At 42.9% G+C, this 71,390-nt stretch overlaps 2 protein-coding genes and 1 long non-coding RNA gene across 7 annotated transcripts; 1 reads left to right on the top strand and 2 right to left on the bottom strand.

Annotated features, from left to right (window-relative positions):
- Positions 1-4,503: 4,503 nt before the first annotated feature.
- LOC113952828 lies at positions 4,504-8,749 on the top strand. The gene is made up of 3 exons (XR_003529666.1): positions 4,504-4,708; positions 4,824-5,186; positions 8,400-8,749. It is a non-coding gene; the product is annotated as an uncharacterized LOC113952828 (long non-coding RNA).
- A 1,940-nt stretch (positions 8,750-10,689) lies between these two features.
- Positions 10,690-30,497, bottom strand: RGS10 (regulator of G protein signaling 10). 2 transcript variants are annotated; one of them, XM_027655126.1, is made up of 5 exons: positions 30,407-30,497; positions 24,802-24,920; positions 23,310-23,396; positions 17,631-17,774; positions 10,690-14,064 (listed from the first exon to the last, which is right to left on the bottom strand). In XM_027655126.1, the coding sequence occupies exons 1-5, from the start codon at positions 30,453-30,455 to the stop codon at positions 13,918-13,920; spliced, it is 546 nt and encodes a 181-aa protein (XP_027510927.1). In that variant the 5' UTR covers positions 30,456-30,497; the 3' UTR covers positions 10,690-13,917. The 2 variants fall into 2 exon arrangements, with proteins under 2 accessions (XP_027510927.1, XP_027510928.1); XM_027655127.1 differs by lacking the exon at positions 30,407-30,497 and adding an exon at positions 29,429-29,947.
- A 9,856-nt stretch (positions 30,498-40,353) lies between these two features.
- On the bottom strand, positions 40,354-59,504 carry TIAL1 (TIA1 cytotoxic granule associated RNA binding protein like 1). Of its 4 annotated transcripts, none has more exons than XM_027655123.1 (12): positions 59,282-59,504; positions 52,755-52,851; positions 49,435-49,533; positions 49,083-49,137; positions 48,685-48,772; positions 46,705-46,780; positions 44,290-44,398; positions 43,909-44,004; positions 43,739-43,823; positions 43,324-43,447; positions 42,720-42,859; positions 40,354-41,968 (listed from the first exon to the last, which is right to left on the bottom strand). In XM_027655123.1, exons 1-12 carry the CDS (start codon positions 59,308-59,310, stop codon positions 41,851-41,853), a joined length of 1,116 nt encoding a protein of 371 aa, XP_027510924.1. In that variant the 5' UTR covers positions 59,311-59,504; the 3' UTR covers positions 40,354-41,850. The 4 variants fall into 4 exon arrangements, with proteins under 4 accessions (XP_027510924.1, XP_027510923.1, XP_027510925.1 ...); XM_027655122.1 differs by having other exon boundaries at positions 49,435-49,584; positions 59,282-59,497; XM_027655124.1 differs by lacking the exon at positions 59,282-59,504 and adding an exon at positions 47,248-47,620 and having other exon boundaries at positions 52,755-52,822.
- Positions 59,505-71,390: the final 11,886 nt, after the last annotated feature.

Below are 71,390 nucleotides of genomic sequence, written 5' to 3'. Positions count from 1 at the left end.
CCGAACTGCCTTGCTGTGTGTGGAGCTGTGTCGGGAGAGGGATGTGCTACCTTCAAACAGCCCGGCACCAGTGCAGATTTGGCAAGAGACCGTGGGGACAGCAAGACTCCTTTCAGCCAAAGCTGTGAGAATGTTCACAGCAAGAAGCAGTAGCTGCCCTGAACAGCTCACACCCGACACATCACAGATGAGGGGCAGGCAGGGAAGCAGCTCCACTGTTTTGATTTGGAGATGCAGTGGTGGTATCATGTGCTAGAAACAGAGGAATGTATGTAATTGCAACCGGTGAACTTCGGCAGCACAGGGCTCTTTGTTGTCCCCAGTGACTGGGGACATGTCCTGCCTTTTACAGGGCAGCACCTCCATTCAGTGCCCCACTGTGGCCAGTTTGCATGCAGAGCTTTGGCCCTGAGTGATGAGCTGCTTCTTCTCCATCTTATGCTGTGAAGTAATTACTGTTCTCACTGATGCCTGTGGAAAGAATACAGAGAGGATTTGCAATCCTCTCAACCTCCAGGGCTTCTACTTATTCAAGGTATTCATAAACGTTTGCCCACTCTGAATACATGCAAATATTTGTGGATGTCCTGGATGAGCTAGAGATCCTTATGGATCCAGGGTATCCAGAAACACTTGCATGGACATATTCAGAGCACTGACTGTGAGCCGAAGAGCTTTGGATCTTATCCACGAGACCATCAGCTGGATTCAGGTTAGTGCTTTAGACTCTGGCAGATGGCAGCTTGGCAGGCTCAGGGCAGAGGTCACAAGAGCAACACCCACCCAGCTGCTGGACCACAGCAGGTCAGGCACGAGCAAAGAGCCCACGTAAACACTTGCACCCAGGTCAGGTGTGAGCAAAGAGCCCACGTAAACACTTACACCCAGCCCTTCACTATCCACGTGCAAAGGTGCAACAGCCCTTTTTACCAGCTCTGGCTCTGGCTTTTTTTTTAATTTGAGGGTAAAACAATTCTCAGGCAGAGAGCAAAACACATTGAGAGTTGCCATTTCAGATACACCCCAGCAATGTCTCACAGATCAGGGTCTGTGTCCACAGCTCTGTATGAGCCACACACAGATTCAAATATGAGGCTGATGGCAACAATTTGCATGGAGAGATGTCACGACGCTTACAAAGTAATAGAGCTATGAGTCATCCCTGATGCAGCCCTGATTATTTGCATTGCTGGTATATACATAATGGTACCTTCATACAGAAATACAATGTGGCCTTGCTAGAGGTACCTAAGAAAAATCTAAAAAGCATTAAAAAGATTTCTTGGCACCAAATTTTCCACTAAAGCACTTTCCTCATCCTATTTGGCAGGGAAAAAAAAAAAGTCTTTATTTTTTTAGCTATTCCTCTTCAAAAATCTTTCAGATACTCTCTGAGCCACAGTTGTTCTGGGGATATGTTCCAGGCAAACCTGGACCAGAAAGTCTCTGTGGACAAGCAGGAGGTGGGTCTTGTCTGTGAGCCTTCAGGCCAAGTCACAACCTCCAGGTCTAAATGGTTCAGGTACACAGAGACAGGTAATGTGCACTCTGAGAGGTGGCAGAACGTGCCTTACCCTGCAGCAGCAGGGGTCAAACTGATTTCACTGGCGACAGAGAGCTTTATTGTTTCACAGATCAGGGCATTCACGGTGCTGCCCACAGCTGGGATCTGACTCAGGGAAATAAGAGCAGTGTGAAATCCCTGCCACTGGCACAGCTGCTTTTGGGGATGTGAGTTATTGTAAGGGCAGAGGCTTCGCGGGGGACCTGCAGATGTTCTGTTATCGGCCACTCTAAAGAGTTCCCTCTTTCCATCGAAATTTGCAGCCTGAAAAACCTCTCACTACCAGAAATCATCCCCCCTTCTCCCTCGAAAGCATTTGCCTGGTGGAAGTGAGACACCAGCAGTTTTTACACTGTAACTGCTCATTGTGCCTCATGAATATGTGAGTGCTGCACACAATGTGTGACTTCCACGGAGCTGTAAAAAAAAGCCCCATGTTCCTGTTTTAATGGGAGGTTCTGATTCTACTCCCACGGTCTGAAAACGGGGTTCATGGAGTTTGTCTTTCTCTAATCCCGTGTTCCTTCTTGCACCAAATGTTTACTGCACACAGTGGGGCCAAGGCAACTCTCTTCAGCAAAGCTCTCCTGTTTAATATGAAAATTTATATTATCCTTTCAACCTCTAGTGAAAAGAAACATGACTTTTAGCAGTGGGTAGGCTTCTCTAGTTACCCACCTTACATACCTTTCAATTCTTTTAAAAATAACTTCATTTTTTTTAATGGAGAGTCACATTATTGTACCACTCCTCGTGTCAGATAAGGCACTGGGGATGTGCACAATCTGCATCAAAATGCAGAAAGATGCTCTCATGTAAGACTGGGAGCATAAGCAAACGAGAGCAAACATTCACAACAAGAGCAAAATTAATTGCACAGCAAATCTCTTCTTACGTGCTGTTAAAGGGATGACATTGCTCCAGTGCACTGCCCTGTACTATAAACATTCCAGAGCCTGCCAGGGGACCAGCAACAGTCCTGCTGCCACTGCCCAGAGCTCAGCAGAACCTCTCTGAGCTGCCACATTGGTGCCTCCAAATGCTTGCCTTGAGCCATCAATCCTGGACCAAGAACACTCCAGTGTTACATGACATAGAGCTTTTAAATTATAAGGAATTTTTGTTAAACTGTGAAAACTACTGGTTTATAACACTTAAAAACAGAGACAGAGAAGTCAGTCCCAAATCCCTGGCAGGCCAGAGCCGGTGGGATTGCAGAGTAGCCAAGCAGTGCTGAAGCTCCTGGGGTTTGAAGCAGTACCAGGAGGTGGGAGGGGTGAGAGGTGAACACACACCAGCTCCATCACTACTGACCACGGGGGCAAAGTGTGCCAGGAAAAGGGAAGGCATGAGCTGTTCCTGGCCCAGACATGAGTGCCTAAGGGTGGGAGCAGAAGTAGAACTGCAAAATGCTGAGTCAAAATTTTGCCTTCTGAAGTTACTCACTTCCTCATTTAGAAAAAAGGCCTTGTTCTGGCCCTAAAAAGAAGCCTGGGCTGTATCACTACCTCTGCACGCTGACTTCCCCCAAATCTGGAGGTATGTACTGTGTGTCTACTGCAATTATCTCTTTTCCACTTGCAAAAAAAGAGCAGTGTGGGGGGGAGGTGAGTGTGAATCTATACCCTATTTTACTTTGCAGCCAAAACCCTGATCTCACTCACACTCTTTTGACCTCAGACCAAGTTTCATGCATCTCTTTTCCTTTCTTAGATGGTTAATACTCTTAAAAGAAGAAACAGATGGCACCCATTTGCAGATGTCAGATGCTTGCCTCACATGGCATCTTTACTATTGGATTTCCACCAGAGGCTCATGGCCCAGATAGTTAGATTTCAATCATAATCACCAGCTTTAAACCTCAAGCAAACATTCACTGACTAGGTCGAGCCACAATTACACTCACATCTCTCTTAGTGCTTCTGATTCTTTTTTAAATTGATTACAGGTTGGAGCACAGGAAAGGGATTAGAGATGCTTAGAGATCAGGAAGAAGAATATTAGAAGTGGATGTTAAACAAGAGATGGAAAAACAATAAAAAATGCAACTCCTGCACTCCTGGGAGGGGAAGGGTGACCTAAGAGCAGAACTAAAAGAGGAGAAGACCCACATGCCTCTGTACATGTGAAGCTAATTTGGGAGCGATGCTGTGTGTGTTTGTGAGGAATACTCTGATTTATACTCCCCTATCCTTCTGCACAAACTTTCCCACGTGAGCATCCCGAGTGGAGCAGACAGACGTGACCCTTTGTGTCAAAGAATGAAGCAGCTGTGAAGCTGTGAGGTTTGCCACTGCTCTCCCCAGAGCAAGGCTCTCGGGGCTTTTCTTTCTTTGTTTCTTTTCCTGTTTTTGAACACAGGTTTCTGAGCTTCCTGGCTGAGCAACTGAGAGCACACAGAACGTGCTGTTCCCTCTGGGAGAGCGGTGTTCAGCATGGGATGTCCTTGTCTCTGCTTGCAGCTGCTCTGTGCTAAGAACGAAGACACCTGGACCTGTTGACCCCCGTGGCAGTTTTGTAGCACATTTACAACATGGTACATCTCCAAGAAAAGTGCTCTGTAAGGTGTGAAAGCAGCCTCCTCCCTCTATGAGGGATTAATTCTGGAAACTAAAGAGGGACACTTAATGACAGCGCTGACACTGCCAGGTGTTTCAGACACATTCAGCCAAAGTGCTTATTCCACAGGCCCAAAGTGCCTCATCTACCCACCTTCATCCCACAGCAGCTTCTAAAGCACAGAAGGCATTAGCAAATCCCCAGCTGAGTAAAGTCCAGGGTACAGGGAAAACACGGCAAAAATCAAGTTAAACATCATACCTGAGCTGACTGCTTGTCACAGGCACAGATCTGGTCCCATTTGCTCCACCAGATACACTCATTTTGTCTGTGTTCAGTGCCTGAGCTGAGCTGCAAGCTGTGCAGACGAACCACACTGAAGCACAGTGTCAGCAAGGGGCCTTCCCAGGCTCATTCAGTTCCTCCACAGGCTCAGGAGCACCACTTTTCTGTCCCTCTGCCCGCATCAGGTGGTGCTTGTTGGGGACAAACTGAGCTGCAAAAGCACAAGAGCAATGAAGAGTCCACAGGTTCATCAGCTGCCACCAACTGCTGTCAGCAACACAGAGCCAAAGGAGTGGGAAGGTACAGAACCCCTCCCGGGATCCCTGCATCTTCAGCTGGGGTAACTTCTCCTCATTTTGGGACATTCGTAATAACCCCCCAAACACAGGTGATTCCATGTCTCACCTGTTTGCAGGTGTTCTGATTCTCTATCTGCTTTTTCTCTTGGTGGGATTTACTTGGTTTCCCTGTCACTTGCACACTGTGCTTGGTATCGAGTCTGGATACAAACACATCAGCTCGGTCTCCATCGCCTTCTCCATCTTCCCTCCAGACTCTGCTTCTTGTTTCCTCTCTTCTTGCACAAGCTGCCTCCCCACCCTGGTTTCTGCTGCTCTCACAAACCCTCTGTCTAGCACACCTTAGCCACAGCTGACCAATTTCTGCACCTGTGGAAATGATGGCAAAGAAGTTGACAGCACATGAGGTCAGCTTTAACTCTCCACCTTGGTGTGGAGGTACCTGCAGAAGTTGCATGTGTGAAGAGGAGAGCAGAGAGGTGAGTATTGACCCATGAGTCACACCACAACAGGTCAATATTCTGCCCTTGCCCCCATGCAGTGAGTGCTGGGTGTTCTCATCATCTGATCATCTCTGCCAGGGCCTCCCCACCCTCACAGGAAAGAAGTTCTGCCAAATATTCAACCTAACCCTGCCCTCTCTCTGAAGCTATTGCCCCTTACCCTGTCACTACCTGCACTGTCCAAAGTCCCTCTCCAGCTCTCTTGGAGCCCCTTTAGGTGCTGGAAGGGGCTCTAAGGTCTCCCCAGATGTTTCTGTTCTCGACTAATAACCCCAGTTCTCTCAGCCTTTCCTCACAGCAGAGGTGCCCCAGCCCTCTGAGCATCTTTGTAGCCTCCTCTGGACTCACTCCAACAGGTCCATGTCCATCCCATGCTGAGGACACCAGAGCTCCATCCTGCAGCAGGGCGAGGAGAGCATTTAGAAAAATGTTACCTCTGGCCCCAGCTGAAGTTTTAGGTGCTGTTTAAGCCTCTGAAATTCCCAGCATTAATTTCATGGTGGAGATTGTATCTCTGGCTTCTGTCAATTCAAACAGGCATCTAAGACAGGTCCCCAAAAAGCAAATCTATTAGTGGTGTTAATTTAATGAACCTGTAGCAGATGCAAAAGCTGTGACCTGACTAAATCACTTTTAAATTAGTGCTGTTATCTGTAGAAATAAATGGGGTTGGAACCTTGGTGAAACATGTGTTTGCAAAGCACCCCTAGATGAGCCATAGCTCCCTCTATACCAGGAGTAAGCTGAAACCTTGGTTTCCAGTCTCACTGGCAAAAACTAAAATCAAAAAATGGTTTTGTTTTTAAAGTAGCTCTCTTCTCAAGGCAACTGTGTCGTTACCAGCCCCAAGGGTCTGACCCATCCACCCACCAACTTTCTCCTACGTGCCCCTGTTAGTGCTCCACGTGTCCCTGTGCCTGTTTTGCAAGCCTGAGGATGGCTACCAAAATCCACACTGCTGGTTACTGCAGAGGTGCACCAGAACTGCGTAATACATCCAAGTGCTAGGGGGAAAAAAAAAATCATGGAATGCTTTATGGAACAACATACATGTTGTAATAAGTTAATATGCTTTTCAAAGGAAAACAGTGGTGCTCACCATACTGTGAGCTGTGATTTTGCCTTTTTTGAGCCCAGTAACAATTACTTTTCTTTCCCATCACTGTCTTTTTTCTTGTGTTGAAAATTGGTGATTTTATAAGGTGTTTAGGGGGGCTTGTGATCCATCAGCCCTCCCTTTAAAGCTTATAAGTACAACCACCCCTGCCCACTGTACTTATAAGCTTTAAAGGAGAATATGAAGGGGGGAGAAAAAGGAATAATCCTGGTGTGGGTTATACCTGCACAAAATAGAAGGCTGCAGGAGCAGCGTGAAGACCACAAAGAGCAAAGAAAGGGTGGGTCTGCACATCCTCTGGGAAGCAGGTGCTTCATTCTGCTGTAGTCCAGATGCCAGTAAATCTCCCAACCTGATGATGCAAGATGTGCCTTAAAGTAAAATGCTGTTTAATATGAGATTGCTGCCACACCAGTAAAATTAAAATTGTCAGGACATACACATCTCATGATTTTGGAGACCTTAGTTCCCAGCTGAACCCACCCACAGGCAAATTAAGAAACAACAGTGAGGTGAATAATGGTTTTCAAGCTGTAGCTATAACTGCCCTCCCCTCCCACAGTCATTTCACACGGGACGAAACTGGAATTACCCTGAATGCAGACTAATGCTCTTCTTCATCTGTGTCACTTTGGTCACTGCCATGGCTATCTCAATTTTTATTTAGCACACCAAAATATACTATTTTTGTATATAGACTGATTTTCCTCCCTCTCTTCCTACCCAGTTTGAGAGCTCAGCTGGGATTTCAGTTATGCACACAAGGACAGCTGACCCTTAGCACCATTACCTTGAACAGGGGCTACTCTTGGTAGCACTCAGCTGTGCAGCTTTCCCTTTCCACCCACACCCAGTGGGGGTCAGTGGTGTCCTTGGGCATCCCTCTTTGAAAGTGCTGAGCCCTGGAAAGCCTCAGCACTTCCTAATTCTCTTTTTTTTCTAACTTGAAGCCTCTCTTCTGAAGTGGGGGCAAAAATGAAAGAAGAAGAAATAAAAAAAAGGACTGATTCAGGTTTTGGCAGCTCTCCTGTCACAGAAGAACATTCCACACTTGCACATGAAAGGGAATTTTTAGCAAACCAGAGCAAAGAGTCAAAATAACAGACACAAACACTTACCAAAAGAATTGCCACACTCAGTGGTTTTTCTGACTGCTGCTACTGGCTCAGTGAGAGGCTGGGCCATTGCCTAATCTTGAGCTCAGAAAAAGACAGTCCATCTTTAAGTTTACAGTGTTATTGGCCCAACTACAGAGGATGGGATTTCCCTTAAGCCTTTGCCCGAGGCCTAATGGCGACTCCAAAAATAACAAGCAACCTTGAGGTTGGAAATTTTGGTTCAGGGAGAGATTTCGTTCCTGTTCTGTAAATGACACACAAATATTCATCTGAGTGGATGGAAAATGCTTAAAAAGCTACATAATGCAGCGAACAGGACCAATCCTGAAATGGGAATAATTGACTTAATTCCTTGCAGCTCTGCTGTCTCTCCCAGCCATCTGTTAGCTGGGATGCCAGGGATATTCTGCAGAGCAGCTTGGGTGAGGGAACCTTCGGAAAGCAGAGATCACAAAGAGTTCACTCATTTCTCTACAGTAGGAAAGGAAGTGGGTGGGGAAAAGGGATGAAAGGATAAAACACCCAGCTCGAAGTCTGCTGGCTTCAGGATAAAAGCTTTGCTCTAAAAAAGCCCTGGTAATTCCATACTTCCTCAAGGAGAGGTGGTGTCTAAGATGTGGAGTGAGCAGCAGTCGGAGATGTTCTGTGAGCCCAATTATCTTCATTATGTGGTAGATGGTAATTTTAGTGTCCGAGAGGTCTCCTCTAGGCCTGGGGATTTTCCAAGAAGCCTGGTCACGATGTTAAGAACAGTTTTTAACAGTGGCTGACTGAACACTGCAAGAAAAGCACCAGAGGTGGATTTCCCATTCATTCAGGAAGTGATTTGCACCAAAACTCTGCCCCTGGGATTTCACCATGGACTGAGCTTCTCAGTCTCAGTGATAGCTGTGGCAGTGTTACTTTTTGTCCTTCAGTTTTTGGGGTCTCATATCATTTGGTATCTCTTTGCAGACTAAGGGGCATCAAGCTTGTCCTCTACACTCTTCACTGTCAGATCCATCTCTGTGGCACTTCAGGTATGCAAAAAGGACATGTTTATGTCGTGTGTACTGTGGATGTGAAAGAATGTCTAAACCCAGCGTTCAAACAGTGGAAAAACTGCGAAATCAGTAAATACAGAACGGGAACTGAGAAAAATTTATGTTCAGCTGTTTCCCTACTGTAGCTTGGAAAAAGAACCCGAGTGGTTTTAACTTGCCTCTGAGTTAGTGTGCTTTTTGTAATTCTGGGAGAGGTTTGCTGCTGGGATTGTTAGCATAACTTGTTCAAATATTCCGAGTTCCCACCTCCTCTTACTCATGACATGGAAAAACACTTGAAATCTATCTAATCAAATGCTCACAAGCAGCCATACCCCACGGGCAGCTCAGACAGGCCTGATGGAAACCACATTTGCCAACAGCTTTAGCTCAGCTCCTGCCAGCTGAACTGCAGCCTGGCACATCATCCTGTTGAAGCCTCGCTGACCACCACGATGTCTCCCGGGATGAGGGGTCTGGCCAGACAGCACAGCTCACAGACAATCCTGAGATTCTTTTGGGAAAACATGGACCGAGAGGCTGCTGCAGCCGTGCTCTGGTGCGGAAACAAACTGCCAGATTCTACTTGAAATTTAGATGGCAAAGCAAACAAAGAGCAGGGGGTAATGATCCCCCTGCCCTGCACTGCTTTTCTCAGCCAACATTCCTTGCTGGTTTGGAGATTTTTCTGTAAAGTGAAACAGGATTTACAGAGCCCAAGAGCAACAGGGGGATGCAGGCAGGTAATGGTTTGGATTTTTAGGTTCGTCACCTCCGGCAAAGCCGAGGCAAGAGGTCAGTGTGGCAGAAAGGAGCGTGTGAGAGCCGCGGCACTCAGCATGCCGGTCACTGCTCCCCTCGCACAGCGTCTGCCTTGGGTGATTCAATGAGCGCAGCCCGGGGCCGTGGGGGAAGGGACAATCTCTGGCCCCTCTCTGCAGTTTTGTAGCTCGGGAGCCTTGTGTGCCCCGCAGTGCCAGCTTTCAAAGCCATTCTGATCGGTTTTCTTCCGCAGGGTGATGCCCTCAAGTTTCGACGGGAGCAACGCCAGCTGCCTTTAGTGGCACACAGAGCCACCCTGGCATTTCGGCAGAGTGCTTCGGCTTAGCGGCACTTATTGCTGGCAGGAGGGTCGCCAAGTCCCTCGCCTTTGAGGAACAAGCAGGAGTCCTCCTCCAAGCCCAGAAACCACGTTATTCTGCCAAGAGCCGGGAGAGGGTGCTGTTAAATTCGGCGATGGTTCCATTCCTCTCCATGTGCTGCCTTTCCCCGTTTGTTCCCCCACCCTCCCCAGCCCCTTCGAACCGGGCGCTTTTTAACTCCTGGCTGCAGCGGATTTGCGCTTTGATCAGCCAAGATATAACAGCCCTGATGAAAAGCATCTTTCACTTCGTTATAGTCAAACTCCTAAACTGGAGGGATCGGAATTGGGGCTGCAGCTGCTGAGCACTTGTGTGGCAGCACAGTAAAGTCCCACAGATCCTTGGGGTAAAGGATGCCCCAGAGCTCGCTTTGAGCTGGGGCTCTGCCAAAAGGGCCCTTAAAGCCCTCGGCCATGAGCTGTGTGGGATGTAAAACAAGAGGAACTGCCTCTGGGACAGGGAAATTATCACTGTCACGTAAACAACCCTTTTGTTTTGTCAGGGGCAGACATTTGTTACAACTGGGTGACTTCGTGAGACTTTCTGCCCTGTTTTAGGATGAAAATAGTTATAAACAGTTTATAAATTTGTATTGCTTTTCAGCTTTGAATCAGCCATAAAACCATAGGACCTCTCTGCATCATAGACCTAGTTAGTTTTTAACCCAGATGCAAATGCAGTAAAATACAAGCACCTTCCAAACTGTTATCCAAACGTGAACATTCAAGTATTTTTCTCTCCCTCCCTCACTCTGATTTTTCAACCCCTCCTTCTCCACATCAATGGGTTGGCAAGTGCCATGGAAGAAACGCAGCAGGAACAAAGAAATGGGAGATGCAGAAGGTACAGGAAGCATCTTTCACTGCTCAAGGGACTTTCTGCAGCTTGTTCAGGGAAGGGTTGGCTCAGACGTGAGCCCCACTGTGTCATCCCATCCTCCAGGAGAAAAACACACCAGGACAGGCTGTGAACAACTGTGCTAACAGGGGCTGAGAGCAGAAAATGGAATAACTATGGGATATGAAGTGATCTTGGCCCAAACTATGTTCAAAACACAAACCAGCTGTCAGCACACGGATATGGCGTATTTGTAGAGTATTTTAATTTTTTTAGCTGAGAAACACAAAACAAGGTAGAGTTCAAGGCATGCAATCAGGCACTAAACTTCTCCAGCTTGTTTTTTTTTTGTGCTCATACCTTCAGTGTAAGTTCTATGAAGAGCAGCAGATCCTATCTTTAATCTCTACACAAAGCAACTGAGCACCCACTTACAGCCTGAGGTTTTATGCAATGCTTACAGTTGTTCCTGGAAAGCAGGATTTACTTGTAGGGAAGCAGTTCTTTTTCTGTTTTGTTCTATGCCACATGGAGTAAATGTCATCTATTTCCCAAAGTAAGTTTGGCCAGTGACAAGATCAACAGAAGTAAAATAACTTTCTCCACATAGATACATGTTGCAATTACAGATATCTGCTTGCTAGGTTTTAATTTGATTACTCTTTTACTGAAAAATACAGATAATCTAATGAATGGGAAAAGGTCTTTGATTTCTGTACCTTGCAAGTCTACTTCTTGGTGTTCTAAAAAAAAAATAAAACAAAACCAGATATCATAAACAAGCCAGGCAATGGGGCAATCCACTTTTTACCTCTGAGGTAAAAGAGCAATTCAAAGATGAAGAATTTTGTGGATTTAGGCATATTAGAATCATAACAGGTGTTGAAATAAACATCACAGGTATTGAGAGGCTGCTAAAAAATACATTTCCATTTGAGTAACTTTAGTCTGGCAATAGTGTAAAGCACCTTGATGTCTACTCATATGGGGTACTCACTTTTAACAAGCAAAGACAGTACCTGGTAGGCAGCACAGTGCCAAGGAAAATGTTGTTTATAAGCAGCTACAAACAAATATTTTCTCTCTTTGATGCCCTACCTTTGTTCATACAGCTTCTGGTTTTATTCTTCATATTTATTTTAAGACATGATCGTCAAAAGACTCTTCCCCCTTGCTCATGCATTTTTTAAATCAATATGATTAAAAATGAATCTGCTGTGCATCCATGTGATGAATGTGGTAAGAGCTCATTCTGCATTTTTCCCATGAAGATCCCCATCCTGAAGTTCTCAATATCACTAAAACTTCTGCAGCAAATACTGGGGAGAGACAAAGCCCAGCTCCTAAACTGGTTAAGCTGCTCACTCCCAAGGAATTCAATGCTATCAGAAGTTCCATCCTGTGCTGTGGCAGGCATTAAGAGATCGTTATTACAGTGGATTTTCAGGAGAGGTAATCCTGAGATTACAACGAGTTGGCAAGTCCAGAACTGGATGGTCCCATTTCCTAGGACCCCTCAGAAAAAAAAATAAAAAAATAGCTTCATGCACATGTTTAATTCATCCCTATTTGATAAAATGTTGAAATACAGCTTAAACATGAGGTCAAACACCACAGAAACTGCCTGAAGAAATATGACTTCACCATTAAATCTTTTGAGAGCATAAAAGGAAAAATAACTCAGTGCATAAGAATTACACCTTACAACAAGCATATGGAGGCACTGACCTCTCCTTTGATTTCCTAAAAATGAGCAGGGCATGTAGCTCTGGGGGAAGAATCAGAACTTCCATTCCCACTTTTACATCTAACTAGGGAAAAGCCCATGGAAACAACTTTCTTTGCACATCACCTGAAAGAGTGGCTCAGAGTTAAAGAGAAATAATCAAGTCTAGAAAGTGAGTTTGCATTCTCAATAATGGCAGCCTAGATTTAGCTTAGAACACTGATGGTGACAGTAACATGTAAAACATATCTGGCCTTTCTGACAAAAAAAAAGAAGTATAAAATGTTCAAAAGCTGACTGTGCATTGAGATTAGCCAGCACATAAACAAAAGTTCAAGACAAGCAGGGCAAAAAATGAAAAAGTAAATAGTGAGAGAATGTGGAACAGCTAAACTACAAACTGAGAGGTTTGTAAATAGAGTGAGTAGTTAATACACTTCCTCAACTTAAGCTGCAATTCAGTAACACTGAAAATGAAATAATTAAAAAAAAAATATTTGAACACCTGAAAAACTGTGCCCCAAGATGTGCTTTGCAGCTCTGACACATTCCCAGGACAACATGGGAGCTCATGGGGAGTGTCTTCCTTTACCCTCCCTGACATTTCACCTTTCCTGGCACTGGGTAGAAATAAATTCCCCTTCCTCTCAAGCTTGGTGTGAGACTGGCTGAACCCCAATGCCAACCCCCTGTTCCACTGCAGCTCTCCAAAAAGTCACAATAAGGGGGGAAAAAAATCCCTGAAATACTTTTCTGGAGCAAACAAAACAAGGCAGGGTGACTTTAGTGGAGAGATTTTAGTAAAACAAAACCAGATTTGGTTTGTTGGTCCTTTGCCAAAGTGCTCTTGCTGCAAAGAGCAGGATTGTCCTGGAGACCTGGGAGAGACCAGATGCTTCCCAACACCAGCACCTGACACTGATGTTCCACTGACATGCAGGACATGCCCCAGGTAAGGTTTGCTGGAATCAGTGTGCCCTAGTGGGATATTTACTGTCACGTTTCCTAATGGCACTCAGAAGTTCTGCAGAGACACTGTCTATTTTAGGGCTTCTGTTCCCAAGGGAATAAAGATTATTCCACCTTCTGAAGAAAGTGATTGTCTGCTGCCAAAAAAAAAAAATAAAAAAGAAAAAAAAAGAGGGAAATTTAGGAAATACAGAAATTAAAATCACAACTAGAGAAGTATTTTGATTGAACAATGAAGGCAAAGCTAAACAGGTATCACCGTGAAAGAAAGTTATATAGGAAGGGATTGGGTTCTACTGAGCTTAAACCTGAAAGATGCTGTCCCTTGGTGATTAGATTTGCTATGAATGACTCATCCACAAAGTAATGTGAAATGTGCTCCTCAATAGCTTCTCCCAGCAGTTCAGGGTGTAAAAGCTAGTCAGAAATAAAAATTGCAAGGCAAAAATAAAACAACAACCACCCTGTCTCCCATTTCTGATCATCATTGGTGACAGAAGAAAACAGAAGAATTGAAAGCATTTTAACCTGTGAAATATGGATGGCAAGTCATGCTCTGGAGGAACATCTCAGCCTTTTATCCAGGAAACAGTCTTTCCATGGGTGCTTGGTTAATAGCTATCATGCAAAAACAATTAGTCATTCAAGCAATTAAGAAGGTAATCTCCTAAAAAGGTTTGGAGCTTTCCAAGCCCTAAATGCAACTGCTCTAACCCTAGACTGTTCCTGAGTGTAATTTCATTACTGTGTTGCCTCTCCTGTAGAGACCCGTTGTATCATGTGTTGTAAATTCTTGATGCTCTTTTGGCTGCAGTCTGAGCCTCTGGTGAATTCTCCTCTTGCTCCTCACACTTCTGATGGTTTAGGAATATGTCTGACTTCAGGAAGCGGCTGTAGCTGTCGTATTTCATGAGGTTGAATATCTGGTAAGAGAGGGGGAAAAGAACACAGAACCAATGACCTAAGGAAAAGGAGATTTTTAAATGAGAAGGACAGCATCAATTCTAGGGTACTTTTGTTCTGCCAGTGCTAAAGCACCACTAAAAAAAGCAAGACACTGAAAATACACACGTCCAATATTGTAGGTTCCACAGTCACTGTTTGGCAATAACACCCATATTTGTTTAAGAAACAGATTATGTTTTTCACAGTAGCCAACTTTGCAAACCTAATGCCGAAGGTGGGAGGTCCCATGCCATGGTCACTCTGTAGGATGGTCAGAAGCACAGGTGAGAACAAGCAGGACAGTGCCTGGTGCCCTCCCAAGGCAGCTTTAGCCCTGCAGAGCTCCCAGGAGTGAAACCCAGCAAGGGTGTCCTCCTGGGAGGGGGTCTGGAAGATACTCAGAGGGACAAAGCAGAGCTGAAGAAAGAGAGGGGCCTTTTGTGCACCTTTTTGGCTGCAATTCCTCTTGAACATTACAGAGCTACTCATGCAGAGCACTGGATAATTGAGAAAAGCCTCTAAATAATTTACACAAATACTGAAACTTCAAACTGAAACAACTAGACTGAAACAACTGGTTTGACTGAGGTTTCTTAAACTTACGCCAGTATTCCCATCCTTTTTAGACTGTTACATCAAGATTGGTCTCAGGCCAGCTCAGAAATGTTGAAGGTACCTTCCACAAAGAGCTGATCTGGTGCAGATGTAGTTTCCCAGATAAAACATGGTTTTAAATTGGTGATGGATTAAAGTAGTGCCTTTATGCTTTACACTAGGCCAAGAGCTGCCCCTCTTCTCATGGTCAGCATGGAAGCATGAAGTCAGCACCAAGTACAGCTTTTCTCTCCCAGGGCTTGAGTTCAGGCTCGTCCCTCAACGTCACTTCTGCTCCTCTATTTGTATCCACCACAGACAAAAAAAGCTACAGCTCTTTTGGAGTTTTCTGAAAACAGAAAGGCTTGGGAGAAGAGTCTGGAAACTGTTCAGGTGTCAAGGTCAGGACTATATATTTAAGCTGGTCTTGCAACAGAGTGGAAGAAAAAAAAGTTAACCTCAGGACTGTAACTGAGGCCAAACCAAAGCCAACATCACCCTCAGCCTATTATTTCACTGGAGCCTCTCTGAGTCATGTTTCAGGACTGATTACATTTTATGGTACTCAGAGTAACTCAATTTCCAAGACAAATTTCTGGATTCTGACCTGCATGTGTGGCTAATCCATGTCTGGATAACTTCAGCTTTACCTTTACAGTCTCCCTTCTAATTGAGAGTACAACCAGGTAACACAACTGCTTGCTAGGAGGAAGAAAACAGCCTTAAACTGCTTTTTTGTTCCACATCCTCGAGGAACCTGGACAGATAAAGGCAAACACCCAAAACTTGACTGTTCTTGTCTGTGTGTTTGCTGAAATAGCTCCCTTACAAGTAAATTACATGGTGGATTTTACCAACCACTGTTCATTTGCATATTTAAATATTTAAGTTCGTGTTTAGAGCTGTGGAAATACTGTTACATAAGCTACATATTGGAATATGGACAATCCCAAAGCACCCACTCCATGCAGACCCTAATCAATGCAGACCCTAATCAATGCAGACCCTAATCAATGCAGTTAAACAAAGCCAAGCCAAATTACACCTCCAGGCATTGGCCAAATACAATGTAATTAAATTTATCTAAGTAGCTCGAGGGAAAAAATAGTAAGGAAGACCTTGCCTGTTAAAACATCGTGTCAGTGTTAAGAACTTAGACTTCTCTTGTTCCTGGTATCACTTAAAGCATCTGCCAGAGAGACAGAGCACTGTAAGATCAATATCTTCTGCAGCCTGGTCAGCCAAGTGTACAGAACAGGCAGATTTTATGATCATGTGCAAAAGCAGAGCCCTCTTTTGCCCCTCCCCTCCTCCCATTGCCTTTGTGGAGCAGCAACATTCACCCTTCAAGTATTTTTAAACACACAGATTTCTATGAACCCTCTGTCACCACTTCAGTCAGCACCAACAACTGCCCCCAAGCCATTTAAGGCCACCCCGTGAGCACAAACCCACAGCCCACCAGTAGCACCAGTCAAACCAGTAGGTTTCTGGAGAACCCAAGTGCTGGTTCCCAGCAGTGCTGCAGACCAGACTGTGGCTTTCCAGCTCTGCCTTTTTATGCTTCAGACACACAGCTCCAGCAGTAGTTAAGAAGGTTCTTTAGAGAACAAATTACACCACTCTTCATAACTTTATAAGGATTGAAAACTAGAGAAGACCATAACTCTTCTGAACTATTATCTAACAGCAGTAAACAGTAGCTTCAAGCAGTGGAATCGTGCAATGACCCATAAACGTTCTGCATTTATTTGTACAAGTTCCCAGACTGTCTTCCCACACTAGTGGGATTCCTCTAACATTGGTCCAGCATGTTTCCAGTTCAGGTATCACTAATCCTTGGCTGCCCATGTGCATGTCATTTGTAAAACTGTAGAATATTCTAACTCCACTAGTCTCTCCAGCTTCCCTCTCATAATCACCCACCCTGAACTGCAGTGCTCAGATTTACCAGAACATTTCTTTTTCCCTTCCCCCCCCCCCCCACAGTCAGAAGGTTTTCCATGAAAAAATCTGATTCCTCACATGGAAATTGAGTTTCAGACATTTCCACTGCTGATGACTTGGAACCTGCTTGAAAGACAGCAGAGCCTTTGCTCCTCAGACTCCTTCAACTGACCCAGCCAGTCCCAACTAATGTGTTCAATACCTGGCTGAAATGGGTTGAAAACATTATTTATATCAGTGTGCTGTTTCTCCACAAAAGGAAAGAGACAAATGGAAAATGCAGGTAGTCCTGAGGATGGTACAGGATTTAAAAATAGTACTGCAAGTGCTGGAAAGCTGCAGATAAGAATGACTCACTTCATAACTTCAGCTTTAAAATCAGCTAAATATCAAGGAAATTTACCACCCAAAGACATGCCTGCAAAATATCACCTAATTTCTACCAGACCTCCCAAGTTCTCTGAGAAAAGGCAAAGCAGATACCAACTTCTCTAAGTCACAGAAGAGGAGGCTTTTCCGAAAATTGTGTTATGTTCATATCGATATAAATACCAAAACAAAGCAAAATGAAGAATCTTGAGCTCTCAAGGAAACCAGTGGCAACTATGGAAACAAACACCAGCAGTGACTCAGCACAAGTGAACACACAGGAAAACCAAGGCACCGAGTTACTCAGCTGGGGGAGCCTCAAACTACCCACACAGGAACCCGGGAGAAAACTGCACCCAGTTTTCCAGGAATGTCCTGAACTGGAATTAGAATGGCTGCATGGAGTGTCTTAATTAACTGGCCTCAGTTAGATGGGGCCCAAAACCTGTGGTACCTCAGAGCAGCTGCATTTAACATCCCCAGCATGGAACCAACCCAGCTCTGTGCCCGCCTGGCCACAGGGAGCAGCAGGCAGATTCCCAACCTTCCTACAACAACTTGTGCTCAGAAAGCAGAGTGCACAAAAAACAGGTAAAAACTAATGAAACTGTGTTATTGGACAAAATAACTTTACCTGGTCCTGGAGCTTCTGAAACATGAGAGGGTGAGGTGTCTCTAAGATGGTCTCGCTCAAACGGGACTGCCCTTCAACATTGACCTGGGAGGAAGCTTTACTGGACAGGAAAGTCATGTAAATCTCTTTAGCTTTTTCTTGCATCTGCAAAAGGACATATTTATTCAAAGCATTACTTGCTGTGTAGATAACCTCTGTATTGGTTAATGTGTTGTTGGAGACAGATCTAGGTCACTTCTTGAGGTCCACATCCTAAAACTAAAACACGTTCTGAATTAAAAAAAAAAAGGTAACAAAACAAAGAGATCAACTTACCTGTGTGTGTTCATCTGTACTGGAAGAAAAACATCTCTGCAGGCAAACATCTATATTGACATCAGTGGAAGCACTTTGGTTAGAGCAAGATGTGGTGTTTGATTCTGAGTATCCAGGATGGAATTGCTCAGCACCATCAACTAGGCCTTGTCTTCACTACTTAGAGGGCTGTTTTTACTAACAGATCATCAGTATGTGCAAGGAACCCAGAGGAAAAACACTGTGGAAACTTACTGCAAGGCAAACCTAGGCAAAGGTAGTGTGTAATCTGTGCCACTGTTAGATAACTTGTCATACTGCAGGCTTTGTCTTAGCTACTACCTCAGGGCAGCTCACCTACCACACTGACTACATGAGCAAAGAAAACACCAACAACTTGACTAAATATTGGAGATAAGGCTCCCAATAGCCTCTGAAAGCTGATAAATAAGGGTAGGTGTGACTTGCATAAAGCTGTTTGTTGGTGTTTGCCCTGATTTCAGAGTTCTTCCCTTGGCAAACCAGTAACAGCAATAACATCTTGACCCAACCAGCACCTTTACACCTCAGAGTAGTGAGTGAGTGGTCACAATCCTCTGAATGCAAGCTCCTCCTTGACCAGAAGGTTGGACAGGAGAAAGCCAGAGGGGTAGAAAGAGCCAAACCAGGCAAGAGCCTGCTACAATCCAAATTCTGCAAACTGAAAACAGGAGGCGTGTGACCCCGAGCCCGGGGTGCTCCTCAGTGTTCCCCACAGCACCTCTGCTGAGTAACCACAGCCCCACACCAGCTAAAGGGCTGTGTCTTTGATGGGAAGGGGGCTTGAAGAAGGAAGCATTTAAACCCTTGCCCATGAAGGAGCCACAGAATTTCTTTCATGTCTTACAGCTGAGATACATTTGCATTTGGGGATAATTAGAACAAAAGCTGCATGTGTTTGAGAATTCAGGAGGCCTAAAGAGTTAACTCTCTCGCTGCTGAAGGGGACACATATTTTCCAGTATTTTTAAAACAGATTATTCATCTGATGGGCAGAACATTACATGCCAGGTGCATTAGGTCCCAATGAACTGTTTTTAACAATTTCCAATCTTTCCAGTGTCACAGATCAGGGAGGACCGGGTCAGCCACATCTGTTCTACATGAGCAATTAGTCCCATAAATCAGAGGTATGACTGCTTTAATTATCAAAGTTAATGCCCTAATGCAGACACAGCAAAGCTGCCTGAGCTATTATGGCAAGAGCAAATGATTGCACTGCCAGTCCTACCTAAATAAGCTTGAACCTGCTGTCAAAATTCCAACAACATTTGATAGAATGGTAAGGGACTGAGAAAAAAAACTGCCCTCCTACTGAGTCAGTGGAAAAGAGGAAATAAAGGGAGAGGAAAAGCAGCACACACACTCAGGGAAAAGCTGCAGTATCTGCTCAAAATTATCTGCTCTGCTCGAACTGCCAGGCTGTCCTGAGCTGCTGGCTATTCAAGGCAGATGCAGCTCCACAGCAGCCACAGCACAAGGTGCTGCTTGCCCAAGGACTCAGGAGCAAGCTGGGCACTGGAGAGAAAGAGCAGAGAAAGGCTGGAGAGGAAACACAAAACTAGAAGTGACTGTGAGGAAGTTTAAAGAGCAAGCAGGGGAACCAGAGGACTGCGTGGGAGGTTGGTGAAACAGGGAGGCTCTCTGGATTTTGTGAGGAAGAATAACAAAGAAAGGAAGTGAAAGAGCTGTGGCAGGGAGAGGGGGCCCTTGGAGAGGCACAGGGGACCTGGCTTTATAGCAATGGGAAAATATGGAAATGCAGAGCTAAACCTTACAGGCTCAGCTGCAAACAGAAGTGTTGTGCCACGTCTGTGCTTCAGCAGGAGAGCATCAGTGTAACTACAATTTATAATTTGTTTTAAAGAGAAAGTGTAGTTAAAGCTGCCAATGTGTTTATACACACCCCAAATGTGATTCAGGGAGAGCCAGGTTCTGGTGGAGGAGACAGGATTGGCCCCCCTTCAGTCAGTGGCATTCTTTGTTCTGCATCAACCTGAAGCTGATGCCCCAGCACAGGGGACTCTGCTCTGGAACTGAAACAACACTTAAACTGGGATCTTGTTCACAGGTGGTTGTTAAAGGATTTTTGGCACTTCTCACTCCCATCTGTGTGCTCTCCCCAGCATCCGTGCCAAATTCCCATTTGGAGAACAAAGTCCTGTCTGCAGCAATCCCCCTCACTATTTCAAGTGGATACAATATTATTTCCCACTTCCTTTCCTAAGGTCAAACTCAGCTCTCAAGCATGAGTGTGGTTCCCAAATGAGGTGGATGGAAGCCCCAGATGCTCATCAGAGCAGGCTCCAGCAGACAGCAGCTGTGCAGCATTACCCAGTCCTGCTAAACCCTTGCTACATTCCATGTGGGAAGAGACAGAAGGAACTCCTGAATATGTAACTTTGTTCTGAAATCGTTCTCTACAGAACTTCCACGTGGATATTTTGGTGGGCTTTAGCAATAGCTGAAAATATTCCCCGTTGCTGGAAGCATTTATTGCAATCTGTAATTTATTTCTAAAACTCAGCTGCAAGAGCAGAAACATTGAAACCCCGGGAAGCAGCACGAATGACATGCTGTTTGTTTCATTAGCAGTCCCAAATGCAACAATGTATGACTAACTCCAATAAAATACTTAAAGTTAAATGTTATTCGCTGATCCCCACCACTCCCATCTCAATTATTAAATATGTGCCCTATGATGAGGAACATATGGGTGGCAGAAGAGCTCACTGCTACGAGTGGACTTGACCTAATTCCTAATTCTGGTCCCGTGATCCAGCACTCCTGGCTGCACACAGGCTCTCAGTCAAGAGGAAGGGCACAGAGAAGATGTATCTGCACAGCATCTTGCAGGATCTGCCTGTGTTGGCCTGACCTAAGTCAGCTCCTGGCAGAACCCAAGTGACTGTGGGTGAGAGTAACAAATTCATTAAGCCACGAGGAAAGGCCCAGGATATTTTCTTAGAATGGCACCAATGCTGCTAATTTGCAACCAAAGGAAAGCAGGAGCAGAGTGAGCCTGCATCTACCTGCCAGGACCAGAAAGAACATGAGGGAAGGACAGAACAGTCACTGAGCCAACCAACCATCCTACTGGAACAGCAGCCCGTACAAAACCAAACCCTGCTCCAGGCTGGCACAGAAAGGGTAACAATGAGCACCCCTGGAGCAGTGGCACCTTTGTGCAAGTTTAAACTGACCAAGAAAAACCCCACACCAGAACTCTCATGTCAAGTAATGAAAGGTTTATCTTATACTTTAAAATAGGGGGGGGAAAAAAACCCATTCATAGAATCACCGACTGGTTTAGGTTTGGAAGGACATTAAAGGTCATTTAGTTTCAACCCCCTGCAGGGACAGGAGACACCTTTCACTCCATGAGGCTGCTCAGAGTTCCATCCAGCAATGGCTTTAAGTGTTTCCAAGGACAGGGCATCAGCCACCTCTCTGGGCAACACATTCCAGTGTCTCACCACCCTCACAGTAAAGAATTTCTTCCTTGTATCTGATCTAACCCTGCCCCCTTCCAGTTTAAAGCCATTCCCCTTGTCCTGTCACTCCAGGCCCTTGTCCCAAGTCCCTCTCCAGCTCTCTTGGAGCTCCTTCAGTCACCAGAAGGGGCTCTAAGGCCTCCCCAGAGCTTGTTCCAAGCTGAACAACCCCAGCTGTCAGTCGGATTCCACAGCAGAGATGCTCCAGCCCTCTGAGCATCCCTGTGGCCTCCTCTGGACCCACTCCAGTCTGGGTTATCTGATACCAGCTTCATCTGGCCAAAGGTCTAAGGGTCTTTGAGTTAGTTTCTGTGGTAAACCAGTTTTAAGGAGAAACAGGTTATAAAACAGGTAAAAATTTGTTTTTAGAATACTTTGCTCACAGTAGATAGACACAAACTGATTTCTAGAAGAGTTACTTTCAGAAGACAAATTCAGGCTTCATGCTATCATAAACACTGGAAATATTTCTATTTTTAGTGCGTTTTCCCAGCTTTGTCATTTATCTAAACAAAGGCATCCACAAGCAGTAGCTATAAAAACTCGCTGTAAGTCTGTGTCATTCTAAAGCACACTTATTCCAGCCAGTTAAAATAGTTTGGGCAGTACTGAATAATTAATTCAAACAGAACCTAGCTCAGTCTCTGTCCATTCATTTGGCAATTCATTCAAGGATTCACTAAGCTCTTATCTCTGTACATCACTTTACCATTTCCTGGCACGTGCAATCCTAAAATAGCTAAAAATATGGAAATTATTTAGCAAGGGAAAATACAATTATTATCCCACTGCAAGGCACGGGACCCTACAGAAAAGTAGACTGACCAGTTGTCCTTTTCTGAAGACCATCTGCATTTGTGGACCTTTAATGAGGGAGGGAAGCAGCTGAAACAGTACTAAATGTTACAAAGAGCTCAGTCAACCCCAAAATTTTCCTCTTCTTGCAAAATATATATATTTTTTTTTTTTTGGGGGGGGGGAGGTGGATTTATCAACAGCAAAAAAATATTCACAACTAAACAAATTTGAAACTTCTCAAGAAAATAACAGAACTAACAAAAAAAAAAAAAAAAAGAAACCAGTCACAAAACATTTTTTCAGAAACAATAAAACATGATAAATATTTTAGGTCTGACTTTATAGGCTTCCAAGTCTAAATGTGAAAGTGGATCCTGTACTTCTGGTGGGTCTAAATGTAAACCAAGGTCTAAGCAGTGGAAAAAACCTTACTGGAGGTGGCTGCTGAAAAAATTTCCAAAAGAGTATTTGCTACTAGAAAGATACAGCTTTCATGAAAATGAAAATTGTCTGCAGGTATGTACTGATTTGGATAATATATTTAAATAAAAAAAAGAGTTTAAACAGGTCCTCACTTTGTTTTTTAACTTGTAATTCGATAAGGCAAAATGTTACATTTTGATACTGTGAAATATTTTTGTTTGTGCTGCGTGTTATTTTTATGTTTCACTAAAGAATTGCAGTGGTGTTTGTTGCCATGTAATAGCTGCTATGCTTTAAAAATGTCCTGAATGAAATGTCTCTATATTTGCAAGCAAGATGATGCAACATCATTAATGAATCATTGAATTAATAAACCTTTTACTATTCCCAAGCAATTACAAAAAGTTCAGAGGTTTCAAAACATGGGAAACTTGACAATTTCAGCATTTTGTTTTGATTTGAAAGAGAACTAGCTTTGTTTCCAAACAATTCCACCACCATGATATTAGTGCAATTTCTTCAAACACATTTATTTGCATTCACACAGAGCACGTTATACAACAGGAATGTTTTAGCTCCAGCTCTGCTAAGTAAACTTTGTTGACAACTAAAATCTATTCAGGAAACATACCTGTTTTTTTCCCTGTGTTTTCTTAAATTCTTCACATGCTAGCCAGAACAAAACGTTTTCTTCACTAAATTCCTTCTTTAAAAACTCCTAGGAAAGAGAAAAACAAACACACAAATGTTAGAATTCAATTCCTCAATTGTTTTTCTCTCTTCCTACTGCAGCTATTAAAAGTAAAAGCTGCTTATAGCAAATTTTGCCATGAGTTTACACAACCCAGTGTAACAGAACCACTGTATCAGTGCATCTGCACATACCAACACACAGAGGAACATCACATATTCTGCATTTTGGAAGCACATTCCAGGAGGATGATGGGCTACATTTAATCTCAGGGCACATCAGTAACTAACAGGAATAGTTTCTTCAGCCTCCCTTAAATAACTCAAGCACTTTTACAGCCACTACTCAAAGGGAAATCCAAAAATATATGAGCTCATTAGCTGGTGAGTATAATGAACTATTTTAATGAGAGTCACAGATCACCTGAGATTCTCATTTGGCACCTTTCTGATTTTTCTAATGAGTAAGATCTCTACAAATAAAAGTGTTTCTAAACATGATCATCACTGGCAATAAATTCACTTCAGTAAACTAAAGCAGAAGATGTATCTGCATTCTCTACAGGGTTTAACGCAGCACATTGCTCCAAAAGTGAGGCATGCCTTAAAAGGGGAAAAACGAGCATTAAATTTATTTATGAAACATAATGGCTGAAACATTTATAGCTCCAAGATCATCAGTTTTCTCTTTCAAGTGTTAGAAAATAGAGATCAAGCAGTGCCAAGAATTAAACAGCACTGCAATTACTTTTTTTTTTTTTTTTAAGAATTCAGAATCAGTGTTTTGTAATTCTAGTTTACATCCCTTGTTAAACCAGTCTGCCAGGACACCACATTAGCCCAGAGCATTTTATCAGTAGCATTTTCAAGTGGGTAGTTCCTATTTTTACATCTAATATGGCAAGGAACCTTGAAAAACCAACTCACCACCCTCACCTAATTAAACCTCAAGACATTTTGAGCTGCACAAGCCCACACTTGGTAGTAAAGTGACAGGGGATACTTTTCACTACAGCTGCTAAACACAGATTAGGAGTCGTCAGGCTCAGAGACTGTCAGTGGTAACTTTGCTTAATGGATGAGAATAAAGAGCCCAGATGAGCCCTCAGTGATAAATAACCCTTGGCAGGAGGGAGCTGAGGCTCAAGGACTGCGGTTTATCCGACGGTAACTTGTCAGGAGCAGACAGATCCCATTAGGAAGATGCAGCCAGGAGTCCTGCAGTGCCTGGCAGGAGGGAGCTGCGGTGGCAACGGGCAAAAGGCGCTGCTCCAGGAGCTCAGCTGGTGGCACAGCTCCAAATGTGCCACCTCTGCTCAGGGCACGGACCTAAAGGAGCCACATCTCTGTGCTCACAGCCTGGCACGGCTGCACTCGTGCAGCTTTAAGTGCTAACTCTGGTCTATAGAAATACCCATAGCTAAAATAGCCACCCTAAATCGCTTCACTCCTTCTGGGTCCTCGAGGAGGTTCTCCAGCGACGTGGCCCATTTTGAGGTTCCTTTCAAGGTCTGGTGGCTGCTGCTTGGGTGACCCTCGCTGTCATTTATCTCTGGAAAAATAAAAAAAAAAAATCGAAAGAAACACCATCTTCTTTAGAAATGGCACAAATGGCAGCCACACGTGGATGTCTCCCACATTCCCCCTGCACCCTGGGATTATAGCTGCTGTCTTTAAAGGAAACACCACAAAACTGAAGATAAACACACACACACACACATACTTGAATTCTGCTTTGCCTGTGAGGAGGCAAAAATTCCTTACAGTCAGATAATTCATGAGCACTGTCACTGTTCTACAGGAGGTCAAGCACCTTCTGCCTGTGGAACACAATGACCACAGCCTGTGTCATAAAAGAATCATTTGGTCTTTTTCTGACACTGTCTGCAGCATGGGCTCCTATAAAGCAATTCCTGGTCAGTCACATGTGACATTTATTGTTAAGAAAAGAATCATCACTGGAGGCTGGAGGTTGGGTAAAAGTAAAGAGAGAAAGAAAAATAATGCTTTGTTCAGCAGGAGAACCAGTCCAAGATGTTAACCCAGTCTAACTGGGAGGAAAGACAGCTGGCAGAAGAGCCTCACTGAAGCTGAGTCAACCTGGTTTGGGGCAAGGGGGTGGGTTTTCTCTTTGTTTCCAAGTCCACTGAAATTCTCCTTTTGTAAGGTGCACTGGGCTGTGCCCACATCTGCTCTACCAGCAGCCTTCTCACAGGCAGGAGAGATGGCACACAGGTTATATTTTCCCTATCCCAGGGACAAGTGCATTGTCTGCAAGGCTGGTAACGAAAAGAAGAATTTTTTGCTGTCTACCCTTTGGAAAACCTATTACTTGGAGGGACTCCAAGGATTTGCTCATCTGAAAAACTCTAAAACAGATATAAAGTGCTTGGCCTTCTCTCCTCTCACACGCAGAATGCCCTGGGAAGGTAGGAGGGCAGGGCAAGGGAAGTCAGGATAAGAGCTCCATTTTGGGTCACTACACACTGGAGAGGTGCACAAAACCCTTCCTGTAACCAATACAGCCTCTATATTTATTTTAATAACCCCTTCAATCCACTCTACCAACTTTCTGGAAATATGGATCATGGTAACTTCTGCTTAAGCTCTGTTAAAAAACCCTTCTTCCACCACGAAACTAAACCTCAGGAAGTATCTCAAAGAATTATCTATGCAGAGCTGTGCTATCAGATGCCCTTTTCAGCTGGTAACTGGAATCAATGCTAAGGTTAAAGCCCTGCACAACACTGGCACGACAGCAAAGCCTCCGGGGTTTGAGTTGGTGGGGACCTGTGAAGTCTGCCTGTTTTCCTAAAAGTGACATGGAGCACTGTTCTAAATGAATGAACATCCCTTCTCCTGTGATAGGAGTGGGGTTTTTGCATGAGAAGCACAGTCTGTGAGCTAAAGACCAGCAGTCACAGCCAGGGGATTGCCCCCAGGCCACTCCTGCAGCCCTCAGATGTGACAAAAGCACAGCCAGTTAAAGCTGCCTGGGTTTGCCCCCCCCCACACTTTGTGCAAAAGGATGTGGTTCTTGATTATCACTTGCAAAATTTATTTTAGCAGCCTGACTCAAAGTATCTGGGCTCCTAATCTCAGTCAAATCTGTGAGATTTAAGTGGGAATAGCCAAGTACATTGGACCAGAACACAATAACCTCTGAGGAGTTCAAACCTCTTGTTACAGTCATGCTCACCTGCAAGCAGAAGGGCAGCTCTGTGTGTGCAGCTGCTCATGGCCTGAAGAACCAGGCTATTCCCTTATTTAATACATGATTTAGAACAGAACACATGGAAATGAGATTTTATTTCTAGTGTTTCTGTTCCAGCCAAACCTTCAGTGGACATTAATGATTATTTTGAAAAACACGTATTTCAATGAGCCAGTGCACCAAAGGGCAGACCTAGGGCCTTAAGAACCTAAAAAATACAAATTCTGGTGAGCAAAGACCAGAATAAGTCTCACTTATGATCCTGTTCCCCTTCCCCCTGCCTTCTCCTCCTGCAGTATTAATAGAAAAAACCTTTGGTTTTGAAGGGAAGACCTGCATGGCTTCTTCCCAGTGTCCACTCTGCTGTGCCTTGTGCAGGGCTCTGTTACTCTACTTGTTTCCTCACTTCACAAGCTCCCCACAGCCCAGAAAGTCATGTGGTACCAAGATGAGGCTTTTCTGCCCATTGCAACCCTTCTAGTTACACCCCTTGCCTCACTCATTCTTGTTGAAGCTGGGAGCTCCCAGAGCTGAGGCTGTGGGATGTCTCAGGTGCTGGGCAGCTCTGCTGCAACCCCAGCTCAGCCCAGGCTCAGCCCACACCAAGGCAGGGGACACCAGGCAGACCCTCAAACCCCCTGTACATAACAAATACAAGGGGCAGAGAACAGCCTTAGGTACTGCAGCACCACCCTTGTCTTGAGCAGTCCCCCAAAACCACAGAAACTGCCCCCCAGCAGCCTGCTGAGGACATCACCTGGCTGGTACCACCCTGCCAGCGGTGGCACAGCTGTGGCACAGCTGGCAGGGGCCAAAGCTGTGACAGGGAAAGTGCCAACAGCTCTGGAGGGCTCAGGTCTGTCTGCTGGGCATGGCACTGCTCGAGGTCTCCCTCTGGGCTGAGCACCATCAATCCCCATGTTCAGTGTCCCTCTGCAGCCATAAAACATTAACATTCGCCTTCAGTACAAACATAAATGATACATGACAGTAGGAAACACCCTGAAATTTTAGAGGGACATTAAAACTGCTGGGTATTTTTATTATACCCCACTAAATATGCCATCACCAACATATATTCTAAAACAAAAGTGACCCAACCTCACCCCCAGTTAGGATCATAACTTCCCACTCCATGTGCTGGTTTCATTCAGCAGATTTGAAGTGTGATTTCTAGATTTTTTTTTTTAAAGGGTTTAAAAGACAGGAAAGAGGTTTTCCCCACAAATGACTCCAGAAGCTGATCCCCAAATCCACCTCCCATAACACATTACTAAATTACCTTAAAAATTATACGTCCACTGAAGTACAAATTAATGAGTCTGAAACGATTTATTTGAAAAGGCAAGACACCAATAAGTGTAGTTACGTGAACGGTTCTCCTGAAACCTATTCAACTCTGTTTGGTATCTATAAAGATAACTTTCTCCTTTTAAAAATCCTCTAGTGACAAAGTTAGGTGATATATGCTTGGAAATAACAAGCTTGATCCCAACGTTTAACAATACATATACATTTGTAAGGTCATTTAAATGAGGAAGGCAGACATCTGCTGATACTGAAAACAGGGAGATAATTTTGTGCATCTAAAAGGCTATTACAAAATGGCAGTCCTTCCACCAGTATTTCTGTAAAAGTAACACACAGGATGCACAACAGGTGATAAATACACTAACTACATTTCTTACATTGCAATATGCTAATTATATTTCAAAGCAGAGCTTGCTGTCGTTTACTGGGGTTAGAAACCAAGAGGCAGAGAAAGCCAGCAAAGCACACACACGGCAGGGCACAGTTGTAAGAGTTTTCTGCTGAAAGAAACTTTCCACCGAGTTGCAAATGTGCTTCAGAGACACAACTGCTCTCAGGATGTGCGGGGAGCAGCCAGCACAGCAAATGACTGAGTGCTTGTTTTAACATCACCGAACTTCAGAGGACTCCATGCTAAGACAACAAACAGGCAGCTACATTAGCTGGAGCATTATTGCAGAGGAGACTCTTATAGGAGCTGCCTTCCCATCACACAATAGCCCTGCAGCACCAGACTGCGGATAAAGGCTCTTTGTATGAGAATGGTAAGTGCAGCACTAATAATGCTGTAATTATCAGCTGAAGAGTGCTATCAAAAATGGCAAATGTTTGCATTCTCCAACCAGGAACTTGGACTGAAACCACAGAAAGCATCAATAACATCAATATACACAACTTTGCAGGTCAAAACTCGCAGTTTTGGGCCTTGTTTTTGACCGAAAGAAATAAAATATGTGGAAACCCAACAACTGTGAGTGAATCAGACCCAGCTAATTGAGTTAGACATGCTGATCGCTCTGCCTTCCAGCAGCACCACAACGGTTTCCCAAGCTGCTGCCACTCTCCAGCTGTTGATATCGTGGCCCATATCAAGCAGCACAGACTCACACCCTTCACGGAATCCCACGGAGCACGTCCCTTCCTAAACGCCTGTTCCAACCATCTCTTTCCCACACACGCCTTTTGCAAACTCCCTGGCAAATAAATGTCACACAAACAGTCAAAATGACAAAAGCACCACGTAAACAGCACGTTGCTTATTCTATATTCAAGCATTAATGTAAAACAAGAAAAGCCACCTCAATTTCTTCTCGAAGAACTTCTGACCGCACTTCTGCCCTTATTCACCTGGATCATAAAGCTGCAAGCCATGAACCTTTATTATTACTTTAAAAGTACTCTGAATACCTTGTCTTTTCCTATGCTCAGCAGAAAGCCTATCCAGCAACAATCCCCAGTCCCAAATTAATAAATCCAAGGTATGAAACAGTAGGAAACTTCACAAGCAAGGAGCTGAAAGGGGGAAATTCCCTTACTTTCCATGCATCCAAGCATCACCAGATGAATCCTCGCATAACAATTTTTTCCAAGCAGCAGCTGAGTTTTAGACCTTTTCCTTACAGTAGAGCTGCCCTTCGCATGTGTTGGTTGTTCAGAGCATGAGCCTCAACATCCTCTTTTGACTGTCTCTAGCAACAGATGGCTCCTGGATTCCACTTTTAACTATAAGGAAGGAAGCTAAAGGGACGTTCCGCTTTTGTAGCATCTCTGGAAGCGTTCACCAGACAGATATCCTTGCAAAAACCAACCAGAGAACCCCAAAAAAACCCCAACCCAAATCAAGTCTAGACAAACACCGCATCTGGCTTTTCTTAGAAAGATTGCAACTTCTTCCTGCACATAGTAAACTGTACCGTTATTTTCTAGGATTCGGAGATTGCTACTTTTACCCCAGTTGTTTCAGCAGCGACTGATACCAGATATCACCCCTCGGAATCGCCAGACTCGCAGCAGCGCGGGCACACAGCACACAAACACGGCACAGCGCCCGCCTGCAGAGGGAACTGGGAAGTCCCGCATTATCACTCCTTGGTAACTTCCATTCCAGCTTCAGACGCTCCCTCCAAAGGCGAACTCTTCGAAGTCGATCCACAGCCTGACTAACCGCGCTCTGAAGCTCTGCGCTGTTACCTCGCCCCCAGTGAGAGCAGCCCGCAGGAGCCGGGCACCGAAAAGCGGCTGATGAGGCAGCAGCCCGAGCAGAGCGCAGTTCCCTGTTCCGCGGGAAGCGCCGCTCCCCTCCCGCACGGTCCCGGCACGGTCCCACCGCCACCCCCCAGCCGGACCCGCCGCGGGGCAGCTCCGGCTCCATCCGCAGCTCCCGGGGCCGGGGGGGAGCGGTGCGGCCCGGGGACCGCCCGAGGACCGCCCGGGACCCCCTCGCTCCCCCGCGGCGGCGCCGGAGCCCCGCAGCCCCCCGGCCCCGTTGGTCCCCTCTGCCCCGGCCCCGTTACCTGAGGGCGGCCGCTTCCTGCTGAGCCGGCTCACGGCCCGGTTGAACATCCCGGGCGCCGCTCGGGCCGCGCTGCCCGAGCCCCGGGGCGGCCGCGCCTCCCCCGCCCCGCCCGCTCCGCTCCCGCCCGCACGGGGCGGCCCCGCCGCGCCCGCACCTGCCCCGCCGGGAACGGCGCTTCCCACCTTATCCCGGGGCACAGGCACCGCCAAAGGCAACGTGGCGACATCGGGGGTTCACCCCCTCGCCGGCGGAGAGCGGTGCCTCCCCCTTCCCCGCGGGGCCCCCGCTGTCCCAGCCATCCCCACTGGCACCCCTCTTCCAAACAACGCTGTTGAGTCAGTTCGCCCAGATCCATCTCATCCCTCCCTGCTCCTTCCTCCTCCCGGCTCAAGCCTCCTACTCCTTCGTGGACTCCCGACCAGCCTTGAGCCACCAGCCGCCCTCGTGTCTTTGCCGAGCAGGTGCAAGAAACAAAAACCTCCCCCAGCACGGTCACCTTCATAAAACCGTGCGCTTTCTTACCAAAATAGACATGCCAAGCTCTTTGTGCTGGGCTGACTCATTTGCTCTTCCAAGACTTGGAAGAATAATTCTTTCCTAACAGAAAAGAACAATTACAATTTTAAGAAAGGTATTTTCACTTTCAGAAATACCTTTTTTTACCAAAATATTTGATCGAAAATCCAGCATGTGATAAATTTGTGTGATTCTGACAATGCTGTAAGCCATCAAGCAATTAACTCAGGAAGCACAAGACAACAGTAGTAGGAGGCAATGGGACTGTTTAAATCCCACTGGAAGCATCACTGATACACAAAAAGCAACAGAAACCACTGTTAGCAGACAAGTCAACACTTGTTTTATTTCCACCTAAGCCAAATCCCAGCCTGAACACACAGTAATGCATTGCTAACTAGCTCCATTCGCAGAGGGAACTTGGATGGGCTCCCCATCCCACTGAAATGTATGGATATTTTCCACTTACATGCACAAGGCCAAGATCTCATTCCTGGGAATTGGTGACACCAGAAGACTCACACAAGAATCAGTTGCATCTGTGCTTCCAAAACAAACAGCAGCACAATACCTTCCAGCTGAAGGGATTTGGCCTGAGCATCCCTGGACTTCTGCCTGCGGCACCAGGGCCAAAAGCTGCGTTAGCTGGTAAAGATTTCTTGGCTTTTGGTGTGGATTTAAAAACAAAAAAAAAAAAAGGAAGAAAAAAAAAAGAAGTTGCTGCTTTGCCGAGGGAACAGCACAACAGCTGCACATGGCATTTCCAAGCAGATGTGTGAGGCAGGCACAATATTGGGAATACAGCTGGGAATTCCGTGCAAGCACCAGAAGAGCACGGGGTAACACCACGGCAGCAGCAGGGCCCAGGTGAGGCACACGGACAGGCACATGTGACAGGGATGCACAGGGTGGCAATTCTGGGAGAAGACAGCTTGGGCATGAACTCCCAAAGGTTTTTTTTTAGTCAGATCTACCAGTGCCAGGTATTTCAGGCAGTACATTCACACCGAAGCAGTACAGACACCACCAGATTTTATTTTTGTTTTTTTAAGAACCAGGTCACAGATCCCAAAGTTTCTATTTTAAGTGTTAAGAACTAGTACTCTTAGGACAATTACCTCATCTTCAAGCCAGGATATTGGCAACAGGTAACTTGGAGCAGTTTTAAAACTTAACATTATGGATTTGGAGGTGGGAGTACTTAAGGAATATGAATGTTGGAGGCCAGCAATTGTGCCCATGGTCCATGTGCTGGTATCTCCAAGAAGCCACAGGGAACTCAGCTCTCTGTCCATTCATATCCTGGAAAACCTGACCCACAGTTTGCCACAAATTAACCTGTGGAAGCAGACACTTTCTGTTCCTTTCCTCCTCTAGACAGTGCTCCAAGGTGGGCACAGCAGTGCCTGCTCCAGCAGGGTCATGCTCCTGATGCTGTTCCGTGTCTTCTGCTCTCATGTTCAAGACTTGGTGCTTTATCAGACAGAATGACATGAGGGAATTTTCCTTCCAGATGAATTTGGTGGAGACATCCAAATACAGTTCCTCTGCTTCTTCCACAAATAACCTGCAATACCCACATATAACCACGTGCAATTTATGACTTTATTCACTCAGTGCCAGTGTCCACATGCCACTTCTACACATTTTTACACCTTGCATGAATTTTTACCATTTTTTCCCTAACTTCACAGGGCAAAGCTTCCCTTAAAAATGAACCAATAACTGTGTCTCACTACCTTTGGCTGCAGCCATACAGAACAGAAGATGATGTTCTCTGAGTACTTACCAAGTCAATGCACTTACACCTAAAGAACTGTACACCAGTAAAAATTAAATGTATGTTAAAATAGTCAAGTTCCCTCAAAACTGAACAGGAAAGCTTTTGCAAGCCTTCCATGCCCTGCTCCATTCCATACATCCATGACTGGTTAGCACAGTGTGTGGCAGCAAGTTTTGGACTGTTCACCATTCCAAATCCTGGAAGGTTTGACAACTGGGATAAAGTCCAGTGGATTTCCCACTGACAGTGGCAGGAACAGGTGTGTGGGGGGAATGAGAACGTGCAAGACACCCAAAAAGGCAGAAACATGCTTGACAATGTGATTTCAGACAAAGATTCTATTTTAAAGTTTGACTTGTATTCTGAAGAATAATTTAGCTTAAATTTAAATAGCTGGATTTGAAAAGAAATGGCAAGAGTTGTACTTAGCTGTTGCCACTGGAAAAGAACCTATTCTGGAACATACTGAACTATGAATAACTCCACAGAAAATTCATAAAATGCACAGCTCATTTCAATGCCTAATTGCAACTGAAAGACTCAAAACTAATCAACAGAATTATGAGAAACACAACTCATGGTTTAAAGCTCTGGTTTCATTTACACCAACATAATGCAACTGGTTTCAGGGGAGGTGGTACTTAATTGCATGATTATGAGAACTTGAAATTGGAAATGTTAACTATGAGGAGAGGCCTTCAAAGCAGGAAAACTCTTAATTTCTCTGGAAAAAAACCTCAAAAACAAACAAACAAAACCAAAACCAACAAAAAACCTCCCAGCCCTTCAAAATCTGATTTTAGACTGGCAAAGTTTATTGCCCTCTTATACTGCAGGTGTTAACAGAAACAGCAGAAAATAAGACTAGATGCTGCACTGCAAACTGCATTCTGGCCAGAGAATGAGGCATTTTAATCCAAGTGTGCATAAAAATCACAGACTGTCCATAGTACCATTAGGTTCAATAAAACCAGGTTTCAAACTTCACCAACTTTCATCTTGATCACCTTGATGTTCTTGACGGGGTGGCAAATACAGAAGTTTTTCCTTCCAAATCAGGCAATGCTGAAATGCACACAGTACCATGAGCCTTTAGGGACTGCAATTTACGCTTTTTAACCTAAATATTTCAGCACACGTGTTTTGACAGTTTAACCACAGACAAATGAGTGCCATGCTGCTACAACACACTGGTGTGGTTAAACCTACTTGTGTTGGAGAAAGCAACGTGACTTTATGTTGTTAAGATCCGGGGTAGTTTTTTTCAGTTCAAAGCCAAGACTCACTTTTTAGTTTTATTAACCTTAAGCAAGGCAAGCCATCTTTAGTTTCAAACCAAGTTTCACAAGTCTTAGCTAAATGCAGTTCCTGGCTGAAGATTCAGAGATACCAGAGTAAAAGAGCAGATAATAAAACACGTTTTTCATCTCTTAATAAGGTACACACGGAATAAATTTAAACATAACCTTCCTGGAAGGTACACAGCATAAAACAGCCTTGAAGAGAATTCTGGTAGAAAACTGGATTCTATTTCAGGCTTGCCCAAATAAATCAGAGCAATTTATCCAGCACTCCTCACTTTGAACTCAGAGAAAGCTCTGACTCACTCCTTTGTAATACTTTCTAGTACAAGGAGGTTCACAGGGTCAACTTTTATCCCTAATCTTGTGGAACATTCCTCAGTACCTCCAGCTCCACAGCTTTAGGCAGGCCAAAATACAGACTGCAGAACTCTGGCAGAGACATTTAACCATGCAGAAACTGAATTACAGACTAAAGAACTCCAGTAATGCTCCCACCTTACATTAGCTACACCTATATCTCTTCACAAACCCCACTCAGAAAAAAACAAGACCAAGTGTTCCAAAGCTTGCAATTAAAGTGTGTGATTTTTCTTTATCAAAAGCAGTTTTATGTTCTTTGCATCTGACAGTGAAGAAGTAAAAATGTTTCATTAGTTTAGTATGAAATGTATATTTGAGCCTGATAGAAACCTTACTGCTAAATCAGTCTTCTTGAGCTTCTTCAACTTTGTTCTATAAAGAAGAAAGAATTACAGTGAAGGAATTTTATTATCCTTTTATATTGCAAATGTAGATTTTTTTTTTACCCACAAGATTTAAAACCAGCTTTCAGAAGATAAAGCAGTACCATGAATTAAATCTTGAGATGCAGAAATACCGTTTTCAATTGCCAATTTTACAGCAATAAAAAACTTGATAATAAAATATTCATACATTGAACTAGACATGAATTATGAAATTGTTATTAAAAATCTTAAAAGCATTCTAAGCCCCTCTGGACTACACACAGGTAGGACTGACTAGGAGGTACAGCGAAGAAAACTCAGCTTTTGTGAATTATGTTCAGTCTGGGATGAACCTGGAGATACAAAAAAAAAAAAAAATAGTACTTAACACATGCTTTCAACACCCATCTGTAAATATTTAAATATTAAACCAAGTAGAGACAACAGAAATCAAAGATTTTTGTAGTACGGGGGAATATTAAAAATTATATGAGGTCAGTGTGTTTTTGCTAAGAACCAGAGGCAAAGGTAACAGACTGTGCATGAAAAGCAAGTACAACTCGACTAGAAACACACATAATTAAAGTGAGAAACACAGCAAAATAGACAGGGTATGGAAAACGGTCATAACAACTCACAATTCAAGTATCCATGTGCATTTTCTACAATGAAAACCCGTTTCTACAGCCTCAGTAAAATTAGATTTGGACACATTTGGATACTTCTGAGGAGACAGCATCATGCCTTCCTTTGGAGGCTCCAGAAATACCTTCCAGTAAGATTTTGCTGTAGAAGCATTTTGCTGAAATGTCAATTTTCTAGGTCATGCAGCTTGTCAGACCCTTGTCACTAGACACTGTGACCTTGTAAAATGAATTTAAAGCATAGCATCACATACCTTGCCAAATTTCCACGTATACATCAGGCAGGACAGGTTCTGGATTGTTTCTTGAAAGCCCACAAAAGGATGATGGAAGGAATGCTCTCAGAATTCCATGTGAACACAGCACCACCTTGTCTACTCGCCTTAAATCCTCTCCAAAAGGCAAAATATATTCAGTAATATCTGTTGGTCCTCTGATCTCAGGTACTGACCATTTTAAAACATATTAGCAATACACAGGAACAGCTGTTGCTCTTCCAGAACAAGGTCTTGCTATATCCACACTGCAAGTTTAGAGTGATTTTCTCCCTTTTTGAAAGTGCCCATTATAAGTGATATGAGAGATGATTTTGGACCTTCATATCCTTGTTCCATAGAATACACAAACCCAAGTAGGAGGTATGATTCACCTAGGAACAGTCCTAGAAACGGTCACACTTTATTTTTCTTAGTCTGAAATCAGCCATGTTTTCAGATAATTGTCACAAACACAACAGAATTTTCTCCTACAAAACCACACCATGTACCTGGTAAATGAAAGAAGCCCCAGTTCACAGCAAGAGTTCAGAAAATACTGCACCTCAGCTTTCTCTTGAGCATTTGCAAATATACAGAACAGATTTATTCTCTACAGAACACAAGAGGAGCAAGGCATAAACGTTTCCAGCACTTGACTGTACAACAGGGATCTGGGACAGCAGCTCCAAGCTGTTCATTCCAAGCTGTATTAGTGTAGACTCCCTGTGCTTTCAGGTGAGGGTAAAACTCAAATTAGAAATGGTTCCACAAACACATATTGCAAAATTAAATAGTTCTTTTAATAACTAAGAGGGTGATTTTCCCCACTGTCAGTACCTGAGTTGGAAGATTTGAACTAAGCAATAAATTACAGCAATTGGTCTTTCCCATCATGCTGGACAACCCAGCATTAAAGGAAATAAATCATTAATGGAGTGAAAGAGATCTGCCTCACTGAAAGGACCAAATAAACCACAAAGAGTATTTTTTTGTGGAACAGCAGCCCAGTAATAACTCCCCATTTATTAAGGTCAAAGAACTAGCAACCCAAATGGAGGATGGCAGCTTTTCATCATCCCCTGTAATATTTATTCTTCTACAGAGTTGGCTCCAGTAAGTCATTTTCCATCCAGGAAATGTGAGCATTATCCAGCTGCATGTGGTAGACCCAGGATTCTTATCCAATTCCTACCCACCCCTGTTCCAGAAGTTGTAAAGAATGGGAAGATGTTCAACAAGCAGCTGTGCATATCTGAAACTACTTCAGTTATCCAAGCAGAACTGTCAATGCAGACACAACACAATGCCAAGCTAAGAGGTCTACATGAAGTAAAGGTCTATAAATTCAAATGCTTAACTCAATTTGCTCCTTCAAGTTTCTTTGTTCAGTCAACTTGAGTGTTCTAGCTGGGCTGTTCAGTGTGCATCTATTTTCTCAGACAATGGCCAGAGGGTAAGTGGTTTCTACTTTTGTAATTTTAAAGCCACATTCTTTTAAGCAAGCAGATAAAGCAACTTTGTGGCTGAATGGCCACGACACTTTGGGTGCTGCTGTGGTATCTGTGTAAGCCTGTCATGAACTGAAATGTGTTTGACAACCTGACTTGGCACCGGGGCTGCTGCACCACACCCAGGGTTGGCACAGGTACCACCTCCCCTCACCATCATCCCCTTTCCTCCTCCTCCTCCTCCTTTCCCTGCCAGCAGCTGGGAAAGACAGTTGCTGAGTAGCTGGACCAGTAGCTGGGTGTACACAAGGAATGGTGACTGAGCCCTTGTTTCCAAAGGTAAATATTCAAATGCCATCACCCATCAGCACAGGAAAGTCAGCTTACACTGAATTCCCCGACACAACGCCGTTGTTTTTCTTCTGAACAAAACAATGCTGTCTGTGCAACTGTGATGCCTCACTGACAGCTTCAACACCAAGAGAGAAGGCAAAGCCATGTTTCTTCCCACTGCACTTCAGGAATACTTTAATAACCAGTAAGATTCAGATCAGCTTTAATCAAAGCATGAGGAGCTGTGTATTTAAGCAAGAATAACTTGTATTTAAATAATCATTACTGATGTCAAATTAAAGTTCTGAGTCATTACCCCTCAAATGTCAGTGAGCAGAGCATGTCATTCACATCCATGGTCTAGATGAGCACACAGCCTCAGACAGACGACAGAATCAGTGTTCACTCATCAACATAAAGTCCTGTTTCTTTTCCAAGTAAAATATCCAGTAAACACTTCAGCATTTTCTTTGATTTGAAATTACAGTAAAGGGGGAGGGAGGATGTTATCCAGGTGATACTGAAAAGCACAACAATTTTTTTTTTTTTTAAACCATCAACTAGATTCACAGAAGTTGCTGAAATGAAACACAACAAAGACCTTCCCAGCAGCTACTGCCTTGCAAGTTGCCTTTTTATGAACAGAAACTTCATTACATAGTGAAATCCTTAAACCAGTGTTGGACAGGCACCACATATGATCAGAACAAATGAATTCTCACTCATTTTTAAAAGAACAGCTTCCTTTTGCTATTACAGCAGCAATCCAGACCCCAGACTGTACCTATATATGAAGATTCATGTTGGAAACAAGGCAGTTCTTCACAAACCCCATCGATTTTTTGGAAGGATACTGAACAAAAAATTGCCTGTACCTTGCAAAGTAAGAACAGTGCAACAAAATCTTTTATTGCTGACCAGGAAACAGTTTCATGTGAGTAAAACAAACACATGTGCCCTTGTTCAAAAACAGTCAGATAATTAAGAAGTATCAGACACTAATCATGTCCATACAGTTTAAGTCTGCTTCCTTGTGTACAAACACAAGAAAAACAAATCACTATTTTTTTCTGCAAAACTAAGCCCTATATTCACTGTGAGACTTTTTTGAGTGAAATGAAGGCAATGGTTCTGGTACAGTGAATAGCTTCTCATGAAGTTATCTTAGCAAGGAAGAAGGTTCTGCAGGAAGAGTATGCCTGGACACTGTTAAAAATATACACAAGGAGGCAGGACTGATGAGAAGCTACACGTAACCTTAGATTCACAGCCTTACTACTGCAACTCTGCAAAATACAAAACGATTTCATAGGAAAAGTTTTAAATAAAACATCTTTTACATGATTGCAAGTGCATAGTTTACAAGTTCAGCCTTGTCTGCCTGTTGTCAGTTTTACAGCAAAGAGGGACAATGCTTTGACAGATGACAATACAGGATAAGCCCTTTATCACGTTTCACTTTTATTGAACATCTTCTGCAAAGGCAGATTACAACCCTGGGTTAGGCTGCACGCATCAACTTAAACCATAAGAAATCAATACTTTTTGAAATCCAAATCCTAGTGGTGAGGGGTTAGGTAGTGGTTGGTTTCTGCAGTTAGAGAAATTACAACAGTGTTAAGTGTCACTCATAAAAGCAGTATGGTGCAAGAGGCTCTTTGGTGCCAAAAAATCGTCAGTGATGCATTTATGAATGCTACTGAGTAGAAAGCAATCTAATTTACAACTCTTCCTCGCAGTGCTATAGAAACATTAAAGGACTCTGGAGACTCCCCTACCTTGAACATCTGCGAAGAAATATCACCATTACAGAAAAGCTGTATAAAAATCAATGACAAAAGACTGAAATCAGAAGGTATATCCTATCTTTCATCCTGAAATACAGGTCAGGTACGGCCCAGCTCTACAGCAGGCATATTAAATAATCAGATTTAAAGAGATCTACACATTGAGACCTGAAAGATCACTGCCTTAATCTCACACCCAGTTATATGGGCATTTATGTGGCAATGTACTTGCATCATCTAAATCTTCAGTAAGAACATAGTGCTTATATACCAGCATGCATCCAGAGCACAGTCTATGTCAAACACCTACAGTTATGTAGAAACCCCAGATTTCAAGTGAAGTCTAAGAAACCCTAAAGTAACTCGCAATTTATACCTCTACTGACTCGTGATTTTTTCAAACAGCTGAGTGTAACAAAAACACAGACTTACTGGTGAGGTTTTTTTTTCCCAAACTACAATGTATAGGCCGATCCTCGCGTAGATATTCACATATATACAAAATTTATAGAAAAACAAGAGTCCTGTAGACAAGCTCCCTATCTTGAGTGGAGAAACACTGGGTACAGCAGAAAGGAGAGCCAGAGATAAAGGGTTGATTCTGTCCCCACGAGCACTCGTGGTTCCACACTCCCTTCAGTCATTATTGCAGGCATGAGGTGCCCAGAGCCACAGGGACCTCTGGGCACAGCTGAGCCGACTGACTGAGCTGCTCTGCCAATACATCTCACCTTCTACCCGATCCTAAAGTCAAGGACCTACTTCACATGTCAACAGGAGAGGAGGAGAAGCCCCCTCGTGTGATTTGCTACAGCAATCAGGGTAGTTGTTTGCACAGCCTGGCTGGGTTTGACATCACTGCAAGTCTCCGTTTCAAAACAGACTATTCTAACTCACAACACCTGCATGGTGAGAAACAGAAAAGGTAAAAGGTACAGCTCCTCAGACACTCACTTAGAAACCACCATCTCTAAATTAATCAAACTTTCTGTTTCTTTTAAAATGCAAGTTTGCTTCACTGAACTATCACTGCAAACCCTACTCCTCCTGTTCCAAGGGTGCTGCCTCGGCGTGTTCCAGAACACAGCTGAGACATTTGCACCCTCTAGCTGTCATGGGGAGGACACAGTACTTATATCTAACTTACATTCATTTTCAACTTCAAATTTATTGAGGCAGTTTGTATCAATGTATCCATAAAATAATTCAGAAATAACCCAAGTATACCATTTAAACATCTTCATGATTTATCCATTTACACACTCAGTACACAAACAACCCAGCCTCTGTACAGGTTCATCACATGCAAACCACCCAGAAAGACAAAAACTTTAATTAAAAATAAGTCACAACTCAGTGTACTGTTTCAACTGCATCTCCGTTTACCAAATGGCACATTGAATAGTCTCTAAAATAAGATGTTTTTAACAATCTTGTTAAAAAATTCTTGGGCAAAATATTTCTAGACTTAAAAAACATCAAGATTTTTCAAAACACTCAAGATACTATACAACTTATAATAACCTTGAAAGAGGTTTACAAGGTTGTTAACCAAGGTATTTACATACCAAATAATGTAAAGCAAAAAATTTGTATTTCTAATGACAAAAAGGTGATGCATTAAAGATTTATGAAATTAAAATTAAGGCTCTTTGTTATAGTTCTTTATGTAACTTTACATATTAGCCAACTTTGGAAATGTCAGTCTTGCACATTCTTGTCAATCTACTGCATTTAAAGCAGTAGAGTATATTAAGTATTACTTTGAATAATTACATTGCTACTTCTATGTTTGAGCATGCTTTTGAAACACTGTAATTATGAAATATTTACAATGTGTAGCCTTCAAACTTTATGTAAAAGCCCAAGTATGACTGTCTGATTTCAATACAAACAACATACTTGTAAAAACGTTTTTACTTCTCAAAATTAAAAGTAAACTTCTACAGTTTCAACAAGCAAACCAGCTCTGAAAACTTCTAACGTGTGCCTGAATGTGGACAGCAAAAGTTAGGCGAAATTTCTCAGACAGTACTGTTTTTCATTTCAGACTGAACTATTTGTTGTATCAGACTGTTCTCTTTAAGCATGTAGAAAAATTAAATATTTTTTTAAAAAAATTATTCCAAGACCTACATACCCTTTGAGCTATGCCCACAGGTTTCTTGAAAACTCAATACTGTCTCCCAGCTTGTAGTGATTGGTCCACAGTTTATTTCAGGATGTGTGTTCAGCTAAAAGCAACTTGCTGTTTTCCAACCTCATTTCTCTTTTAAAAGCACAATGATATAAAACACTGACGACAAAACAAAAAAAAAAAATGGAATGGTAACCTAAGGATCAAATTTGTTAGCCATTTCTCCTACTATATCAAAATTTGTAGTCAGAATTGTCTTTATTGACTTTATTTTTAATTTTTGTACACAAAGAAAAACATGTTCATATCCATCATGAACAAAAACTTAAAAAGGCAGAACTAGAAGACATTTGTGTCCTTCACCAAAGCAAAGCTGTGCTAAAGGTTCCAAACATTTCCATTTTTAAAATAAATATTTTCTTTTTTCATTGTCTACATTCCAGTCTTCAGAATGTCACTGGAAACTGCAGCCTATCATGAAATACACACTTTAAAACAGAGTCCCAGCTCACTGTGTTTGGTAACTTGCCATACCATATCCAGCTTGGTTAGGTATTACAGGAGCACCTTGTCCCTGGGCAGGCTGAGCACCAAATCCACCCATCCAGGCAGCAGATGGAGATTGGCTTAAAAAGAAACAGGATAGTTAAAAAAAGGGGAAAAATTATTTACTAGACAACATACTAAAAAAAGAACTTAAAAATATATTTCCCACACAATCTTTGTACCAAAATAGAACAATTTCTTCTTCTCTTCAATGAGTAATTCAGGTTAAGCACTACAACATGTGATTCTTGAAAATATCATGAACTTTTCAAGAACAAAGGAAAAAAAAAAAGCCCCACAAACCTTGGGCACTGGTTGCATAGGGTACCCACCTCCAAAGGCATGTACACACACAAGTGGCTGGAAGTGAACATCAGTGATCCAGAAATGCAAAAAATACCCAGTGCCTCACTGGCATGAACACAGTGATACGTTTATCAGGTATTAAGATGTTTAACTGGCAGCAGATAATGAAGATAACTTGAGTAAAACAAGTTATTTTAAAACACCCAGGGTCCTTGGCTCACACTCTCCAGTACTCACCAGTTCAAGTCAGAATCCACCACGTGTTTAGGTATCAGACAAGACCATCCCAAACTCCACCACACGAGGTGGTGTTTGTGCCTTCCCACCCCCATGGAATGTGCCATCAGGCAGCAGCCAGAGGGACTCACCCGGGTGTGTGCCCGTGGAAATCACCAAACATAAGCTCCAAGCACACAGGAGCCCACCCAAGGTTTGACACCTCGTGCAATCCTTGACCTAAGTGAGCCTGAGACTCAGATGCTGCGATTCTTGGAATAGTCTACAAAAGTAAATAAAATTACTTACTCTACTCCAAAACCCTGTTGATTCCATGCTTGGCCATACATTCCATAGGATGGTACTTGCCACCCGTTAGCCATATACTGCCCGTACTGCTGGGGATTCCCATACACTTGGCTCCACTGCCCCCACTGGCTGTAATCCACCTGGGGAGAGAACAACCCATCACACTTCAGCTTCCACACATGGTTTAGGTTGCATTTGTGTTGCTGAAGGCAGTTTTGGCTCTATCAACCACAGGGCTAAAACAGGCAATAATGAGATCAGAAGAATAAGACACCATTCTGATTTAATTAGATCCTTGTACTGAACAATGTATTTGAAATACCAAAGACTATCTGGTTGGACAGCCCCCTGTCTGCAGTTAGAGAAACAGCAAGAATCAGAATTACCTCAAAGTTTCTCCCTATCTTGAATCATATCCAGAAGACAGTAACAGATATTCCATCAAAATCACTAGCCCAATTTGATGAACAACTGGAACATAACTGAGACAGAACATGGACTTTCATAAGAACTCCATAAAATTTACCCATTACAACTGGGATGGCATTACAAGTATATACACAGTTGCTTCTGTAATGCAAAGAAAAGGTCAAACTGCAGTTACCTGTTGGAAGTTTTTAGTCATATCAGGGGATTCTTTACCCCAATAACACTTAACAACATGTCCTTCAATTGTGGTTCCATTAACTGAAACAATAGCATGTGCTGCACTTTCATGGGTTGAAAATCTAAAGAATGTAAAAACAAAATAATGTTATGCTTTACAGGGCTTCCACCTTACTGTTAAAATACACTGACTCCATACATACAGCAAATCCAGGGAAAAACATCTGCTTTCACAAACATTCATCTTCTCAGGTAAAAAGATTGGTGGTCACTTTTAAAACTCCCAAATTGTTCTATGAACATATGGTGACAGCTTTTAATGCATCAGGAGAAATTCAATCAAGTGAAATTACAGAAAGATGAGACATTACTACACGCACAGACCCACAGATCTGACTTTTCTTTGTCCATACCTGACAAATGAGTAACCTTTTTCTGGAAACACCCTTATTTCCATAATCTGTCCAAATGGGGAAAAAGTCTGTCTCATAAGTTGATCTACAACATAAAAAGTTTTCAAATTAGTAACTGTCTTGGTGTCCAAGAAGCTTCAATAATAAAAAAGCAATAAAACAGTTCATACCTGTTAGCCCAGAGGCAATTCCTCCACAGTACACAGTACAATTTTTTGGACTTGACTGATTTACTACATCTTCAAATCTCAATTGTTTTGTGTTATCTATAAAGAGAAAAGGCTGGTTTTCAGCAGTGGGACAACAGTAACCCAAGAGTCCCAGATACTCACCTTGTACACCGGTATGAATTTCACATTTAACAAAAACATTCAATATTTTATGACAGACCTCTATTGCCACTACTCTACCAAAAAAATCTACTCTTTTAAGATCAGGAAGGCAAGCTAGATATGTAATTTAAGTGACATGAGTTTGGCTTATGTTTTATTCCCCCACTGAGCAGTGACATGCAAGCAAAAACACAACACAGCATGACATGAGGGCCTTACTTTCTTGTGTACTTTTGGGGGCTGGTGGTTTCCGCGTTGCCCAGTTAGTTCTGATCTGGCGGCCTCCCAACCACTGGCCTCCCATGTGTACAATAGCATTTTCTGCATCCTGGGGACATCAAAACAAAGGTTACAACACTCCCAAGCAAGAAGCTGCTTCTAAGAAAGACTTGGTCATCTGTTAATTCTCTTGAAAAAAGTCAGTAACAGTACTAAGAAGTGTAGGAAACTCAGAACAATCTCAGCAAGCAGCCAAAAATTAACTGACATGAAGGCAACTGGTTATAGAGAAGGCCCTCAGAAGTCATCTCACAAAACCTTCCTCCCACCCATTTTCTAAACACAGGTTAGAATCCAACTGCAATCACACACATTACTACCTGTATATATGCCACAGATATATATACACATACACATATCTATACCATATATATGTATACTATACATATATTCAAATATTCAAAAGCTGCCCAAAAAAGTGCACAAGTCATACAGATGCCAGAAGCAATTACTGAAATAAAACAACTATCACTGAAAAAAAAAAAGAAATAAAAAATTTGCCAATTGACCATACTAAAAATAAAGAAGTATATTTAATAGTAACAGAAGTCAAAATACTTGAATCATCAAAATCCCTCACTAGAAAATATTTTAGATATAACCCAAGTAAAATTTACACCATGCAGTAGGTGTTTGCAAAAGACCTTGTATAAGATCTAAATGTGGGGGTTTTTCCCAGAATCTTACTGTGCACTCAACATAACAGATCAAGTTTAGGTAGAAAAATTCTAAGTTTGGGAGGGGTAAATGGTAGTTACAAAGCAGCTGTAATGCTGAGATACAAACGACTGAGTGTTGAAGTTTGCTTTTATTTATTATTTGCACACACCCCTCTGTCTGCTCTCTGCAGACACGCAGTAGATGTCTGAATAGACTGCTTTGTAAGTTCTCTAAATATTAAAGTCATTGCATGAACACACAGGAGTCTATGGCCCACGTGGCTCAAATTCTTATCTTGAACATGACTTAGAAAACTATCTAAGTTCACACTGGAAGTAGAAACATTGAGTAAGCAAGGGATAAGTTTGCTAACACCTGCAAGAAGCAGTTTTTTCCCCAGCTGCTTTGAAAGAAGAGAGGCAGAGCAAATAGTCCATGTTTGGAATGCTTTTCCAAGGGCACAAAGTTACAGCAAATATCTGCCAAGCACAAGGGCCAAAGGAAACAAGGACCAGTAAAGGGGAGCTCTCAGCATCATCCTGCCTCACACTGAAGGCTTCTCTTCTCAACACTCTTCTCAAACTCACTCAGGACCTCAATATTTTTAAGTTTTAATTACACAGAGTGCTCATTTTGAAAATTAAACAGAAGTGAAATTATGGAAGATGACCAATAATAATAAAACCAGGAAAAAACCTAAAAGACAAAACCAAATCACCAGACAATACAAACCCCCTATTTATTCAAGCACCCTCCTCTCCCAAAACACAGTGAATAAGTTACAAGCTGAGTAGGGAAGGAAACTACCTCTAATGAATCTTGTTGCTAGTTTTGAGGATCACAGGTGTGACAAAAATGGAACAGAGATAAGGTCACAACTGATCCAGTTTAACGTAGGAGTTTAATTTGCTCTTAACTGTGGAATGCATTAAGACCTCAGGCTGGAGTACCTGAAGTCTGGGAACATACCCAATTCCCCAAATGTAGCAGAATGACAACAAATTCTCAAAAACAGGCCTTAAACTACAAGCTCAGGATGGTTGTACCATAACCCTCCAGGTACAGCTGCTGTGTGAAAGAAGAGCAACCAGGACATAAAATTTAGAAGTACTTTTTAGTGCTACATTTAGAATTCATGCAGTAATTCTCTAGAATAAACACAACTTTTAAACTGGAGTTTTCATGGCTCAGCCTGAAAAGTATCCACTGACTTTTGTAACATTTCCCCTCCGGTCACAGAAGCTGAACACAACTGTAAGGTAAGGGAAGAGGGTACAAGGAAATAAAAGAGCTATTCCTTATCTATTGCAGCTGTAACAGGGACAGCAAAACATCAGTGGAAAAGTACACTAAATCAAGGCATCCAACTGCAGTATCTTATGGCATCTGCAAATCTGAAGGAAAGAAATTCCAACTTCTTCTTCTGATTACAACAGCTCCTGTTGCAGAAGAGCCAAAGACATTCCTTACGACCACACAAACAGGCTTTATATGCTAAAATGCTGTGTGTGCTTTTCCTATACATAATATTTAAGGAAAATGATTAAGCTTTCCCATGTTGTTCTAACTGTACGTACAGCTCCTGTACATGTAAACTGATTTCCCTTGGTGAAGTTAATAAATAGCAAATACGTAAATGAGCAAACTAAAACAGGAAAGTAGGAACTCTCTTAAATCTCCATTGTGATTACTCACCAGTTTGTTATAAAAAGATACAAAACCATAGCCTTTTGACTTTCCAGTTGCCATATCTTTAACTACCCGTGCATCCCTGTGAAAAGAAGCACAGCTATATGAGGGTAATATTAATAACCTGCAAAATAAAAACTAAAAGGAACCACACACACTGTATTGTGAGCATAATTTTGTCTTATAAATTCAGTTAGCCCTAAAACTACAGTCATTCCTGAACTCTCCCCTATTGCTTCTTTACCTGTTAGAAAAAAGCAGTAGGACAAAAAAAATAACATGTAATAAACATGCAACCTATGCACATAACCTATGCTGGCTATAACTAGAATGTTCAAATTTGAAGTATAAGAGAAACAAAGTTTCCTTTTCTAATATTCTATTGGCTAGGGTCCTCTAAGGTTTACTGTTCTATAAATTACTGTAACAATTCTATCTAATTTACCATGCATTTTCTAAATAGTTAAATGTCTTCTGCCTAGTGATACAAAATATATGAAATATTAAAAAAATCGAAAAAGAGGAAAAAATAGGAATTAAAAGGCATACATGGCCTGTTAACAGATTTCTTTATTTTTCTTGGTCAATTCTCTACCATCATTTTGGAGTTTGGGTAGCTGTAAATTTTGAAAAATTGACATTTTCAGAAATTTAAGAAAGGAGAATAAAACTAACAACAATGCTAAGCACACCAGTACGAAAACAACAAATTTACACAGAAATTTTAGTGAGTAAGTTAAAATGATTGGAAATATAGAACTGCACTGAATATAGAATGTTAAAATGTAAATACTAAAATATGTATATATAAATAATGTATAATAAGAATAAATAGAAATGAGAAAAAATCTACAACTGAGTTCCAGTGTGCACAGTTCCTTGCAGTTAGCCTTCAAGATCCTGTCCATTCTTATGAGCAATTCTGCAAAATAACCAGAATGCTATTACTTTTAATTGTGACTTGGACTTTAGAAAAACTGCAGGTCTCAGGTATAAATATAGATCGAGAAACAGAAACCTGAATTATTCTCTTTAAATTGATTTTTAAAACAGTACTACTTACCACATTAAGAGACAAAAAGCAAAGTAAACAAAACAGCAGAGGTAAGAAATAAGATTCATGATTCATTTAAAAATACGCGTACAGAACAAGAGAAAAATAAGAATTTTGTTCTTAGAAATATATTCCTGTAAAGTAGTACAAAAACCTTCATGTGCAACTTTTAAAGATTTTTATAAAGATAACGTGATAGAAGATTAACACTTTTTTTTTTTTTTTCAGAACTCTTAAGCACATGTATATATTTTAGCACTCACAAGGATTCTTGTAACGTTCAATATGTTCAATTAGGACACCAGGTGATTCAGCATCACCTGAATTGTCTATGAGAAGTTTAAAGAAACATTTTCTTAACTGGCAGAAATGTGCACATATTATAAAGTCACCATTCTTTAAGAGATTGTAATCTTAATTCATCCCACTATTATCCAAAAAAAGGAGATTTCATTCTCTTAAGTACCAGCTTTTTTCAAAACATTCACAAGTTGTTAACTGGCTGCTTCACAGAATTATATTCCAATTGCCCAATTTTCCATACTGCTATGAGATGCAGTACGAACCCATAAGAAACACACAAGGATACCACAGATACCAGTTTTTAAGTCACTGCTCTGTACATCAAATTCTCAACACCAAAAAGTCACACTTAGGAACAGTAATTAAATTTTAATAAAAAGTTGAAGGACATCAGCATATAGATTAGGTTAAAAGCACATTGCTTGCAGCAAATCAGAGAACAATTACATTACTGTATTTACAACCATGAGAGACACTGAGATCAACCCCTCTTTACTACCCACCCACCCACCATAGCAAAATTAACATCAGAAAAACTATCTCATTAGATAACAAATAACATTTCATCTTAGAAACAAATTCTATCACATTTTCTGACTGATATTGGAAATGTTTATGATGATACTTACGATATTTTACCGAAAGGAGCAAATGCTGACTTGATGTCTTCTGTTGTTATTTCTGGACTTAAATCCCCAACGAACACATGGAAGTGATCTGAAAATAAATAATTTACTAATCAAATATTTAACTGCTATCTAAGGTTGCAGCTCCTGAGAAGGTGATGTTCTGCACACGGGACTGGGAACCAGGAACGCTCAGGATTCCATCTGATGAGCAGCAGCAATTTAATCTGTCCACTCCTGTTTCCCCAGTTGTAAAGCACAAACAGAAGAATTAGTTTGCAAAGTTCTATTAAACACAAGATGGGAAGGAGAGAAGTTATGTTTCAATGCATTTATGACAAATCATTACCAGGCTGGGAAGTATTTGTGTAGAAGTGATACTGTGGCATTACATTACTTACTGGATGTATCTTTTTTCTGGCTACTTGGTGTTGTTGCCCAGTTTACTTTGACCTCCTGAAAACAAGTATAAGATTTAGTATGAATTCACAAAATTATTGCATCATTAAGTTCATTCAAGGGTGGGTTACAACTGTCAATGTTTACAAATCATCATTCCATATAAACCACCATCATAACTAAAACATCACAAATGATACGTTTCTTAAACAAGACAGACTTTTTTTAAAGTCAGTATTTTAAAAATATTATTCTAACAGTACTAAAACTCGGTAAACATCTTCAACAGCTTTATTAATACTTTCACACAAATCTATGTTGTTTAAATCTAAGATTACAATGTAAGCAACTTACCTTTCCCAAAATTTTTCTCCCATTCATAGCAGCTAATGCAGCAGCTGCATCTCTGTGTTCATAAAATTCCACAAAGCAATAAGGGTCATTGCTTGTATGCTGCAAAACAGAAAATCCAACAGAAGAGTTGACCCTTCTGCTATCGGGTTGCTGAGAAGAAAATCCAGGAAAATATATTACTCATAGCTAGAAACTTTCAGAATGATTTGCATCAGATTTATGAAATTGCCTTTGACATTACACTTAAATGCAAGAATTATTAAGGTGGACTTTTTCTAGCAATTTCTGAAGATAGTTTACTTTGAATGAGGACTGAAGTTTACTGAACTAAAAATAATTCAAGTACCAGAAAAGTGATCTGCAGACTGGATGGAAGGGGGGATAGAAAGGGGGAGAATGGAGAGAAGAACAAAAATGATCAACTGCCTCATGTGTACACTCAAAGCTTGAAAGGTTTGTTCCCCAGACACATTTTCATCAATTTTCTCTTGTCCTATTTAAGAAATCTTTCATTTGACTGAAAATCACTAGCAGACAGCACCCTAGAAGTTGCAAATTCTCAGTCTCAAGTGAAAAATGCCACACCCAACAACTGGAAAATAATCTTTTAAAAGAACCAAACTCCAAACAGTTTGACTGAGGGAAAAAAGTACTAATCAGGCTGTTAACCCTGTTATAAACCTCAGGTACAACCTGTTTTTGCAGGATGGACTATCAAATCACCTTTAAAATACCAACTGACAGAGATCACTGAAGGCATTAATGTACCAGAGTATAAGGTGCAAAGACCAGAAGAGTTTTCTGAAAAATTGATCAAGTGGAAAGGGTGATTAGAATGCCAACATTAACACTGCCTTTGATCTACCCCAAAGATGTAACAAATACCAAAACTCAAACCAAAACATCTCCATTAACTGCTCTGCAGCTACAGGGACCAAAAGTTGATAAACACAATAATGTTAAACTAAACAAATTATTTCTCACAGGGACAGGGAAGGGTCGAGCACTTGGAGAAAGTGCTTTGGCATCAGTGTTCATGTATATCAAGCTGCCCCACTGCCAGGCTGAACACAGCTCTAAGAGGAGGCCTTTTCCAGTATCACTGTGTATCTCCTGACAACTCTAACACACTCACACTGATGAAGAAATTCTAATCCTTCCCCCTAAAACTGGACTGTACACCTTCAAACATCTACACCTGAACAAGGGAAGCTATTGAGATGCAACAGTTGAACAGATCACAAGCCCTTTATACACCTAAAATGATCGAGCAGTCTGAAGTCAACCTTCTAAACACTGTCAGTACCTGATGCACAATGAACAGTTGGGAGCAAATGTACCTGACATCATAAAAAAAGAGTTTCAGTCACAAAGTGCTCTACAAGCAAACTCACCTCAGATGCCCTAAAACAGAAAGCCTTAATTCATCCCTCTTCCCCCAGCACTTTGGGAAACCCATTTAAGGCCTCCTCAGCAAATTTAATGCTGTTTATGCTTCAACTGAAGTGCAACTTTACTTTTAGCTTGTAGGAAGGTCTTTAGCAGTGAGAACTTGTCTGCAGACAGTCAGATCTTTTGGTGTTCAAACTACCTGCAAATGCTGTCCAACCACCCCCTGAATATTATATACCCCCAAAACAAACACTTGGAATCTCTAAACACTTGACTTGCTCATGTCCCATTTCTGCAAATGAAAAAGAATGAGTTGATACAGCTGCTAAAAACCGAAAAAAAAATCACAAAAATTCTTAGAACATTCAGGTACAAACTTGGCAGATGGTGGTAATAACACTGGACAGGTAAGAACCACTTGAACATGATTCAGTTCCCAGGAAAGGTTTCCCACCCACTGGCTGGAAGGATGAGCAGCATGCACAGGTACTTTGACAGCTGCAGGCCAGTCCCAGTGCAGAATCCAACCTGCACTTGCTGAGTGGTTGGTGGCAGGGGCTCAGCTCAGCCCAGTGCAGTCACCTCTGTGTCACTGAATACAGCTGGAGCAGTTTTTGTTTATCTACTTACTTCATAAAGATGTCCCACTTATGTATATCTTAAAACCACAAAGCCTCAGTCAGGGTAAAGGGAGTGTTAGAATTTCTCCTCTGGTTCTCAAGAAACCAAACTGATCTAACAGCTCTCAGTCAGCCTGAGGTTGGAGCAGCAGCACCTTATTTCTGGAGAGCATGACAATCAAAACTGTTTCTTCAGAGAAAAACAACTGTGCTCTGCCAGCCTTCTGTTACCTTTCTCCAGCAAACTTACAGGAAATGTGGCACAGCTTGGTGTCACATGGGAAATTATTAGTCCAGACAAAGATGAGAGTGAATAAAGAAGCAGTAAGTGGTTAATAAGGAGCTAAAAACCAACTAACAAAAAGCTGTGTGCCACAGTGAAAGGAAAACAACTCCACAGAGGAGTTTCTAGCAGCATTCCTAAAAAAGTCTGGGCACAAGACTTGCCTTTTAATATTTTCATTAATAATGTTAACAAAAAACTAATGTGACTGTCCCCAGGAAATCTGTAATTACCAGTTAGTATAAAGCATAAGGAGCAGTAAAAGTGGGAAGATTGAGCCTAGCAGAGGTTCTGATCAGCCCCTGCCTGCTCCAAGTTTATCAGTTAGAAATGCAGAAGGAAGGAAAAATATCAGGGAGCCAGAAGTTTTCTAGGATGTGTCAACCAGAGAAGTGGTCACCAACCCATTGCAAACACCAGAGCATTTGCAATGGAGAGGAGAAAGTATTAATACTTACCAGCTCTTCGTACAAAAGAACTTATCCGGAATTCTACAGAAATTTGGTCACTTTGTTTCAAGGAAAAATTAATTTAAGAACAGACAGGTGCAAACGAGCTATTTTCAATGGCACAGAAGAGGTTCAGGAAGAGCCAGACTTATTTTGAAGGGTTTTTTACTTTTCATCCATAGCAAAGTAGCATTTATTGAAGAGGGAGAAGAATTACTGACGGTCACGTTCAAATAAAGTGAGAAATGTCCAAAATAACCACGAATAACACTTGGTACAATAAGGTTTCTGATCATCAGAACAATGTGGTTCTGAAAAGAGGTGGTAACAATCTTTCAGATGAAGTGGAATCTCATCACCAGCTGATGAAAGGTACCTCAGGGCTACAGGCAAAAGCACAGGACTGCACACAACAGGTCTCTCCTGCACAGTCATCCCCAAAGCCCAGCATGACCAACCTAAAGAAACCCATCACCAGCAAGGTCAAAAGAAGCCCCAACTCACTCCATTTATTTTGGACAACTCAGGACAAAGTTACATTACATTTGCTACCCCCCTAGATGTGGAAGGTCTTACCTCTGTTATCATTTTACAGCTTTTGCATGGTCCAATCTGGCTGAATAACTGAAGTATGAGAACTTCAGTCACATCTCTGGAGAGGTTTCCTACATAGCTACACAAGGAAACAAAACAAACAAACAAACAAAAAAAGAAAAAAAAAAATCAAGATTTTTGAACCAGAAATTTTCACCTTTTCAAATATAATTACAGTTTTAAAATCTTAAATGACTATGAAAAAAATCTCCCTTTAAACATCACAGACATCTTAAACACAGTATTTACAAATTATTTCCTATAGTTTTAACGCAACATTCATATAGTTTCTAAATTATAAAGTTGGCCACACAACTGAGATCCTGAAGCTTGATTCAGACAGAATACTGGACATCAATATCTAGTGCCAATCATTTCCTTGGCAAAGAAATGTCAAAAGCATGAAGAACATTGCTCAAGAAAGCTGGGCAGAACAAGCAACCAAATGGGCAAAGGTATTTTAAGTTTCACTTCCCACTGAACATCTAATCCAGAGCACTTCTGAATTTGGGGATGAACCCACATCCAACTCCCAGGAGCTCAGGAGCAGCTATTGGACAAACTGTGCTGCCTTGCAGGCAACCAACTCAACTTTTCTGTTTTCCTGAACATTTGGAAAACCAGCCCACTCACCAACACACACGGTAATTTATGCAGCATTATGCCATAGGAATGCTCTGTACAGCATCATCTGAACAGCTCCCACCTCTGTCATACTCCCCAAAACTCTGACAGGGTTATTTCAGTATCACGCAGATTTCTGTGGGTTTTTTTTTATTTGTAAATCTTGAGAAATAATTCCAAGTTTTGAAATATTGACCAAGTTCAGATAAGACTCCTAGATTTCCCAGGTCAAAGATGGCTGAGAAAGTCATGAATGCAAAACTAAATTCTTTTTTAAAATGTGACTAATTTGTAATCCAGTTGTAACCAGTGATCAGTTAAGAGAAGGGTTTGTCACACTAACAGATGTCAAAAGCCATCAGCAGAGGGGCATTCCTCATCCTCACAAATAAGCCTGTCAAGACAGAAAGTATTCAAATGCAACCAATAAAGTGAGCAGAACTTTCTGTGATTTAGCTGTTGAAAGAATTCAGACTTTACTCCTTTTGCTCTGATTTGTTACAGAATGCCATAATACAGTAAACTAAAGTCAGTCTGAGCTGTTAAGACACTTCAGTAAACACAGATGTGAGCCAGCATTTCTTAGTCTGTGCACAGACCAACTTCTTTTGAGTCAGGTAAAGAGCTGGGCACTGAAATCGCTGTAACAGGCACCCTTTAACATCTTGGAAAAGCAGTTCCTACGTGTGACAACTGGACTTTCATCTGCCTTGGGCAGAACTAGAAAGGACTCTGTTTGTACACAACGTTATCTACAGATGTGTGTTTATGTCACTCTTCTTTAAACACTATGAAACAGTTCTGCAGTTTCTCAGTCAGGACTCCAACACTACACAAGATCCAGAGCGAGTTTCTTACACATATCACATCACCTGAATATAGAAACAGCCATTAAACCTTTCACATACTCAGTACTTTCTTACTAAATACATAGGAGTTAACAGAAGTCATTAATAGACGTGTGTATCATTAAGAAGCATTTCGGTACAGAAGTTAAAAACTGCAAAATTCTGTAAGACTCTTACAGGACAAACTGTCCATCTCACTGACTTTTCAGTTCTCTATTCTAAAACTTAGCAGTTAAACATTTATCTCTACCTTCCTTCTGAAATATTAACTAAATTTTTGTTAATCATTCACCAAGATTGAATTGTAAATCACTAAAACTTCAAGTGAAAATATTAACCTTTGCAGATGCTACTAAAATCACATGGAAAATATAATTGCCAGTGGGAATTCCCATATAAAGGGTCAGCAGTGCTGTGAACTTATTACTAGTGCTTGTTTCCTTTCTACCCTGTTGAACAGTATTAATCAATACCATGCTTTCACAGCACACTGAAACAAGCACCTGGACACTGGCACTGCCATGGAATTAAATACAGTGAAGTCCTATTAACATTATTTCTACTGCCAAATCAGATGCAGTAAGTAAAATTAATACTACCAAAACCCCAAATATCATCCTCTTCTGTATAATATTAATATGGACTTTGGAAACACAAGAAGTCTGAAAAGCAATCTGAAGAAGTCTTCTTGTTCTGACCAAAAAAAACCCCCAAAATAAAAAGGCCAGGAAAAGCCATTCCTCAGAAATCTATTCAGTTAAGGGCAGATAAATTACACTGACTGCTGGGAGAGATTACCAGCTGGTTTTCCAATACCACTACATCTCCAGCAAGGTAGCTGTGAGTGAGGCTGTTGCATCACAAACCTTAGCTATGAAACAGGCTGCCTCTTCATAAAAATCAGCAGTGTAAATCTGGACCACCTGCCTGCTGCATTCAGATGGATGTGAGATCCTACCAGTCCATTAATTCTCCAAATGCAATGATAAATACTGCCTTGGTGTTTAACATCACCACAGGCAGAGGCATTCCTACCTTTCACAAGCTTCTAACACTCCAAAACTTGAGTCATACACACGCTGAGAATAGTGCACACTAAAGGTTCATGTCACAAGGACAACATCCAGACTCAAATCCCTCAAAAGGCACGTAAAACATGGGAATACAAACATCTACAAATCTGAAACAGTACACTAAAAAGTAAGACTTGATGACTACTTTCACATCTTTAAGCAGGTTGCAGTAAAATCACCTCCTTCAGAGATGACTTTAAAAAAACCCAACATTCAAGCAAACACCTTCAGTGTAAATGTTTGAATATCACACAGAACTGTTGAAAAATGTATATTCTACACATTAGGAACAGAGAGTTTACCTTTGTGGAAACACAACACCTGGCTGAGCTGATGCTATCACCCGCCCTCCCCAGCCAGCCTGCTGCTGCACCAGCTTTCCCTTTCCTAACTTCATTCTACTGTATGAAATCAGAATTATCAGAACCACACCCCAAGAAAACATAAGACTCTCAACATGCTATCGTATGTTATTTCAGTATTTTTGGACTGATACAGTCTAGAGGATATATTGTGCAAGCTTAAAAAAAAATTATAAAACCTAACAAAAAAGCACTTACTATACTTTTATAGGCTGTTGTCATGGTTAATGTGACAGGACAGCAAAAGTTGTGGCTTTTTGCATACAGGCAATAGTGTTTGGTCCCTTCTGCAAGTCTGAAGCACTTAAATAGCAATTCAGAAGCAGATACACAAAGAAAACCCCACCCATAGATAGATATCCTGATACAAATTTCAATACATTACACTAGAATAACAAACCACTTGCAATTCAGAGACCTTGTAGAACTATCAAAGAATACAAGAAGCACATTATCAGTAAGTAATGAGTTTTAGAACTAAACTCTTTCATTCTACTTGAGTGCAAAAATCCTCTTTGTGAAGGTAAAGAGGTTTGTATGGTATCCTAGATGGGGAGGGAAGGAAGGGACAGTTACAGCCACTACTTTTAGGTCCACAACAGTCCCCTACATACTTTTTTGAGGAAACATAGTAAATGTGATTTCACTGTCACACAGACAACATGCAAGAAATGGCAGCTCCCATATTTAAAAGAAATCATGATAAGCAATAAGGTAAGTGATGAAGAGCCCAGAGAAGTTCTAGCAGCATCTCTGCCTAATGCTAGTGAGCTACTGGAAACAAAATAATGCCACAGAAAATCCACTCTGGAGCCTCCACTGGCAGCCAACATCCCTCTGCAGGAGAGCTGAACTGAGAGAAGGGCGAGAGAAGAGAATCCCAGCAAAGTCTTACTTCTGCACCCCATCCACATTCCAGGACACTTGGAATACTCCACAGCAAGGCTGATGTGATAGATAACAACTTGTATGTATTCAGTGACTGCTTGTGAAGTCATTGAATACCTACAAACCACACAAAACATTCCTAAAACCATTAACAAGAAGAACATTCAAATTTGGAACTTTTCTCCTGGTTATCAGTGAGAGCTGATAACAGCAGCAGCACATCAGGTTTCCAGTAGTTTAGTTTCCACTTGAAAGTAGAAGCAGGACTTGGATAGAGCCTGTGAGATCTGATAGCACTCAGAAAACAGAGCTTTCAAGTGTTCCATTAAAAAAAAATAGAAATCAGAAGCCCACAGCTCATCTTAGGACCAGTTAAAAAATTACATGTGACAGATCCTACAAAAAGGCCCTCCTTTCTGGAAAGCTTTCTGGCAGAAAATATGGAAGGTTATTCTTCACATTTCTATAAAGGCCTAAGAGTTATGAAATGTGAGAAATAAAAATGCAAATGGTGTCTATTTTCTATATTAAGCCTGAGAAAATATTCTGAATTCTTAGAGGTTCATGACAGACCTCTCATGATTGCAAACAACGTAACAGTCCCATAACTATTGCAAAGGGAAAGGATCCTAATTCCTGAGATATTCAACATGGGCATAAATGTGAGGTGGTTGGGTAGGTTTTTCTTTCTATAATTAAAAACCATTGCTTGCAACTGTTAAAAAAGAAAATTCCTTCCTAACTTACAAGGTTAGTTTTTCACTCCTGAAGGAATAAATGAAAATCCAAAGACATTCATAATGTATTGCTTTAACTATCAATCAAGTGCTTCTGCACATGATCAAATGGCTACTGAAAGAATTTGTTCTTCCCTCCCTCCCCTCCCTAAAATAAAAAAAAAAACAAAGAAAACTTAGAAATTCAATTTACAGTATTTTCAGTGAGTTTTATTTATGAGATCACAACTGCTCTACATGCAAAGCATTACCCAAGATAATAAACTTTAAAACACAACTTGCAATTCTAAATTTAAAGATATTTCAGATGAAAGTAGGGACAAGAGGGTGATGTAAGAAATGCCACAGTGAAATTTTTGTCTTCCATGCAAGAAGCTTTCAGATAATTACAGGAAAGCAACCCTATGTGACTGTGGTTACTACAGAACTACCAGGAAATTAATGTATATGCTGTTTATTAGTTTGACAAATTAAACAGTCACATGTGCAATAAAACATTTTGGGCAGCTGCAGAGCTGCTGCTTTCAGCCATCTCAGTACAAATGTGTTTTTTCCTTGTTAGTGACAAGTGGGCTAAGTCACCCATCCTTGATGGATGTGTTAGTGAGCAGAACCCACTCCTCCCAGCATGCCACCAAAACTTGTTAGCAGTAAAAGAACACTTTAAAACTTAGTGGAGATATAGCACTTATTAAAAAAAAAAAAAAAAAAAGAGCCAATCGTGAAGAAAGGAACCTTGAAAATAAAACTGAGTGAAAACACTGTGTGACTTTGCCCTTTTCCCTCCTCCCCTTCTGCAGCAACACTCAAACCTGTGCCCACTATCAGGGCCAAGCAAACTCGGACCACCTGGGTAACCAACACAAAAAGCATTTCAGGTTTGCTTATGTCAACTGTGCATCTCGGGGAGCGAGGTCTAAGTACTTTATACTACCCCACGAACAAGTCAAAACAACTTCTGCAGACACAGAAAGGAGAAAACACACAAACAGCCCGGAGAAGCCTTAAATGCCAAGTCATCATTTTGGTAGCGAAACCGATGAGACCTTTCACTCTGTTTCAGTAGCTTCTTTCGAGTGGCCTTCAATCCAGGCTATCTTTGATAGCTTCTCTGAAAGCTACTGTGCCAAAAACTAAACAGACAAAGATTTCATTTGCGCTGTCCCGAGCTGTGTTTGTCATCTGGGCAGCCCGGGCATGAGACCGCCTTTCTCACAGGGACAGCGGGGCTCACACAGCCCGGAACAGCCTCTGGCAACCGGGACCGAAACCCCACGAACTGGTTAAAATGATCCACAGCGCGATCACAGGGGTCTCCAGCGCCCGGACACACGTACGAGCCGACGGGACAAAGAAAATTCATCAAAACCGTACCTGCGGAGTTGAAACGAACTCAACACCACCCCCTCCAATAAAAAAAAAAAAAACCAACAAACCTCGAATTTATATTTTTAAGCAGAAAGCAGATGACAGCCGCCGAAGGGAGTGAAACTGCCCAGAGAGACGCGGCCAGCACAGTTACTCCTTTCCCCAGGGCCCGATACCTTGTTACTGAACCGCACCGTGACCCGCCGGAGGGAAAAGCGATCCCTCCCGGCTTCCCGGCGCTCCCCATCCCACCCTGCGCCGGGAGAGCACAAAGAACTTCCCCAGCGCCGGGACCGGGGCGGCCCGGCACCCCCGGGGGCGGCCTGGGACCCCCGAAGCACCTCCAACACCCCGGGACGGCCCCCTCGGGCCTCCGGGGATGGGCCCGGAGAATTCCCGGGCCCAGCTCCGGTTTTCCCGGTGTTTTCCCCGGATCGCTGCGGCGCGATCCCCCCGCGGGCCCCGAGCTCCAGCCCGGACCCCGCTCCCGGCCCTCCCAACACGCTCCGCCGCGCTCAGCCCCCTCCGCTCCCCCAGGGCCCAGCGGGACCCCCCGGGGACGCATCCCCTCCCTCAGCCCGCCCGCCCCGCCGCCCGCTCCCCACTCACAGGGTCCTGGGCTGCCCGTCGTCTTCCATGATGGTGGGCGAGCGCCGCTCTCCGCAGCCGCGCCCCTGGGGCAGCGCCGGAGGGGCCGGGCCGCGCGGGGAGGCGAAGGGAAGGCGAGGAGGGTGCGGGCGGCCGAGGCTCGCCCCGCTCGGCGTGGCCCCCACGCCAGGTCCCGCGGCCGCGGATCCCGAGCGGGAGAGGCAGAAGCGGCACCACAAAATGGCGGCCGCCACCAGACGCTCAGGAAGCCGCGCTCCGCGCACGCGCCGCCCGCGCGCGCTCCCGGACCCGCTTCTCCTCGGCGGCGCCGCGGGGCGCGATGGGGCTCGTAGGCACGGCAGGGCGCGGCGCGGCGGAGGCCCGGGGGCTGATGGGAGTTGTAGTTCTACCCACAGGGCGTGGAGCGGGGGGCAGCGGGAGGAAAACTACCGCTCCCAGCATGCTCCGCGGCGGCGGCGAGGCGGGGGCGCGCCCTGGCGGCCGCGATTGGCCGCGGGCAGCCCGGGAACATTCGCTTCGCTCCGGCCGCCGTCCCGATCCATGATCCTGGTCCCGAGCCCAGCACTGAGCCCGATCCCTGATCCTGGTCCCGAGTCCAGCACTGAGCCCAGCCCAGCCCTGAGCCCGATCCATGATCCTGGTCCCGAGCCCAGCACTGAGCCCAGTCCAGCCCTGATCCCGAGCCCAGCGCAGCTCTGATCGCGAGGCCAGCTGAGCCCTGACCCTGATCCCGAGCCCAGCCCTGATACTGATTCCGATCCCAGCCCTGATCCCGGGGCAGCCCTGATCCCGAGCCCTGATCCTGATCCCGAGCCCTGATCCTGATCCCGAGCCCAGCCATGATCCTGATCGCAGCCCTGATCCCGATCCCTGATCCCAAGCCCAACCCTGATCCTGATCCCAGTCCTGATCCTGATCGCAGCCCTGATCCCGAGCCCAGCACAGCTCAGTCTCGACCCCAGCCCCGACCCCGATCCCAATCCCAGCCCTAATCCCAGCCTCGACCCCCGCCCCAGCCGAGCCCCGATCCCGATGCCATCCCTAATCCCAGCCCTTGGATGGACTCTGAGCAGCCCGGGCTGGTGCAAGCTGTCCCTGCCCATGGCAGGCGATTGGGACTGGATGAGCTTTGAGGTCCCTTTCCGACCCAACCCATTCCATGGTTCTGTGACTCCCGAGCCCACAGGATGATTTGCTGCACCATCCACACCCACGGGCACTGCCCGGGCACAGCCCGGCGGGCTCCGGGGCATGAGCACGGTGCCAGTTCATTGTAAAAACCGGGAGATGGGGGAAGCTTCTGTGCTCTCCGGGAAGAGGCATCTACGTCTTTCCACTCCAGATCCCTCATAACGAGGTGTTACAGACACTGCAGGACTTCACCTGCACTTTCAGCAGAAGCATCAAGCAGTGGTTTCTGGAAACAACTCTGGAAGCCCTCTCCTTTTTATATATTAAGCATAAAAATCCCTGACTGACATCATTAAACTGTTCTTGCTACCAAAAAAAAAAAAAAAAAAAAAAAAAAAAAGGCTAAATGGAAGAATTTTTGTGGCAGCTTTTCTTTCTCTTTAGCTGGTGAGAAGCTAAGTTAGGAATTATCAGTGAGGAAATGGATCAGAATAGCACAGGCAGAGTAGGAGCATCTTCACATGCAGTTGCTGCAGAATAATCACAGCACTCTTATTCTGGAAGAAATTCAGTTTGTATACATATGGAATATTCAAGCACTCTTAAATACTCCCCCTCTTCCAAAATAGTAACATCATAGAGAAAACTGCCTATATACTTACCAAACTAGATATTTTCGTGTCTGCTGCTCACACAGTAATGTTTTCCTCTCTTTAATTTAAACAGGCAAGACTGTTGCCAGGCACAGATTTCTGGAAGAAATTATTCCAGCACATGGATGCAGAGAGAGGTGGTTTAAGTAACTTTTCAAAATGCATCAAAACCACAAAAAGCTGAATATATAAGGACTTACTGGGATACTCTGATCATGGGTTTTGAACAGCCAAAGATCTGCATGCAAACCATCCACGTGGATTTGGGGAGCTGCAAATCAACCCACAGCACTGCTCTGTGGGTCCCACAATCACTACTGGATCTGTGTAATCCACAACTGGCAGCCTGGAGCCTTGGCACAGGATATGTGGATTAGGAATGCCTCCTGTGGGCTAAAAAAGTGATTGAAACCAGAAGGCATCATTTATATATATATTTATATATTTTTATATATATGTACAGATCATGTAATTCCATTTTGAGGGTTGGAACCAGATGATTTTCAAGCTCCCATTCCAACCCAAACCATTCTATGATTCTTTGATTCTATGATTCTGTGATTCTGTGATATACTACTCTGAGAAGAGGAACTTGATTTACAACAGCAATGTATAAAAGTCATCTTCTCTTTCAGAGATATGTGGTTTCGTAAAGGTGACGTTACCAAAATGTTTTAATTATTCTGCCATATTTAAAATGGCCAGCTACCTCCAAAAAACAACCAGAAGAGCACTAAATGTTATTCTCCTCTTACCATAACAAAGACTTGCACTAGAGCTTTAATAAAGTTTCACCCAAACCTCACTTCATCCCCTTTAAACCTTGGAGTTTTCTGCCTTTTTTTTTTTTCCCAGCATTGCCTGGTAAACTTTTTGAAAAAGTAGCAAGTGAGAAAAGTCATGTCAGAAGATGTATTTCTGGATATATAGCTTTTATATATACATTTTTATATATTTTATATTTTATATTTATATATTTATATGTTCATATATTTATATATTTTATCTACATATGCATGTATATATATCTATGTACATCACTGACCAGCATTAGGAATGTGCAGCACTGTCAGAGCTGCCAAGTCCCTGGCAATGCAGGTGTCTTTGTTTAATGCAGCAATAAAAAAACATTACTTTTTTAAAAGCAGGAAAAATTATTTCCTGAGTTCAAGCTTTCCAGATTGCATTAATCAAAACTCAGAGCACTGGTGCCTCTATTTTATTTTGTTAGTCATTTGAGGGTGTAGGAATGGCGTGAAGGGCTGACAACAGAGATAATTTGTGCCAAATGACTCCAAAATTAATGACTGCAAAAAATGCCTAACAAGTTTCTTAAACCACACCACGTTTTTCCACCCCTGAAGCCAAAGAGGCTTTTGGTAGGACCCCAACTTTGGTTCTTTACACCAGCCCAGGCTGTGGCAGGAAACCTTCACCAAAATTGAGAATGAGATAAAAGAAATGCGTGGATACTTTACTAGAAAATGGAACTTCAGCTGAAACGAAAATTTTCTTCTTGACATGAGTTTACAAAGCAACTAAGGCTTGTTTCAGTTTCAGAGATATTCAGGATCCCTGCAAAATGTGGGTGTAGATTTAATCACACCAAAATCCAAGGAGGGAAGCACTTTATAAAGCAATCAGGCATGGACTAAATCCTCTCCAAGTGCACACTGAAAGTGGAGGTTTTCTGCTGGGTTTAAAGACTGACAGATTTGCAGTGTTCCAAGTGTTGGATAGCACTGATCCCAGGAGACCTTCTCTGGAAACTCCACCTATGTTTTCCCATGAACAAGTGCCTTTTCAAGCTTTGTTAACAGGGAGATCAGTCCCAGCCGACGTGGGTTTAGCAAAGGCAAGTCCTGCTTGACCAACCTGATGTCCTTCTATGACAGAGGGACCTGCTTGGTGGAAAAAGCTGTGGATTTGGTCCATCTGGACAGCAGTAAAGCCTTTGACACCATTTCCCATGGCATTCTCCTGGAGAGACTGGCTGCCCACGGCCTGGACTGTGGCATTGTCTGGTGGATGGATGGCAAAGCCCAGAGCGTTGCCCAGTGGGCAGCTGATGGCGCAACAACATTCCCTGAAAACAGTTTTCACTGTTTACTCTAGCAAAGGAATTGTTTTGGACCTGCCTCTTGATTTATCTCTTTGTCAGAGCATCTTATCTACTAGAAATCATTGGCTTTGCATACCTTGCTCTTAATTGCAAGGTATTCATCTGGCAGCTGTACTGTGGCAGTGAAATCTCACAGAGATGGTTTGCCAACCTGTCTTCACCTCAGCTCTAAAATCAAAACACTTTTAAATTTTTTTTTTTTGCTTTGTTTTATTCTACAGAACCTGCATTTCACAGATTTGTGAAGAATATCAAGGCACAAGAAAGGCTGGAGTTCCTGATAGTCACCTCAGACTACTGTGGGTCTACCCTGAAGGGAGCACGAGCTACCCTTGGAGGGGAATGTGGAATTAGGAATAGGGACACCCCAGGAGGCAGAAGCCAGCACTGCTTTCCCAGAAGTGAGATGGAAAGTAGGGAACAGGAGGGGAGAAATCTGAATGAGCTGTTCTCATCCAGCACAACCCAGAGCAGCAGTGATGCTGTGAGATGCAGGAGGAAGGAAACTAGACTTAAATACAGTCTCTTCTTGCCCTTTGTCAACCTCACTTCAACAGCAAGGGACCTAGGCTTGATATCCTGCCTCTTTTAAATCTAATTACTTTGATTTGTCTTCCAAATTACTCTTCCAAAGAACAGCAGGTGCAGCGGGACTTAAAATAACTCTTCAAATATGGACATTTTCAGATGTGTAATAGAAATACCTGGGGCAAAGTCTGGAGGTCTCCTCACAACTTCTGCCCAGCCCTCAGTCAGATTGGCCAGGCTCCTGTGAGTGAACTGGGATGCAGCACAGAATTATGGAGCACAATCAGGAGAAGAGCCTGAACTTAAACCACTTCCTGAGAACATGCTTTCCACTCCTGATCTTGATTTTATGTCGTTTATTTTACGTGTTTGCTCTCCCCCAAATCATGCTGCTTCATCTGCATGAAATGTATCCATGTTTTACCTGATTTAGCTTAGAAGGAGTCAGGGCCAGTAGTCTGAGCTATTTGAATTTTGCAACTGCTGAACACACACATACAGACACACCCAAGCCTCTTCTCTCCCAGTAGACAGGTGGGAAACCAGACCCAGGTCAGGATGGGATCTGAGCAATGTAAACTAATTAAATAATAATTCAAAAGTAATTGGAAAGGAACTGTCAAATTATTAACATTGTTTAAAATGAGAAAACATGAAGAAGGCTCAGTTTGCTGCTTTAAAATGCTCTTTTATTTTAGTTACACCAAAATGTTTTTTTATTTTATTATCAGTTATGTTTTACTAAGAGGAAGAAATCTTACCTGTAGGTCAAAACCAGAAGAGTCAGTCAGTTCTCTTTTTTCATGTAGCTCATCAACCCCATCAACTCTTCTAAAACATCAGGTTGTAATTGCAACCAAGAAAACCCAGAAAGAGCAGATTTCATTGCAGCTTTATATATCAGATAAACGCCCTCCCTCAATTTATCTTAAAATTTGAGCAGGAGACTGTGAGAAGGCAGAAGATGTCTTCATCAACTGTTCCCATATAATTCCTCTCAGCTGGAAGTGTTTCTCACATGGAAGAATAACTTAATCAGGAACTATCCAGGGCCTTTACACATCAAAAGGTCATTCCACCAAAAATAGACATAAAGATGCTGCCAGTCTAATGAAAGTTTAGTTCAAATGCCATCCAGAATTTGTCATCTGTCAACGTTCTTGCTTGCAAGAGGAAAACACTTGTGTATTCTTAAATACAAGAGCACTTTCTGCTATGTCACACTGTTCCTTTTTGATCACAGTCTAAACTCTGGAAATGCACTGGGTGTGATCCCACAGGGCTGACAGGAGCAAAATGGGATCTGGTAAAGTCAGCGAGCTAAATACACAAATAAACTGAGGTTAAAGAAAATAAACTTTGAAGGCTGTGTCTCTGCCTTCACTGGAGCTGCTTCCAAGAGCTGGAAACTCCACAGCATCTTTATCTCTGTTGTTAAACCAAATAAAAACAATCCCAGATCATGTGACTCCCTGGCCATAAAAGGAGAGCTCTGCTTGGTGAGCACTGAGGGGAGGATGGAGCAGGTCCCAGCATCCCTCCTATTGCTCTCCAGCTCTGCTCATCTTAACCCCAACACTTCCAACAATTCCAACACTCTTTTTTTACTCAGGACTTCACTGAACATGGAATTTGCAGGACCTGAGTTTCAACAAGCTCTTGACTGATGTACTGACAACTGTTGCTTTGTTTTTCTAACCAAACTAAAACACCACACGGTTGCTGTACCTTCAATCTGTTGAAAATTTCCCACCATCTGCTCTATGTGATGATTTTCTCAAATCTGCTTATCACAGTTACCCCAATTTTGGCTCTTGCAGTTCAAGAGTTTATTGTAGCAAAGCCATGAAGCAGAACTGTGTAAGATGTGCCTTTATTTGCCTGTTCAGAACCAAAAGAGATGTTATTCCAAACTACTGCTGTAGGACCTAATTTTTTAAAAATTAACTTCTGCCCATTCTGAGTATTTCATAATCACTCAACATCTTTGTTTAATTATGATAAATGATGATGGACAAGAATACTACACGGGGTTCCTGTGACTTCTTTACATTCTCATGGGTTGTACAGTTACAGCATGATTTCCTGCCACCATGCTACAAATGCACAACCTTGCACCAAAAACTCTTATAAAGGTTTTGTTTCTAAGACCTTTGTCCTGGAGCAGACAAAAAGGGGAACCATGTGGACAGACAACTGTGTATTATAAAAACAGGGCAGGGATTCTGTGCAAAATTCACCTGGATATTCCTTGACTAATGAATGAGTAAACCTGCAACCCAAAATCCTCTTGACGTGTTTTCTTCTGGGAAATCTTCTGGCTGCTTTAATTTTAGAGAAGAAAGGAAACTATATAGGATATAGATGTCCAGACACTTCCAGCTCACAGCATCCTTGTGCTATGTTCAGTCATGCAAGCCTGTCTTTTAAACTGTTTCTTGCCCTTCTATCTTGCTGCCTGCTTGATAACCCTGCAAACTTCACGTGCTCCTTTCCCTCACTTTGCAAATTCTTCCTGGATGTTCAGACTTGGCACTGCTCCCAGCGAAGATGTGGAGCTAAAAAACGTGGTGGAACACAGAGAATTGCAATCTCAGAACTTGGTTCTGCTCCCGTGGATCAAAGCAGCTGAGGGTAAAGGCTTCATCCATAATTCTCAAAGCAAAAATCTGTACCTGATGCAGGATGGACTTCAGCAAACACAGATATGGAGCCAGCTCTTTGCATATATTTCCATTTGGGATGTCTTGAAAGGAAATTCATTAAACACATAAACAAGGAGCACCCTGACCTGGCAGGAGACAACCTCAGCATTGACATTAAAAATGTGGCTGTGATTGAGATCATCAGGAGGGGGGTTATTTGGTTGTTTCTAGTCAGCTTTGCTCTCCCAAGTTCCTGTAACATCTTCACTGAGCAGCTGCTTCTACTCATCTTTCTGTTGCAGGAGTTCTTTCCTCTACCCAGCTGTTGCTTTCCATGGAGTGTGTTTGGATGCAGTGGCTTTGAAAGGTTCTTCCTGCTCAAATTAATGAGAAATTAATGGCCAGGGATTCAAAGCTGTGAAAGACTTGCAGCAGGACTGCATAAACATCTTTTCACTGGGAATGGGCTAAAAAAGAAAAAGAATTTATTCAAGAGGGTCCAGGGAATTAAAAAAAACCCCAAACCACCACAACAGGCTTTCTCAACAGAATGTGCTGACTCCCTGACACCAAACTGTCCTCAGGACTACAAGCTCTAAGAGTAAAATTTTCAGACAAAAGATAAAAGAAAAAGCGCATACAGTGATCTTGTGGTGTGGAGCTCAGCTGGGCTGTAAGAAGTGAAGGTTAGGCTCTGGTTTTGGTAAGAGCCACGAGACTTGACCCATAGTCCTGGCCTGCCCTAAGCATGAGATTATTCTGGGATGGTATTTTAATTTTTCTACACAATGTCAAAAAAAAAAAGTGAAGATTTCCTTCTCAGTGAAGATCACCAACAACTAAGAAATCTCCAAAAGTTTTATGTGATGGAATAAGAAACCAGGGCAGCATTTCTCTGGCTCCCTCACCTTGCCAAGGCAGACTATTTTGGCAGGTCAGGATTTGCTGCAGACTGGGAGTGATCTGCTCCAGTTAACTGCCAGGCCACATTCCCAGCACCAGGGAACACAAGGCTGTCCCAAAGCCTACCAAGGATCTTTCCATGCCAGTAGAACCCTCTGGAAGTTGGATCCACTGCTTTTGTGTTTTGCACTGTCTGTAATTTTTTTATACAATAGAGGTGATATTTAAACCACAGAATAGAAGACGTTCAGCCAAAAATAAAATAAAATAAAATATGAGACTTGAGAAAGTTACAAGAAAATTTGCAATGTGCACTTAGAAACAAAACCCCTACGTTTTTCAGTGCCCTGAACTATTTAGAAATATAAGCACTGGGAAAGAAAAACAGCTTTGTTCTGGTTAAAATGAGCCAAAGATTGGAAACAAAATCAAAAGGGGGGGGGAGGGGGAGAATGGTTACCATTTAATAAGAGCAGTTCTGTAAACTCAGATAAGCATCATCTAATCTTCTGTTTCAGACAATTGATTACATTTCCCCTACAGCTGCCCTGACCTGCAGGTCTTATGCAGGTTTTATGCATTTTCAGTCTCCCTCTTAAACTCTGGGGATGCAGCTCTAACTCAGCCACTCGAGCTGAAGTGGAGTCCCTGCTTTCCCACCTCTCTGCCCTGTCAGGCATTACTGACCCTGGAGCAGGGATGGCAAAGGTAAAACCATGGTCAAGAGCTGCAGATTAGAGTTGTGAGCTGTGATTTAAGCAGGAAGGCAGTGGCAGCTCAGTCTGATGTGCAGGCTGTGGGCAGGAGGGTGCAGAGGTGCTTCACTCTGGGTGCTGCAGGACACAGAGCTGATGGGGATGAGCAGGAACCTCAGAGCCACACTATCCAACATAAACCATCCCCTGAACACAAGTCAGAGCCACTGCCAGAGGTGGGATGTTTACCCAGGTCCATTAGCAAGGAAATGAGAGGAAAATTATTCCAGTGAGTAGGATTCGCTCCTCTGATCAGGAGCATTTTATTGTTGTTTTGTTTTTTTCAGGAGTATGCAGACAAAGATTTTCCACTTGGATTTCCTCACTGCTGAAGACTGTGTGTTAAAATTCATCATGGCAAAAACTCACTTTTGCATAAGCATACCTAAAATCATGGGGTTTTTGTATAACTACATCTTCTGAAGGTTATTGTGCCAGTGAACATTTGTCCTGACTTCTTGGCTGGTTCAAAGCTCAGCAGAGACACAGTGATATTCCTCCAGTAAAATAACATGTATGTTCTGTGTCACCCACGAGTCTTAGTTTTTAGTTTTAGTTTTTAGTTTTCCTTGCTTGTTTGCAGCACTGAGCAGATGTGTAAATGTCTCTGTGGATCAGACAGCTGATGTGACAAGTGACACTGTCCAGACACTCTCCAACTCACATCTGCCCATCCTGCCCAGCTGACCAGCCCCCAAATGATGGATTTCCCGGGTGGGTAAATAGTGATGATGTCAGGGCAGCCTTGGGGTAGCTTTGGAGGGGTCCTGGAGTGAGAGCTCAGCGGGAAGAAGCTCTCAGGAGAAACTGGGGGGAGGCACTAACACTTCTTCCAACACTTCTCAACTGCTCTTATCAGTGAGCCAGCCTGGAGCAGCCAAACTGCACCCCTGAGTGGAGGGGCTGCATTCCTGGCACAGCCCCAAAGAGCTCTTTGTATGCCTAGAAAATGCACTTCCAACGCGGAATTCCCCGGCAGACGCTGCTCCAAGGAGAGCGAGAAGGAGCAGAGACTAAAGGACATGCATTTGTTTCTCTTCCTTCTCAGTTGCCTCCTCTGAGGCTCCGCTGTGCCAGGGAGGGAGCCAGAGATGCTCTCAGCTCTGCATCTGCTCCTTCGAGTCAAGGTAATAAAAATATTTTGAAGGGATGATTAGAGACAGAGCACCAACATAATCAAATCAGCTGCAGGACCCACAGAAACTGGAGAAATACTTCTGCCAACACATGTGCCATATTCTGCTTATAAAAGGATCAATTTTTTTTCGTGAAAGAGGATTTTCAGGTTCCCTTTTCAGTTGTTTTTTCCAGGCTCTGGGCTGTGCCTGCTATTGGGCACACTCAGCTCTGGAAATGATTCTGGTTTGGACCGAGATTTGCCATTAAACCTCGGAAAAGTAACCCAGATGTCCCAAAGCACGTTTGGGTAAGGGCAGGCTGGAGCACAGCGGGGCAGATTATCCACTAGGTGGAAGCCTCTCAGTGCTAATGAGCGGTGGCCACCGCGGCAATTAAAACAGCCGGCTGAGAGCGACTCTAATTCACTTTATTTCCAGTGAAAATAAAGTTATTCCTGCTCCCCAGGCACCTCTTACACCAAAGACCCGACCCCTCAGGCTTCTGCCCGACTGACTCAGGAAGAAAAGGGAATGGTCAACTAAAAATGCTTATTTTGGAAACATTAATTTACCTTACCTGTGCCATTCATAACACATTAGGAGAATGAGGAGCTCTAAGTATTCCAGTTGTCTTCTACTGCCTGTGTTCAGGATTGAATTTTGATTTTGCTGCATATAAATCACAGAACTTAAAGCTGGTTTTGCTGTGCTCACAGACAGATTTCCTCCCTGATTTGTGGCAAATTTCATTCCAGGTGGAAATAAAAAAGGGGGGGAAAAAAGGGGCACTGGAATTAGTTTCCGGAATTTTTCTCAGGTTCAAAAAATCGGAAGTTTGGAAATCTGAGCGTGTGCTTTGTGAACGTCCAGCTCCAGTACAGTTGCTGTGTGATTGCAACAGGCACGTTTTAAAAGCTTTTCTCCATTTAGACAGTCCATTTAGCACTCTATTTTCTCATTAATATTTTGAATTTTCTATTAATGTTCAAAAGAAATGTATTTATCTACTAAATAATCTGGCTAATACTGTGACAGATGGCACAATCAAGCTCTATGAGCTCTGCAATGTCTGCACGTCAGTCAGTGTGAGATCCATTTGCTTCATCCAGAGACTTCTACTCTCTCCTTCGTCAGCAGTTACACTGAATTATGTACCAAACACTGAAAATCAAGTTAAAAGTTGTCTGTGCCATATGCAGCAGATCAGTACAAGATTAGGGTTTGCATCTTTAACTTTCTGACAGATGGGATCCTGTTGAATCAGTGCCCCTTTTTTTTTGTACTGTTGATACAAACGAGTCTATGGTTCTGGACAAGCAGTGAAGCCAAACATCTCCACCTCTCTGGTTATAATTACAGAGAATCCATAGGTGAGACCTTTTTGCTTTTAGCTGAAAAGGTTGTACACCTGGAGCAGGATATTCAAAATGTGGCCAGTGAAGGTCTGGGCTATTCAGAAGTGATGCTGTGGATCTGGATGAAACACCAGGCCATGGAAACCCTGCTGGTTGAATTCACCATGTCTCTTAAATCTGAAGATTGAGAAACAGTGTGTTTGCTGCACTTGTTAACAAAGTGTTCATATGACTCAATCTTAAATACATCCAGCAGAGAATCTGGACTGGAGCCTGCTTAGAAATACAGTGCTTGACACGTGCCAGACACATCACTCACCCCCAAGGTTCATCAATAACCTTTCTGCAATCCCTGATCCAGAACAAACATCTGAACCCCCAGTCCTGGCTAACAGGGCCTTTTCTGGGCAGGTGACCTGCTAAATTGCCGCAGGTACTCAGGAGGCAAAAAGCCAGTTTAGATCTTATCACAAGGCATGTTGTCTCCTGACACAGTGGAGACATCTACTTGTTTAACAAGCAAATAAATAACAATTACATTCCAGCAGTGCTGTGTTGTACAACCTGAGCTGGAGCTGACAGGCAGCTGGGAGGGAGCTCCCTGCAGCAGGACAGTCCACACAAACACGCAGAGCCATCTCAGATGGACAGATCTGTGACCAGAGATGGTGTATGAACTGTGGGTGAAGCGATCACCTCTGCAGACATTTCCTGAGCCAGCCACCGAGGGAGATGTGGCAGCAGGCAGTGGCTCCCCAGGGTGGTCTGTCTCTCGCTGTCCTGAGGTTTCTGGAAAGCATCTCCACCTCCAGACTCAAGTAACCACTGGCCATCATATAACTCAGAAACTGAGGCCAATTCTCTACACAGTTCTGAGGTCAAAACTGAGAAATGATGCA

Source organism: Corapipo altera, unplaced genomic scaffold (genome assembly GCF_003945725.1).
Source record: "Corapipo altera isolate COAL_440 unplaced genomic scaffold, ASM394572v1 180, whole genome shotgun sequence".
Taxonomy (NCBI): domain Eukaryota; kingdom Metazoa; phylum Chordata; class Aves; order Passeriformes; family Pipridae; genus Corapipo; species Corapipo altera.
The sequence above is the reverse complement of the archived record's forward strand: the minus strand, read 5'-3'. Positions and strand labels throughout refer to the sequence as shown.

Excerpts from the sequence above, each read along its gene's own strand:
- RGS10 (XM_027655126.1), bottom strand. The coding sequence starts at position 30,455 with ATGTTCAACCGGGCCGTGAGCCGGCTCAGCAGGAAGCGGCCGCCCTCA. Across the intron at positions 24,921-30,406 it reads CAGGAAGCGGCCGCCCTCAG|AGATAAATGACAGCGAGGGT; the intron begins GTAACGGGGCCG and ends TTATTTTTCCAG. Across the intron at positions 23,397-24,801 it reads AAGGAGTGAAGCGATTTAGG|GAGTTTTTAAAGAAGGAATT; the intron begins GTGGCTATTTTA and ends TCTCTTTCCTAG.
- TIAL1 (XM_027655122.1), bottom strand. The coding sequence starts at position 59,310 with ATGGAAGACGACGGGCAGCCCAGGACCCT. Across the intron at positions 52,852-59,281 it reads GACGGGCAGCCCAGGACCCT|CTATGTAGGAAACCTCTCCA; the intron begins GTGAGTGGGGAG and ends TTCCTTGTGTAG. Across the intron at positions 44,399-46,704 it reads TATCTTTTTATAACAAACTG|GATGCAGAAAATGCTATTGT; the intron begins GTGAGTAATCAC and ends TGATGTCCCCAG.